General features: G+C 44.1%; 2 long non-coding RNA genes and 9 other non-coding genes across 11 annotated transcripts; 1 reads left to right on the top strand and 10 right to left on the bottom strand.

The window, feature by feature from the left end:
- Positions 1-3,643: 3,643 nt before the first annotated feature.
- On the top strand, positions 3,644-4,951 carry LOC140065801 (uncharacterized). Its single transcript, XR_011848055.1, has 3 exons — positions 3,644-3,766; positions 3,955-4,079; positions 4,782-4,951. It is a non-coding gene; the product is annotated as an uncharacterized lncRNA (long non-coding RNA).
- Positions 4,952-28,799: 23,848 nt separating this feature from the next.
- LOC140063920 (uncharacterized) lies at positions 28,800-37,260 on the bottom strand. Its single transcript, XR_011847662.1, has 11 exons — positions 37,163-37,260; positions 34,922-34,964; positions 34,708-34,758; positions 33,904-33,950; positions 33,659-33,712; positions 32,748-32,771; positions 32,521-32,568; positions 30,861-30,909; positions 30,605-30,663; positions 29,121-29,151; positions 28,800-28,942 (listed from the first exon to the last, which is right to left on the bottom strand). It is a non-coding gene; the product is annotated as an uncharacterized lncRNA (long non-coding RNA).
- On the bottom strand, positions 29,007-29,082 carry LOC140066575 (small nucleolar RNA SNORD34). Its single transcript, XR_011848415.1, has one exon. It is a non-coding gene; the product is annotated as a small nucleolar RNA SNORD34 (small nucleolar RNA).
- On the bottom strand, positions 30,322-30,390 carry LOC140066589 (small nucleolar RNA SNORD50). Its single transcript, XR_011848428.1, has one exon. It is a non-coding gene; the product is annotated as a small nucleolar RNA SNORD50 (small nucleolar RNA).
- LOC140066584 (small nucleolar RNA SNORD35) lies at positions 30,723-30,806 on the bottom strand. The gene has a single exon (XR_011848424.1). It is a non-coding gene; the product is annotated as a small nucleolar RNA SNORD35 (small nucleolar RNA).
- On the bottom strand, positions 32,625-32,709 carry LOC140066580 (small nucleolar RNA SNORD35). The gene has a single exon (XR_011848419.1). It is a non-coding gene; the product is annotated as a small nucleolar RNA SNORD35 (small nucleolar RNA).
- On the bottom strand, positions 33,097-33,165 carry LOC140066594 (small nucleolar RNA SNORD50). Its single transcript, XR_011848433.1, has one exon. It is a non-coding gene; the product is annotated as a small nucleolar RNA SNORD50 (small nucleolar RNA).
- LOC140066578 (small nucleolar RNA SNORD35) lies at positions 33,770-33,856 on the bottom strand. Its single transcript, XR_011848417.1, has one exon. It is a non-coding gene; the product is annotated as a small nucleolar RNA SNORD35 (small nucleolar RNA).
- LOC140066592 (small nucleolar RNA SNORD50) lies at positions 34,514-34,587 on the bottom strand. The gene has a single exon (XR_011848431.1). It is a non-coding gene; the product is annotated as a small nucleolar RNA SNORD50 (small nucleolar RNA).
- On the bottom strand, positions 34,804-34,890 carry LOC140066582 (small nucleolar RNA SNORD35). Its single transcript, XR_011848421.1, has one exon. It is a non-coding gene; the product is annotated as a small nucleolar RNA SNORD35 (small nucleolar RNA).
- LOC140066595 (small nucleolar RNA SNORD50) lies at positions 35,157-35,219 on the bottom strand. Its single transcript, XR_011848434.1, has one exon. It is a non-coding gene; the product is annotated as a small nucleolar RNA SNORD50 (small nucleolar RNA).
- Positions 37,261-72,089: the final 34,829 nt, after the last annotated feature.

Raw genomic sequence — 72,089 nt, 5'->3', positions numbered from 1 at the left:
TAAAAAAATGGAATAACCCCTCAAAATGTGTAAACCTATTTCTCTCTAGTGTAGAAGTACCCCACATGTGTATATAAAATGTTGTATGGGCGCACAGTAAAAGGAAAGGGGAATGTTTGCCTTTTAGAAGCCAAATTTGACAGAAATGTTTGACATGCATTTGGAGAACCCTAGTGGTATAAAACAGATAAGAATCCGAAAAGTGACCCTAATCTTTGAATGCACACCCCTTAGAGAATTTTGCAATGTGTAATATATGTATTTGCCCCTACAGATGAATGATCCAATTAGGCCCGAATCATTAAAAAGGTGAAAATTTTCCTATAAATGTCACTTTACCCCTAATTTATGTATGCCACAAGGGATAATATATTAAATAACCCCAAAAAAGGTGTAAAACTATTTCTCCCGAGTGTAGAAGTACCCCACATGTGCCTATAAAATGCTTTATGGGCGCACAGTAGAGTAAAAGAGGGATGTTTGTCTTTTAGAGGCCAAATTTGTAAGAAATCCTTCACATGTGTCAGGATACATTTGGAGAGCCGTAGTGGTACCAAAACAGTGGAAAACCCGACAAGTGACCCTAATTGTTGAATGTACACCCCTTGGAGAATTTAGCAAGGTGTAATATGTGGTGTAGTGTAATACACGTGGTGAAATGAGCATTTTGAACATATAGGTGGTTTCCAAATATGATGTGCAACGGAGTCCAAGATGGAAATTGCAATTATTTCTGGAAAGTTCAGTGCCCATTATGTGGCGCCCCTTATGAAATAATGGAGGGGTATAGGGAGCAACGGGACATAACAGTTGTTACAATTATTCATTTTACCGAAATTAATTCACAATAGGTTGGGCGTGAATTGTGAATGTCTAGTGTATAAGGAGGTAGAATATACCAGGGGACCAACTAAACTTTTGTCACTCTGGAGGTGTCGCAGGTCTCTTAGTACATAGTGTCCATCCTAACTTCTCTTTTGGAACAGACTCTTTATTGAGTCCTACCATTAGAAGCAGCAGAATTCACCGGGAAAATGCTGTCCTGGCAAAACACAGGAACATCTAAACCAGAGGTACTGGGGCCCGTCCTTCTTGTCCCAATATTAGTTTCCTAATATCTTCCTCTTGAAAACGGAGAAATGATACGGCAGGACCTGCACATTGGAACAGCTCGTAAGAGTTGTACAGCATAATCTGTACAATGTACACGGCCCGCACTTTTGTACCAAATCTTCGTTTTAGTAGGGAAATTATCACCAAGTGTTGCTTTTATTCACCCTAGCGATGCCCATTGTGACGAATATTGCTGCTTTTGGCTGGACCAAATCGACCAGCAAATAGCGGCAAACATGGACAGAGGGGGGCAACAAAACCCCTCTGGACCGCAAGGCAAAATTGGTGGCTGTCAGGAACAGCCGCCACCCTGCCCTGATCACCGTGTCTACAGACATGGTGATCGGTATTACTGACATCATAAGTAAATTCGCTGCTATCGGCTCGTCTGAATTGATGAGCCAGTAGCAGCGATAATAAACTGGGGGTGTGTGGGGGGACGTAACCCTTCTGGTCCATGGGGCAGGATGGATGGCTGTCAGGAACAGCCGCCGTCTTACCCCGATCAGTGAACAGCCGCCGTCTTACCCTGACCGGTGTTGGAAAGTCACTACCCGCCGCACCGTTGGGAATAGGCTATACAATCTTTATTTATTTTTTAAGCAATTTAGACAAATAAGGGCTTATTTTTTGCGAGACGAGATGCACTGTAAAAAAAAACTTAATTTTAGTGGGTTTTTAGATTATTGAAGAAATTTTATTAACTTTTTACGTGTGGAGGAAAATAAAATCATCAATTCTTGTTTTGGATTTTTAGCATTTTTTTGGGGGGTTGTTCACTGTAGCATAACAATAATATATTATCTTTATTCTACGGATCACTACGATTACGGTGATACCTCATTTATATAGTTTTATTTTTATTTGTCCAATTTTATTGAAGGAAAACTAGAATAGAAAAAATTGCATTTGTTTTAGTATTGCCATTTTTATAGCAGCATAATTATAGTATTTTTTGGTTTACGGAGCTGGTTGTAAGCTTATTTTTTGCGTGACAAGTTGCTCTTTTTATTGGTATCATTTTGGTGCTTGTAACTTTTTCGGATCACTTTTTAGAACATTTTTTGTAAAGCAATTTGATAAAAAGTTTTAATTTTTGGCAAGTTTTTGGGTTTTTTTTTTTACCACGTTCACCGAGCGGGTCCAATTATGATTAGGATTTATTGTACAGATTGTTACGGACGCGGCGATACCAAATAAGTGGGGTTTTTTCGTGATTTAGTGTTTTTTATACTTTATTACTTGTGTAAAGGGAAATGTGGTGTTTGGGGGGACTTTCACTTTCTTTTATTATTTATTTTTACTGTAAAAAACCTTTATTTATTTATTTTTACTTTTTTTACATTTACTGACATCTTAGCTTGAACAAGTGATCTTCTGATCACTTGTTCAAGCTATTTTACAGGTTACACAGTGCAATACAGATGTATTGCACTGTGTAATGTAAGACACTGAGCATGCTGCGCATGCCCAGTGTCTTACAGCCGGGTCCTGCCAGGAGGCAGGGACCCGGCACCGAGAGGAGGATCGCGCAGCCCCGGGCACCGGCAGTCCCGGGGCTGCGATCGGAGGAGCGGACCCCCCCGGTAAGCGCCGCGGGGGGGTCCGATTCACATTTAAATATCTTTAAATGCCTCTAACACACCGCGGTCAGCGCGACCGCGGCGTGTTAGGGGTTAACACCCGCGATCGGAGAAATCTCCGATCGCGGGTGTTAGAGGCGGGTGTCAGCTATAACATATAGCCGACACCCGCAGCTTCTGGCCCCGGCTCCGTTCAGGAGCCGGGGCCAGAAGCTTGACGTAATAGTACTGCATTTTGCGGGAACGCACCTCACGCGATGCAGTACTATTACGTCAAATGTCGGGAAGGGGTTAAAATTTAATTCCTCCACCTTTCCATAAAACATGAAAAGAAACAAACAAAAGAACTGTCGAATTTCTTGCTCCTTAGAGAGAACACTATAATGTTTGATAATATTTATTTTCACATAGTATTTGTTTTCATTATTATTTCAAAACTATTAAAAATTACCTTAACTGCATTTTTGCTGTTTGCAGTTTTGGCCACCCATAAAAATTTTAATAAAAATTAGTTAAGAGGTTGTACTTCAACGGCATCAATGAAAATTACAGCTGTTGCGACTGTAAACATGAACCCATCCATACATGAATCCATACAATAAAGTATAACCAAAAATCTGACAGTGACAGTATAGTGAGATAAAAGATGTCATAACACAAACAGTTAAAATATGGTACCGCCATAATCGTACTGGCTCAAAGAATAAAGGAAAGTGCAATTTAGACTGCACAGTGAAAGCCTTGAAAACCAAAGCAAATACCAAAACCATGTTTTTTGACAATGCCACCAAATTTGGAATTTCGTTTCAGTAAAAATATGCAGATGAGCCACGGGCTCTGGCTACCTCACTGGAGCACCTCTAGGCTCCGTCCTCTGATTATTTATACACGCCCCACTCTGTACTCTGTCACCGGATGTCTATGGTTGTGACAGATGAGACCAGGTTGCATAGAGTGGGGGTGTGCATAAATAATCAGATGGCGGAGCTCGGAGGTCTGCAGCTCATCTGACAACTTTGGCCATTCCTAGAGATAAGACGCTGCCATCCCCTAAAGTAGAGAATGGGCAAGTAAGTTTGGACAGTCTACAATTAAAACAGAAATGCAAAATAGGGAAAAGATCTAGTTCTTCTACTGTTTAAAATGCAAGAAATGTATCAATGGCTGATGTTAACTGAAAAATCTAGTGCTCTGTAAAACTGTCTAGTCTAAACTGTAACACCCATGATGAAGCTTCATGTTTTAATAAAATTATTAGGTGTTGCAGAAGCGGCAACGGTTATACTGCAGTATCCTGGGAAACGGCAGGCTATTCTGACCTGCACTATGGCGACGGAATTGCCAAATCAAGCAGTTATCTCTGGCACCAAAGGAATAATTCAGGTATGTATCCAGCTGTAGATTAAACAATAGAATAATGTCATTCTTGTTATGGATAAATCGGTTAATTTTGTAACTTGCAGCCTTGTATTCATTCTTGTGAAAACTATTAATAATTTGTGTACTATATTTATATTAACTAGTGGTCAAAATAAGCAATGCCCCAAACCATATTCAGAACCTATGCCCACAAACCCCAACAATACTTATCCTAAGCATAAAAAAGATGTGTACGAGAAACCATAAAAATCTCAAAATACAACTTCTCACCAACCTGTATCATGTAAACCACCAATGTGCCCTAATCTTCCCGAAAGCCCACAATGCCCACACTAAGGACAAATGGTACTCAACTAAACGGGGTTGTTTGAGAAATTTCATTATTTTTTGGCTAACCAACGTGTGAAAAAATAAAATAGAAGTAAAAGGTACACAAATCTTTTCCAATTCCTGCACCGTTTCATGCGTCTGCCGCAGCCAAATAAACAGTTGATATTACCGTTGCAGCTCAACAGTGTCGCCCTCTACGATTGATGTCCCTTTAGACAACCACATTTTGTTAAAATGTTTCTCATAAGATAAATTCTTTCAGCTGATGTGTTTCCAGTCGGTATTAATAATGATTAAGAATCTAGACCCCTTTCTGAAAATAGCCTTGGCCAGAATTTTACATGCATATTCTTAAATTCATACAATTCTCTCTAGATACCTTCTTACATGTGGTCACCAACATCCCTAATAGTAAATGGAAAAGAAACTAAATACACCCTGCCTCCAACTACGAAACATCTCTGCTTTAATAACAGCACCGGACTGATCTATGAAGCAGAACATGTGCGCCAGTGTCTGCTGAAAGGTAATGGGAACCCACCTCTTAATACAATTTCAAATGGCACAAAAAAAAACAGAGTAGACAATTAAGAGTGTGGTTGGACTTCGCTGGTGGAGGAAGGGGTAGCCCACACTATTACTTCAAATAAGTAAAGGTTATATTAAAAATATAGAATACAGCTGCGCTGTCCTAGTAAAATAAATGATAGCTAACGTGGTACATGTGATGAAGCATGAAAACTTCCAGATAGTAATTGTATCCAGTCCAGTTTTTATTTACTATATACTTTTTTCATCTAGATTAGGATGTACATTTAGATAAATACACACTTTTTATATTGTTGAGGGCATCAGATGAGTTTTTGCTCAGGGAATCTCCCCGAGGTACACGATGGATACCAGCAATGTTTGCAGTTAACAAATCCTATATAAAAAGGATCGTTATGGTGTGGCACACAAACCTCTCATTCCTGACGAAGAAAGCCGTGACTTTGGACAACCCGCAGATTGAGTGACTCCAACGGAACTGTTTAGCGGGTTGCAGCCACCGGCCGGGGCTGCTCCGCATTATTGCTGACTTATTCAAAGTGTACCACTTGTAGAACCTCAGCTATATAGCAATTTCTTGGGTGCAGAAACCTCTTTGGACCATTCAGGTGAATAACAGGAATTCGGACTGGATACAATTACCATCTGGAAGTTTCATGCTCCATCACAGGTACCACGTTAGCTATCATTTATATTACTAGGACAGTGAAGGTGTATTCTATATTTTTAACCCACCTCTTGTCCATTTACTGGCTGCTCTGAGTGCAAATAACTTAGAAATTGAAGCTGAAGATAAGCTGCCACAAAGTTTGAGGTCCCTAAAGCAGCAGCATGTCTCTACAATACTGAGGCAGGGGGCCCAAAACAGCATATTTTAGGACCTCCTATGCCAAATATCCACAATGAAAAGTAGAATTCTCTCTTCTCCATATAGCCTTATTCTCACTAGACTGGGTTGTAAAATTAGGTTGCTCCAAAACTGGACAATGACAGCACCCATGTTTTCATTCTGTACATCATCTAAAGTTTTCCTACTTTAGACACTCATGTGAGTTTATCAGTGCCTCTATGCCAGTTTTGTGGGCAGCCTACTCTGCCAAGGCCACAGAGCGCCAGCATATATCTCTACACATATATCTATACAAGGTGTCTAATGGTTGAGGCCTTAAGCAATCACAAACCAAGAACAGCAAGAGATTTATGTAAATTGTGTAGTTTTGGGGTTACTGTTTTATTCACTTCCAAGGGACTTCTCGGACACTTCCCATATAAGTAAATAGAACGGTGGTCAAACGTGTACATAGAGCATCTGAAAGTCTCCATTCTCCTGAGCACTGAATGACCATAAACTGAATTGTTAAAAAGGAAATCCACAGGCACCACCATTCCATCTGAAAATAGGGAAGATATTTCTGTTTTCCACTAATTCTGAGATGTTTGTGAAATGATACATGGGTCACACACGTTTATACATAGATGTGAGACAAAATTCAGGTCGCACTTAAAAAGTTAATATAAATGTTTGCAGCTTCCCCAGTTGACCTATTTATGACTTCTTTCGGGACTGAAAGAAAGCCCAATAATGAGCTTAGCTGAGAGTGAGCTGCTGGCCAGCATCATGCAGGAGGTTCATATTCAACTTGGCATCTAGAAGGAGTGAATGACAGAAGCTAGACATGACAATATGTACTGCATATATTGAAGATGTGTCATTGTAAGGTTCACTCATGGATCAAGTTCTCATGAAGTCTTAACATACAAGGCTTATTTGATCAATCGTGACAGAATAAATATTAACACCAATCAGAAACAGTGGTCCCTCTTATGCTTCATTTCATACATGCACAGAAAGCAGCTAGCTGGCATCTAGCAACACAATGAGTGGGGAGGAATTAGGCAGACAACTTGCCTGGATCACAAATTAAGGAGCTATTGTTGTGGACCGAGGCAGTGGACCGAGGCAGTCTTTCCGTTTTGCAACCACAAAGTGAGGAAGGCCAAGTAACTCTTAATCAATCCAATTAGGCACAGTTAGTTGAAGAGTAGAGATGAGCGAGCACTAAAATGCTCGGGTACTCGTTATTCGAGACAAACTTTTCCCGATGCATTTTTCAAGGGGACCAAGGCTCTGCACAGGGAAGCTTGGCCAAACACCTGGGAACCTCAGAAAAGGATGGAACCACCACGGAAATGGACAGGAAACAGCAGGGGCATCATGCATGGATGCCTCTGAGGCTGCTTAATTGCACCATTATGCAAAAATTACGGGCAACAGCATGGCCATGACAGAGTGACCGAATGAGGCTAGATAGCATCTAAAACATCCAATAATTGACCCTGACACTATAGGGGACGGCATGCAGAGGCAGCGGCAGCAGTGGCAGGCTAGAGAGTCTCATGGCGACATACCCTAAATGGACTCACGTTTCACCAAAGGAGGTGAAATGATTTCCTATGTGAACAAAAGGTTGACGGTATATTTAGTCGATAACACAGCATGGTGGCGACATAGTGACCAAGTTACATAACGTATCTGGTGAAACACCCGGAAAATGAGCCTGACACAGCTATTTTGATAAGGGGACGACATGTGGAGGCAGCCATGGAGACGACTTCCATGATTAAGAGCGACAGTATGGGGCATTCATATTGCGCTGCTATGATTGCAACTTCAGGTCTCCAGCATGGCGGCGACAGATGGGCCGAGTTCCACTATGTATCTGGTGAAACACCTGAAAATTCTGCCTTACACAGCTCGTTTGATAAGGGGACGATGTATGGAGGCAGTGAACTAGTAGTAGATTAAAGGTGCTGCAGTTAAAACTATGTTAGTTGGATCTTGAGATGGAGCTGGCGCTCCGCTGCCAGGCGAGCTTTCGCCAATCCAAGCCCCTGTCTCTAGGCTACTCCCCAAACAGCACTTCTAAGAACCTTTTGTATAAGATCAAGTGTAGTAGCGTTCTTATAAGTTTAGGATATGGCGGGTGAGGGGAATGTAAACAGATGCGCAAGAAGCGCTGAAATAATATTGGTAAATGATAAAAGTTTACCAGTATATTTTGTGGATTACACAGCAGGGTGGCGACAAAGTTAACAAGTTTGATGTGGAAGCCATGAAAACAACCCAAAATTCTGCCCGACACAGCTCGTTTGATAAGGGGACAATGTATGGAGGCAGTGAACTAGTAGTAGATTAAAGATGCTGCAGTTAAAACTATGTTAGTTGGATCTTGAGATGGAGCTGGCGCTCCGCTGCCAGACGAGCTTTCGCCAATCCAAGCCCCTGTCTCTAGGCTACTCCCCAAACAGCACTTCTAAGAACCTTTTGTATAAGATCAAGTGTAGTAGCGTTCTTATAAGTTTGGGATATGGCGGATGAGGGGAATGTAAACAGATGCGCAAGAAGCGCTGAAATAATATCGGTAAATGATAAAAGTTTGCCAGTATATTTTGTGGATTGCACAGCAGGGTGGCGACAAAGTTAACAAGTTTGATGTGGAATCCATGAAAACAACCCAAAATTCTGCCTAACACAGTTCGTTTGATAAGGAGACCATGTATGGAGGCAGCTATATGGACGACTTTTGGAGGCAGCTATGGCGATGACGCAATGGAGACAACGTGTGGAGCCAGCTAAAAAGACGACATGTGGAGGCTGCTCTGGAGACAATTTAATTTGGATAGTGCCTGTATGTGGCAGTCCAAAAAAGTTTTCAAACCAGAGGAGCAGGTAGGTGGTCCTCCAGAAAAAATTAAATAAATTGAGTGCCTGTATGTGGCAGTCCAAAAAAGTTTTCAAACCAGAGGAGAAGGTAGGTGGTCCTCCAGAAAAATTAAATAGATTGAGTGCCTGTATGTGGCACTCCCAAAAATTGCTTAAAACAGAGGACCGGGTAGGTGGCCCTCCAGAAAAATTAAATACATAGAGTACTATAGCTAGAGCCAGTTGGCCCTGGCAAAAAATAGCCAGTTTCCTATGCTTTAGTGTACAAAGAGGAGGAGAAGGAGGACAATGAGGAGGAGGAGTGCATACATTATTCAGGTTGAGCTTCTTTCACCTGGAATGAAAAATCCGAAGAAATCCAGGCTTTATTCATCTTGATAAGCGTCAGCCTGTCAGCGCTGTCAGTCAAAAGGCGTGTACGCTTATCGGTGATGATGCCACCAGCTGCACTGAAAACCCGCTCGGACAACACGCTAGCGGCAGGGCAGGCAAGAACCTCCAAGGCGTACAGCGCCAGTTCGTGCCACATGTCCAGCTTTGAAACCCAGTAGTTGTAGGGAGCTGTGTGATCATTTAGCGGTATGGTCAGCTACGTACTCCCTCACCATCTTTCTGTAAAGATCAGCCCTACTCTGCCGAGACTGGGGACAGGTGACAGTATCTTGCTGGGGTGACATAAAACTGGCAAAGGCCTTGTAAAGTGTACCCCTGCCAGTGCTGGAAAAGCTGCCTGCTCGCCTACTTTCCCTCGCTACTTGTCCCGCAGAAGTTCGCCCTCTGCCGCTAGCGCTGTCAGAAGGGAAATACTGTTTCAACTTGTGCACCAGGGCCTGCTGGTATTCATGCATTCTCACACTCCTTTCCTCTCCAGGGATGAGAGTGGAAAGATTTTGCTTGTACCGTGGGTCCAGGAGAGTGAATACCCAGTAATCGGTGCTGGAATAAATTCTTTGAACGCGAGGGTCATGGGATAGGCAGCCTAGCATGAAATCTGCCATATGTGCCAGAGTCCCAACGCGCAAGAATTCACTCCCCTCACTGGCCTTACTGCCCATTTCCTCCTCCTCCAACTCCTCTTCTTCTGCCCATACACGCTGAACAGTGAAGGACTGAACAATGGTCCCCTCTTCTGTCTCGCCAACATTCTCCTCCTCTTCCTCCTCCACCTCCTCCGATATGCGCTGAGAAACAGACCTAAGGGTGCTTTGGCTATCAACAAGGGAATCTTCTTCCCCCGTCTCTTGTGACGAGCGCAAAGCTTCTGACTTCATGCTGACCAGAGAGTTTTACAACAGGCCAAGCAGCGGGATGGTGAGGCTGATGATGGCGGCATCGCCACTGACCATCTGTGTTGACTCCTCAAAGTTACTCAGCACCTGACAGATATCAGACATCCACGTCCACTCCTCATTGTAGACTTGAGGAAGCTGACTGACCTGACTACCAGTTCTGGTGGAAGTTGACATCTGGCAGTCTACAATCGCTCTGCGCTGCTGGTAAACTCTGGATAACATGGTTAATGTTGAATTCCACCTCGTGGGCACGTCGCACAACAGTCGGTGAGCGGGCAGTTGGAGGCTGCGCTGCGCTGCCCTGAGAGTGGCAGCATCTGTGCTGGACTTCCTGAAATGCGCACAGATGCGGCGCACCTTCGTGAGCAAATCAGACAGATTGGGGTATGTCTTGAGGAAACGCTGAACTATGAGATTTAACACATGGGCCAGGCATGGCACATGTGTCAGTCTGTCGAGTTGCAGAGCCGCCACCAGGTTACGGCCGTTGTCACACACAACCATGCCTGGCTTCAGGTTCAGCGGTGGCAGCCACAGATCAGTCTGTGCCGTGATGCCCTGTAATAGCTCTTGGGCGGTGTGCCTTTTATCGCCTAGGCTCAGCAGTATGAGCACCGCCTGCTGTCGCTTAGCAATGGCACTGCTGCTGTGCCTAGAGCTACCGACTGATGGCGCCATGCCCACGGATGGTAATTCGGAGGAGGAGGAGGTGGAGGAGGGGTGGGAGGAGGAGGAGGCATAGTAGGCCTTTGAGACCTGGACCGAGGTAGGCCCCGCAATCCTCGGCGTTGGCAGTATATGAGCAGCCCCAGGGTCAGACTCGGTCCCAGCCTCCACCAAGTTAACCCAATGTGCCGTCAGCGATATATAGTGGCCCTGCCCGGAAGCACTCGTCCACGTGTCCGTGGTCAGGTGGACCTTGTCAGAAACGGCGTTGGTCAGGGCACGGATGATGTTCTCTGACACGTGCTTGTGCAGGGCTGGGACGGCACATCGGGAAAAGTAGTGGCGGCTGGGGACCGAATACCGAGGGGCGGCCGCCGCTATGAGGTTTCGAAAGGCCTCGGTCTCTACCAGCCTATAGGGCAGCATCTCCAGGCTAAGCAACTTGGAGATGTGGCCGTTGAGGGCTTGGGCGTGTGGGTGGGTTGCGCTATACTTCCTTTTTGCGCTCCAGCGTCTGGGGTATGGAGAGCTGAACGCTGGTGGATGCTGTGGAGGAGAAGATGGGTTTTTCGCACGGGAGGTGTTTGGGCCGTGGTCCTGGGCAGGGGGCTGACTAGCAGATGACACAGGGGAAGGAGCAGTGGTGTGCCCGGCTGGAGGTGAACGGGCTTGGTGCCATTGAGCGGGGTGTTTAGCATTCATATGCCTGCGCATACTGGTGGTAGTTAAGCTAGTAGTGGTGGAACCCCTGCTGATCCTGGTTTGGCAAAGGTTGCACACCACAGTCCGTCGGTCATCCGGTGTTTCTTTAAAGAACCTCCAGACTTCTGAAAATCTAGCCCTCACCATGGGAGCTTGACTACGGGCACATTTGGCGCTGATGCACCAGCTCTGGCCCTGCCTCTCCGTCTGACCCCACCACTGCCTCTTCCAACCTGTTCTGCTATAGGACTCGCCTCCGTCTCAGAAGCACTGTGTTCACCCGGCCTATCAACCCAGCTTGGGTCTGTCACCTCATCATCCTCCGATCCCTCAGTCTGCTCCCCCCTCGGACTTCCTGCCCTGACAACAACTTCACCACTGTCTGACAACCATGTCTCCTTATCGTCCGACACCTCTTTACACACTTCTTCCACTACGTCAATAATGTCATCATCACCCACAGACTGCGATTGGTGGAAAACCTGGGCATCGGAAAATTGCTCAGCAGCAACCGGACAAGTGGTTTGTGACTGTGGGAAGGTTCCAGAAAACAGTTCCTCAGAGTATGCCGGTTCAAATGCCAAATTTTGCTGGGAGGGGGCAGACTGGGGGGGGGAAGGAGGCTGAGGTGGAGGAGCGCTGATTTCGGTGACATGGGTGGACTGCGTGGAAGACTGACTGGTGGACAAATGGCTAGAAGCATTTTTCGCAATCCACGACACCACCTCTTCGCACTGTTCTGGCCTCAACAGTGCTCTACCACGAGTCCCAGTAACTTGAGACATGATGAACCTAGGGAGTGTAGCTCTGCGGCGTTCCCCTGCTCCCTCATCAGCAGGTGGTGTCTCACCCCGCCCAGGACCACGGCCTCTGACCCCTGCAGTAGTTGGACGCCCACGTCCACGCCCTCGTCCTCTACCCCTAGCCCTCGGGTTAAACATTTTCAAAATTAAAGTGTAAACTTCAAATTTTTTTTTTGTGTTTTTTTTAAACAGAACGATGCTATCCTATTGCTATGGCTAGTTTCTAACCTACACTGACAGCACACAACTGGATTTTGTGCTGTGCCAGATGACTTTGAGTTATAAGAGAAATAAACGTAAAAAATAAGTAAATCAGCAGACTCGGCGTAATTCAAATCAAACCCCTAATAAATTGTCCCACTTCGGTGTTTGAGGTGGATATGTGTGTCACTAAGAGCTAAACACAACGGTCGCAAGTCCCCCTGCAAATTCCTAACAATATGGTACTAGCTGCACTACTAATGCCAGCAAGCCCAGCCACAAGCAAACCAAAAAAGGAAAATAACGCTATTGTATTGAGGTGGATATGTGTGTCACTAAGAGCTAAACACAAGTCTCCCTGCAAATTCCTCACAATATGGTACTAGCTGCACTACTAATAGCAGCAAGCCCAGCCACAAGCAAACCAAAAAAAAGGAAAATAAAACGTTATTGTAGCCCTAAGAAGGGCTGTTGGGTTCTTGTAGAATCACTCGTGCCTAACACTATTCTAATAGAACACCCCAACGCTTTCCCTGAGCAGCAGCAGCTCTCTCCCTAGCGGCATCCAGACAGAGAATGACGCGAGCAGGGGCTAGTCTATTCCAGGGTCACCTGATCTGGCCAGCCAACCACTGCTATCGACGTGTAAGGGTACCACGTCATGCTGGGTGGAGTGCAGAGTCTCCTGGCTTGTGATTGGCTCTGTTTCTGGCCGCCAAAAAGCAAAACGGCGGGAGATGCAATTTTCTCGAGCGGGCGAAGTATTCGTCCGAGCAACGAGCAGTTTCGAGTACGCTAATGCTAGAACGAGTATGTTCGCTCATCTCTATTGAAGAGCCTTTTCATCCAGGCAGGTGCATTAAACCAAAACCCCTGGTGAAGTAACATGTAGTCAAAAATGGGAATTATTCTCACCGTTAATTCGGTTTCCATTAGTCCCCCATGACGGCCCCACTTGGAGGATGACCCCTTGACCTCTGTAGGGACAGGAAGCAGAGAAGTTAAATACCCCACCCCCGGCATCCATACTCCAGTGACTACCAAATAACTACACCGGCAGCGGATGCAACTCATTTACTGTATGTTAAATCACACACAATTTTTCAGTAAAGTACAGTATAATATACATGGGTGGGAATATATATGGGCCGTCATGGTGGACTAATGGAAACCGAATTAACGGTGAGAATAATTCCCATTTTCCATTGCGTCCCCCATGACGGCCCCACTTGGAGACATAACAGATTAATTTTTTTCAGGGAGGGACAACAGCTTGAAGTACTTTTCTGCCAAACTCTAGTTCTTTTGTACTCTGTAGGTCTAACCTATAGTGTTTTACAAACGTCATTTGACTAGACCATGTTGCTGCCCTACAAATTTCATTAATGGAAGCTCCCCTTTTTTCGGCCCATGAGGTTGCCATGGCCCGTGTGGAATGAGCTCTAATTGTTTCAGGTATAGACATATTTTGCGCTACATAGGCATTTTTAATGACAGTTTTGATCCATCTTGCTATAGTGGATTTTGAAGCTCTCGTGCCTTTGTTTTTCCCGCTAAACTGTAGAAGGATATTTGAGTCCTTCCGCCATTGCCTGGTTGTTTCCAGGTAGAAGAGAAGAATCCTTCTGACATCAAGAGAGTGCCATTCTTCTTCCTTTGGGGTTTTCGGATTTTGACAGAATGTAGGTAAAATAATCTCCTGGCTTAGATGGAAGCTAGAGGACACCTTGGGAATAAAATTTTTATCAAGCATTAATGTTATTCTATCTTCAGATACTTTCAGGCATGGTTCTTTGATAGATAATGCCTGGATTTCTCTTAGGCGCCTGGCTGATGTTATGGCAATGAGAAAGGTTAATTTGAGCGTCAATTCTTTAATATTTTTTGAGTCTAATGGCTCAAATGGAGGACCGGTAAGATAATTTAAGACAACAGATAAGTCCCAACATGGGACAGCTATTCTTATGGTAGGTTTTAGTCTGAAAGTAGCTCTTATAAATCTCCTTACCCATTGGTGATCTGCTAGAGGACTATCGAAGAAGGCACTCAACGCAGATATCTGGACCTTCAAAGAGCTGGTCTTCAGGCCCTTGTCAAACCCTGCTTGGAGGAAATCCAATACCTGGGAAATATTGGGAGAGTTCTGGTTAGGAATCTCAGGTCCACAGAATGATACAAACTTATTCCATATGCGGAAGTAAATAGCCTGAGTGACAGGTTTCCGACTCGCCTTTAAGGTGGAGATAACCTTGTGGGACAAGCCCTTGGTTTTTAGCAATTCCATTTCAGGATCCGTGCTGATAGTTGTAGAGCCTGGGGATTTGGATGTAGAAGTGGTCCCTGATATAGTAGGTCCGCACGAGGAGGGAGGTGAATAGGTTCTTCCAGAGATAGCCTCCTGAGTGATGGAAACCATACCTTCTTTGGCCAGCAGGGCACCACGAGGATTACTTTTGCCTTCTCTCTTTGGATCTTCTGAATCACTTTGGAGATTACTGGTATTGGTGGAAAGGCATACATCAGTGCCGCATTCCTAGTTGGCTCATAGGTGTTGAACTGTCTAGCGAGAAGAAAAGTTTTGTCTTTGCATTTGTGCGGGTTGCAAATAGGTCTATTTCTGGAACACCCCATTTTTGGGTTAGATGTTTGAAGACCTCGTTGTTCAGACACCATTCGTTCTGGTTGATGGTTTTCCTGCTTAGATAGTCTGCTACCGTATTTTCTTCTCCTTTCAGATGAACTGCAGATAGGGATAATATGTTCTGTTCTGACCAACTGAAGATTTTTTCTGATAGAAGAAGAAGATCCAAATTCTTTGTGCCCCCTTGGTGGCGTAGGTATGCCACTGTGGTGACATTGTCTGAGTATATTCTTATATGGTGGGATTTCATTAAATCTCCGCTGACTTTCATGGCTTCCCACACTGCTCTCAACTCCCGGTAATTGGAAGAACGGTTTTGTATGGATAGAGGCCATTTCCCTTGAACAAGGGATCCTTCGAAATTTGCCCCCCATCCAGACTGGCTTGCATCTGTCTGGAGTGACCACAAGGGCCATGGGTGCCAAGCTATCCCTTTTTGTAGGTTCTCTTGATGTGTCCACCAGGCTAAAGCTTCTTTGACCTTTGCAGGGATCTCTATCTTCCAATCTAGATGAGTCGGATCTTTGTCCCACACTGATAGGAGCCAATTTTGTAATCTGCGGGTATGAAACTGACTCCACTGTACTGCTTGGATACATGCCGTCAGCTGGCCTAAAAACTTCATCACATCTCTTATGGAACAGTTGACCCTCTTCTGAAATGATTCTACTTCTTGACAAACTTTTGATACTTTTCCCTGAGGAAGGAAGGACATCTGGAGTGATGAATTTAGAGAAATCCCCAGGAACGTGATAAACCCTGCTGGGATTGAGATTTGATTTTCCCCAATTTATGATCCAACCCAACTGTTTGAGGGTGGTAATTGTGAAATCTCTGTGATGTGTTAGCTCTTGTTCGGATCTTGCCGCAATTAGTAGATCGTCCAGATACGGGATTATGATTATGCTTTTTGTTCTTAGGAAGGCAACTATTTCGATAATAATCTTCGAGAATGTCCTGGGAGCTGAGGATATTCCGAAGGGAAGTGCCTTGTACTGGAAATGCCTTCTGGGTTGAGGACCGCAACCTTGAGAAATTTCTGGGATGCTAGATGTATTGGCACGTGATAATAGGTATCCTGCAAGTCGATTGTGCACATGAAGGCCTCTGGGGGAATCTGGGTGATCGCCGAGTTTACAGTCTCCATTTTGAACTTTCTGTATAGGATGTATTGATTCAGGTCTTTCAGGTTGCATATCATCCTGAATGTCCCGTTGGTTTTTTTTATTAGGAATAATGGGGAATAGTGACCTTCCCATATTTCTGATTCTGGGACCGGAATGATGACATCCAGATTCAATAACTTCTGAATTTCCAACCATAACTGAAGAGCAAGCTCTGGAGATGGTTGCCTGGTGAGAAAGAATCTTTGGGGAGGAAGAGATGTAATTTCCAGCCTGTATCCATCTTCCAACATCGTTAAAATCTATGGATTCTGCGTAATTTTCATCCAATGTTTGTGAAATTTCAGGAGTCTTCCCCCCACTCTGCCGTCATTTCCTAAATGATGGGGTGGTGTTGCTGGAGCTAAGGAGGAACCCCCTTCCTCTACCCCCTTTTGGGTAGCTCCATTTCCCCTGCTTTCCTTTCCCTCTATAGGGAAATCTCTTTTCTTTCTGGTCCCGAAAGGGCTGCTTCTTCTGAGTCGTTTTTGCCTCCGGAAAGCCCTTCTTCGTATCGGCTGCCTTTTCAAGAATGGTATCCAACTCCTGTCCAAATAGGTATTCCCCTTGGAATGGAAGGCCACACAGTTTCGATTTTGACCTGAAGTTTCCTGTCCACTGTCTTAGCCACAGTGTTCTCCTTGCCGAATTGGAAAGTGCTCCCTCTTTGGCGCTAAACCTTACACCCTCTGCTGAGGCGTCCGCAACAAAGGCTGCTGCCGATTTAAGTACAGGAATTGTTTCTAAGAGAATCTCTCTTGGTGTTCCATCCTTGATGTGATTTTCTAGCTCAGATAGCCAGAAAAAAAAGGGTACGAGAGACTGATGTAGTGGCGATGTTCGATTTAAGATTCCACATAGACGATTCCCATGTCTTTTTCAGCAGGCTGTCTGCTTTGCGGTCCATGGGATCTTTGAGCTGAATAGAGTCTTCAAAGGGAAGATCAGTCTTTCGCAATTTTTGTGACCTGGACATCTACCTTAGGAAAGGAATTCCAGATCTTTGATTCTTCTTCCCCAAAGGATAGACGACTCTTAAACTCTCTTGATATAGAAATTCTATTTTCTGGTTCTCTCCATTCCTCAAGGATTAGATCCTTTAGGGTCTTATTGATTGGAAAGACGCGTCTCTTTTTAGCCTTAAGGATCCCAAAAAGCTCATCCTGAATAGATGTTGGTTCTTCAACCTCTTCCATCTTTAGGGTGTCTCTCATGGCTTTCAATAGAGGATCTAAATCCTCAGACAAAAACAGGTATTTAGATTCCATTTTTACTGCTGATGTAGATGGAATTGAATCTAAATCTAAAGAGTCCTTGACCGAACCCTCTACTGACTCTATATCGGACTCTGATTGATATTCAACTCTGTCTTTTTTGTACAGGTTCCTGAGGTAATAGGTTAGCTAGAGATGTAGCTAACGAACACTGAACCTCCCCTTTTATAAAAGTCCTCATTTCGTCCATAAAGGATGACTTTTCCTCTTTCAAGAGGCTATCAATACAGTCCTTGCAAACTGCCTTTTTATAATCGTTAGACAATTTGTAAAAGCACATGTTGCATCGACGGGAGGTAATTTTTCTTTTCCCCGCATCTTTGGGAGGTGGATCCTTAGATTCTCTATGCTTCTCCTTCTCTTTCGGTTCCTACCAACAGAGAAGGACAACAGTGTTACTATCTAAGAATAGCAATACTAAATCTTTAGGCATAAATTATTTTGTGTATGTTAGGATATGACCCACAGTAACACTTAGATACCCCGAAACCACTCACAGGAGCTATAGGCGGGGGATCTATAGACACAGCATCCATAGTACAAGATTCCACGCTTCCAATGGTAAAAAACGGCACCTATGTATACACACATATATATATTAGCATATTCCAAATAAACGTCATATATATAATGGACTGCTGCTCATACTTGCCTTGGACACACAAGATTGTGAGGTAAGGCAAAATTTTGGCCCAATATGGTGGTGCCTGAAAAATATACAGCCCATATATAATACTGAGTCATTGTATATTAAATGTTTCAGGCCGAGTTTACAATGAAAATACCTTAATAGACCGCAGTGGAGGATATGGTGCGCCGGAACACAGGAGCATTAGACCTCAGATCATTGTGCGTCCCCGCCAGCTTTAAATCTTACCGCTCCACGCGCCTGTTTCCGGACTGTGCGACAGATTACCTCACTTCCGGTGCGCCACCGGAAGTTGTCACTGGCGGCCGTGTCAGGCACGCCGCCGCCATTTTGTTGAAGTCCGGGTGTCGTTAACCTTACGGGGTCGCGGACAGAGCCGGAACTACCGGCCCCAACATGCCGACAAGGGAAGGGTCGTATGCACCGATCACTGTCCTGGACCGGAGGGGTAAGAGGAGGATCCCTGCACCACACATGCTCCCCTCTCACTGTCCCTCTTGGATGGAAGGATCAGAGGAGAGATTTTCTCTACAACCTGCCCTGTGTAGGGACAGGAAGACACTGGAGTATGGATGCTTGGGGTGGGGTATTTAACTTCTCTGCTTCCTGTCCCTACAGAGGTCAAGGGGTCATCCTCCAAGTGGGGCCGTCACGGGGGACGCAATGGAAAGAATGGCAATTCTAAATAAAATCCAAGAGTTTATTCGCATGTAGTAATAGCCCACGTTTCCAGTTAATAATCATTACTAACACTAATACATGCAGAAATTGTATTTAACACACAAATGGACCACACATGGTTAAGCAACAATATTACATATCCTGGAAAACAATTTAACAGCAAAAGACAAAAATGCCTAATTAGAAATTTATTCAAGTGGATATCAAGTATTAAGCTTCTAAATACAAGCTCTTCATTTCCACCACATATAGGATGATCAACTCATCCTGACATCCCATACCTTTCATTTACAAGGGGTGATAACTAGAGATGAGCGAGCACTAAAATGCTCGGGTACTCGTTATTCGAGACGAACTTTTCCCGATGCTCGAGTGCTCGTTTCGAGTAACGAGCCCCATTGAAGTCAATGGGAGACTCGAGCATTTTTCAAGGGGACCAAGGCTCTGCACAGGGAAGCTTGGCCAAACACCTGGGAACCTCAGAAAAGGATGGAAACACCACGGAAATGGACAGGAAACAGCAGGGGCAGCATGCATGGATGCCTCTGAGGCTGCTTAATCGCACCATTATGCCAAAATTATGGGCAACAGCATGGCCATGACAGAGTGACAGAATGAAGCTAGATAGCATCTAAAACATCCAATAATTGACCCTGACACTATAGGGGACGGCATGCAGAGGCAGCGGCAGCAGCGGAAGGCTAGAGAGTGGCATGGCGACATACCCTAAATGGACTCAGGCTTCAAACCAATGGGTAGCAGAGAGGAACCAAAGAAGGTGAGCAAGAAGCGCTCAAATAATATTGGTACATGATAAAAGTTTGCCAGTATATTTTGTGGATTACACAGCAGGGTGGCGACAAAGTTAACATGGAAGCCATGAAAACAATCCAAAATTCTGCCTGACACAGCTCGTTTGATAAGGGGACGATGTATGGAGGCAGTGAACTAGTAGTAGATTAAAGGTACTGCAGTTAAAACTATGTTAGTTGGTTCTTGGCATGGAGCTGGCGCTCCGCTGCCAGGCGAGCTTTCGCCAATCCAAGCCCCTGTCTCTAGGCTACTCCCCAAACAGCACTTCTAAGAACCTTTCGGATAAGATCAAGTGTAGTAGCGTTCTTATAAGTTTGGGATATGGCGGGTGAGGGGAATGTAAACATCTGCGCAAGAAGCGCTGAAATAATATCCGTAAATGAAAAAAGTTTTCCAGTATATTTTGTGGCTTATACAGCAGGGTGGCGACAAAGTTAACAAGTTTGATGTGGAATGCCCTGCAATAGCTCTTGGGCGGTGTGCCTTTTATCACCTAGGCTCAGCAGTTTGAGCACCGCCTGCTGTCGCTTAGCAACGGCACTGCTGCTGTGCCTAGAGCTACCGACTGATGGCGCCATGCCCACGGATGGTAATTCGGAGGAGGAGGAGGTGGAGGAGGGGTGGGAGGATTTGGAGGTATAGTAGGCCTTTGAGACCTGGACCGAGGTAGGCCCCGCAATCCTCTGCGTCGGCAGTATATGACCAGCCCCAGGGTCAGACTCGGTCCCAGCCTGCACCAAGTTAAGTGTAGTAGCGTTCTTATAAGTTTGGAATATGGCGGGTGAGGGGAATGTAAACAGATGCGCAAGAAGCGCATGATGCGCATGGAGCTGGCGCTCCGCTGCTAGGCGAGCTTTCGCCAATCCAAGCCCCTGTCTCTAGGCTACTCCCCAAACAGCACTTCTAAGAACCTTTTGTATAAGATCAAGTGTAGTAGCGTTCTTATAAGTTTAGGATATGGCGGGTGAGGGGAATGTAAACAGATGCGCAAGAAGCGCATGATGCGCATGGAGCTGGCGCTCCGCTGCTAGGCGAGCTTTCGCCAATCCAAGCCCCTGTCTCTAGGCTACTCCCCAAACAGCACTTCTAAGAACCTTTTGTATAAGATCAAGTGTAGTAGCGTTCTTATAAGTTTAGGATATGGCGGGTGAGGGGAATGTAAACAGATGCGCAAGAAGCGCTGAAATAATATCCGTAAATGGTAAAAGTTTGCCAGTGTATTTTGTGGATAACACAGCAGGGTGGCGACAAAGTTAACAACTTTGATGTGGAATCCATGAAAACAACCCAAATTTCGGCCTGACAAACCTCGTTTGATAAAGGGACGATGTATGGAGGCAGCTATATGGACGACTTTTGGAGGTAGCAATGGAGACAACGTGTGGAGGCTGCTATGGAGACAATTCAATTTGGATAGTGCCTGTATGTGGCAGTCCAAAAAATTTTTCAAACCAGAGGAGCAGGTAGGTGGCCCTCCAGAAAAATGGAATAGATTGAGTGCCTGTATGTGGCAGTCCAAAAAATTTTTCAAACCAGAGGAGCAGGTAGGTGGCCCTCCAGAAAAATGGAATAGATTGAGTGCCTGTATGTGGCAGTCCAAAAAAGTTTTCAAACCAGAGGAGCAGGTAGGTGGCCCTCCAGAAAAATGGAATAGATTGAGTGCCTGTATGTGGCAGTCCAAAAAAGTTTTTAAACCAGAGGAGCAGGTAGGTGGCCCTCCAGAAAAATGGAATAGATTGAGTGCCTGTATGTGGCAGTCCAAAAAAGTTTTTAAACCAGAGGAGCAGGTAGGTGGCCCTCCAGAAAAATGGAATAGATTGAGTGCCTGTATGTGGCAGTCCCAAAAAAGTGTTTAAAACAGAGGACCGGAAAGGTGGCCCTCCAGAAAAATTGAATAGATTGAGTGCCTGTATGTGGCACTCCCAAAAATTGTTTAAAACAGAGGACCGTGTCGGTGGCCCTCCAGAAAAATGAAATGCATAAAGTACTATACCTAGAGCCAGTGGGCCCTGTCAAAAAACAGCCAGTTTCCTCTGCTTTACTGTAGAAAGAGGAGGAGAAGGAGGAAAATGAGGAGGAGGAGGAGTGGATAAATTATTCAGGTTGAGCTTCCTTCACCTGCTGGAGATTTGAAATTAGGAGAAATCCATGCTTTATTCATCTTGATAAGCGTCAGCCTGTCAGCGCTGTCAGTCGACAGGCGTGTACGCTTATCGGTGATGATGCCACCAGCTGCACTGAAAACCCGCTCTGACAAGACGCTAGCGGCAGGGCAGGCAAGAACCTCCAAGGCGTAGAGCGCCAGTTCGTGCCACATGTCCAGCTTTGAAACCCAGTAGTTGTAGGGAGCTGTGTGATCATTTAGGACGATGGTATGGTCAGCTACGTACTCCCTCACCATCTTTCTGTAAAGATCAGCCCTACTCTGCCGAGACTGGGGACAGGTGACAGTGTCTTGCTGGGGTGACATAAAGCTGGCAAAAGCCTTGTAAAGCGTACCCTTGCCAGTGCTGGACAAGCTGCCTGCTCGCCTACTCTCCCTCGCTACTTGTCCCGCAGAACTACGCACTCTGCCGCTAGCGCTGTCAGAAGGGAAATACTGTTTCAGCTTGTGCACCAGGGCCTGCTGGTATTCATGCATTCTCACACTCCTTTCCTCTCCAGGGATGAGAGTGGAAAGATTTTGCTTGTACCGTGGGTCCAGGAGAGTGAACACCCAGTAATCGGTGCTGGAATAAATTCTTTGAACGCGAGGGTCACGGGATAGGCAGCCTAGCATGAAATCTGCCATATGCGCCAGAGTACCAACGCGTAAGAATTCACTCCCCTCACTGGCCTGACTGTCCATTTCCTCCTCCTCCAACTCCTCCAACTCCTCTTCTTCTGCCCATACACGCTCAACAGTGTAGGACTCAACAATGGTCCCCTCTTGTGTCTCGCCAACATTCTCCTCCTCTTCCTCCTCATCCTCCTCCACCTCCACCTCCTCCGATATGCGCTGAGAAACAGACCTAAGGGTGCTTTGGCTATCAACAAGGGAATCTTCTTCCCCTGTCTCTTGTGAGGAGCGCAAAGCTTCCGACTTCATGCTGACCAGAGAGTTTTTCAACAGGCCAAGCAGCGGGATGGTGAGGCTGATGATGGCGGCATCGCCACTGACCATCTGTGTTGACTCCTCAAAGTTACTCAGCACCTGACAGATATCAGACATCCACGTCCACTCCTCATTGTAGACTTGAGGAAGCTGACTGACCTGACTACCAGTTCTGGTGGAAGTTGACATCTGGCAGTCTACAATCGCTCGGCGCTGCTGGTAAACTCTGGATAACATGGTCAGTGTTGAATTCCACCTCGTGGGCACGTCGCACAACAGTCGGTGAGCGGGCAGTTGGAGGCGGCGCTGCGCTGCCCTGAGAGTGGCAGCATCTGTGCTGGACTTCCTGAAATGCGCACAGATGCGGCGCACCTTCGTGAGCAAATCAGACAGATTGGGGTATGTCTTGAGGAAACGCTGAACTATCAGATTTAACACATGGGCCAGGCATGGCACATGTGTCAGTCTGCCGAGTTGCAGAGCCGCCACCAGGTTACGGCCGTTGTCACACACAACCATGCCTGGCTTCAGGTTCAGCGGTGCCAGCCACAGATCAGTCTGCGCCGTGATGCCCTGTAATAGTTCTTGGGCGGTGTGCCTTTTATCGCCTAGGCTCAGCAGTTTGAGCACCGCCTGCTGTCGCTTAGCGACGGCACTGCTGCTGTGCCTAGAGCTACCGACTGATGGCGCCATGCCCACGGATGGTCGTTCGGAGGAGGAGGAGGGGTGGGAGGAGGAGGAGGCATAGTAGGCCTCAAACACCTGGACCGAGGTAGGCCCCGCAATCCTCGGCGTCGGCAGTATATGACCAGCCGCAGGGTCACACTCGGTCCCAGCCTCCACCAAGTTAACCCAATGTGCCGTCAGAGATATATAGTGGCCCTGCCCGGCAGCACTCGTCCACGTGTCCGTGGTCAGGTGGACCTTGTCAGAAACGGCGTTGGTCAGGGCACGGATTATGTTGTCTGACACGTGCTGGTGCAGGGCTGGGACGGCACATCGGGAAAAGTAGTGGCGGCTGGGGACCGAATACCGAGGGGCGGCCGCCGCCATGAGGCTGCGAAAGGCCTCGGTCTCTACTAGCCTATAGGGCAGCATCTCCAGGCTTAGCAATCTGGAAATGTGCACATTAAGGGCTTGGGCGTGCGGGTGGGTTGCACTATATTTGCGTTTCCGCTCCAGCGTCTGGGGTATGGAGAGCTGAACGCTGGTGGATGCTGTGGAGGATCGTGGAGGTGACGATGGGGTTTTTGTGGCAGGGTCCTGGGCAGGGGGCTGACTATCAGCTGACACAGGGGAAGGAGCAGTGGTGTGCACGGCCGGAGGTGAACGCGCTTGTTGCCACTGAGTGGGGTGTTTAGCATTCATATGCCTGCGCATACTGGTGGTAGTTAAGCTAGTAGTGGTGGAACCCCTGGTTTGGCAAATGTGGCACACCACAGTCCGTCGGTCATCCGGTGTTTCCTTAAAGAACCTCCAGACTTCTGAAAATCTAGCCCTCGCCGCAGGAGCCCTCGCCACGGGAGCTTCACTAGTTGACACATTTGGCGCTGATGCACCAGCTCTGGCCCTGCCTCTCCGTCTGGCCCCACCACTGCCTCTTCCAACCTGTTCTGGTCGAGGACTCTCCTCCGTCTCAGAAGCACTGTGTTCACCCGGCCTCTCAACCCAGCTTGGGTCTGTCACCTCATCATCCTCCGATCCCTCAGTCTGCTCCCCCCTCGGACTTCCTGCCCTGACAACAACTTCCCCACTGTCTGACAACCGTGTCTCCTCATCGTCGGACACCTCTTTACACACTTCTTCCACTACGTCAACAAGGTCATCATCACCCACAGACTGCGACTGGTGGAAAACCTGGGCATCAGAAAATTGCTCATCAGCAACCGGACAAGTGGTTTGTGACTGTGGGAAGGGTCCAGAAAACAGTTCCTCAGAGTATGCCGGTTCAAATGGCAAATTTTGCTGGGAGGGGGCAGACTGGGGGGGAGGAGGCTGAGGTGCAGGAGCTGGAGGAGTGCCGATTTCGGTGACATGGGTGGACTGCGTGGAAGACTGACTGGTGGACAAATTGCTCGAAGCATTGTCGGCAATCCACGACATCACCTGTTCGCACTGTTCTGGCCTCAACAGTGCTCTACCACGAGTCCCAGTAACTTCAGACATGAACCTAGGGAGTGTAGCTCTGCGGCGTTCCCCTGCTCCCTCATAAGCAGGTGGTGTCTCACCCCGCCCAGGACCACGGCCTCTGACCCCTGCAGTAGTTGGACGCCCACGTCCCCGCCCTCGTCCTCTACCCCTAGCCCTCGGGTTAAACATTTTGAAAATGAGAGTTATAACTTGTATTTTTTTTTTAACTTTTTTTTTTTTGTGTTTTTTAGTTTTTAAAACCAAACGATGCTATCCTATTGCTATGGCTATTTTCTAGCCAAGTATTACAGCACACTACTATGCCAGATGAGATGACGCTGAGTTATGAAAAAAATAAACGTAAAATAAAAAAGGAAATGGCAGACTGTGCCTAGTTGAAATACAACCCCGGGCCCTAATAAATTTTCCCACTTCGGTCTTTGCGATGGATATGTGCGTCACTAAAACACAGTGGTCGCAAGTCTGACTCCAAATTGCTCCCAATTTGATAGTAGATGCACTGCAGCAAGTACAGCCACCAGCAGATCAACCAGAAATCAAATATATATAACGCTACTGTAGGCGTAATTAAGACGTTTGTATTCTCCTATGGCTATTTTCTAGCCAAGTATTACAGCACACTACTATGCCAGATGAGATGACGCTGAGTTATGAAAAAAATAAACGTAAAATAAAAAAGGAAATGGCAGACTGTGCCTAGTTGAAATACAACCCCGGGCCCTAATAAATTTTCCCACTTCGGTCTTTGCGATGGATATGTGCGTCACTAAAACACAGTGGTCGCAAGTCTGACTCCAAATTGCTCCCAATTTGATAGTAGATGCACTGCAGCAAGTACAGCCACCAGCAGATCAACCAGAAATCAAATATATATAACGCTACTGTAGGCGTAATTAAGACGTTTGTATTCTCCTATGGCTATTTTCTAGCCAAGTATTACAGCACACTACTATGCCAGATGAGATGACGCTGAGTTATGAAAAAAATAAACGTAAAATAAAAAGAAACTGGCAGACTGTGCCTAATTCTACTCAAACCCCTAATAAATTTTCCCACTTTGGTGTTTGAGGTGGATATGTGTGTCACTAAGAGCTAAACACAACGGTAGCAAGTCCCCCTGCTAATTCCTCACAATATGGTACTAGCTGCAAATAAAAAAAAAATTATAACGTTATTGTAGCCCTAAGAAGGGCTGTTGGGTTCTTTAAGAATCACTCCTGCCTAACAGTAAGCTAATAGAACACCCTAACGCTTTCCCTGAGCAGCAGCAGCTCTCTTCCTAGTGGCATCCAGACAGAGAATGATCCGAGCAGCGCGGGCAGCGGCTAGTCTATCCCAGGGTCACCTGATCTGGCCAGCCAACCACTGCTATCTACGTGTAAGGGTACCACGTCATGCTGGGTGGAGTGCAGAGTCTCCTGGCTTGTGATTGGCTCTGTTTCTGGCCGCCAAAAAGCAAAACGGCGGGAGCTGCCATTTTCTCGAGCGGGCGAAATACTCGTCCGAGCAACGAGCAGTTACGAGTACGCTAATGCTCGATCGAGCATCAAGCTCGGACGAGTATGTTCGCTCATCTCTAGTGATAACCAAGTATACATAATTGTGACAGATCATGCAGGTTATGTCATAGAATGTACATGTTTATTAAATGTTTTGCATGTACCATTTGTAACATTAAAATTTGTAGGGAGAATATTTGACAAGAAAAAAAAAAAAAAAACACTAGGATGTCAGAAGTGTCAAAACATTTTGTTGAGAAACATTCACACAAGTTAGCAACCCTCCGTCTATGTAAGAGTTAAGCATGAAGCTTGCAAGAATGTTAATTGTATTTTCATATCCACTCTGAATGAATTTTAGAAATCTAATAGTTGTATGCGAGAAACTTTTTTTGTAAGTTCTCACTGTTGGGATATTGTTATTGGATCATGATCGGTCCAATTGTGTTTTCTTGTAATGTTAGCCATGATTAAAAGGATTATATTCTGTAAAAAATAAACCTCCAATTCACCATTAACAAAAATACAGCATTTCATAGATTTAATTCCAAATTTATCATTCCTGGTGTTAACAATTTTGGTTGCCTGTGGATCAGACTAAATCTTTTGACTATGGTCGGATTCATAAATAGATTCCATTGTCTGCACACTGCAGCTCTGCCTCCCCCCTGAATTACAAGACTAACTCAGACCCTTCCTGCCAGCAGGTAGCAGTGTGCAAAGATTCTTGTTGTAGAGCTGACCGCTATAGGGGAGTTAGCAGAGCTGAGTAATTTGTTGTATATCCATCTCTTTTCTATGTGTCAGATACTACCTGTAGTCCAAAGTTCAGAAGCAACATACGAGTAGATAAACTGCTGTGTAACCTAAGCACATCGTCAGCTCACAGCATTTCATAGCACAGAGGAATCATGATGTCCACACAGGAACTCGTTTACACTGACCATTGCCGATTTAAAAAAAACAAAACACAAAACATTTACTCCCTTTATAGATGGTATTGGCAATGTCCTGACATGAACTTAGAGGTCTCAAACAGGACACCACCTAGTCCAAAAGACAAGATAGTGACATTAGTCAAGAGGTTCAAACAGACCCACTAGCCCTGCATATGGGGAAAAAAAAAAATATATATATATTTTTTTTTTTACTGTTTATCATATTGTAAGGAAGTTGAGATTAATATATATTAATCTCAACTTCCTTACAATATGATAAACAGTAAAAAAAAAAAGTGCAGATGCCTGTTCATGAACATTATGCAATGTCTACAGGTGTAAGTACATGCATCCCTTAGGAGAGTATAGCAATCAAAGACTAGTAGCTGAAGACTCCACAATATATTGCAGTCAAAACCAGGAACAATTTCTGAATTGCTGCAAGGTATAGAGGTCACCATATTATACGTGCTCCATGAAATAGAATTGACACCAAGTTCATGTGAGTCAATAACCTATATGGTAAAAAAAAATTACTAGGGGATTAAAATGACAACTTTCTTTCATGGGCAAACTGCTTCAAGTCTTTCCATCCTAAAGAACAGCACACTGTCCGTGTAGCTAGACTTAAATTGTCACAAAAAAAGTCATATTTTGGTGCAACTAGCTGTTATCTTCATCAGGAAGGTATGATATTTGTTATCAGGAAATTAGGTATTTTATCCTAAATAAGGATGTTATAATATCTGACCAGCCAGTCATTTGAATGTTTCAGCAGGATGTTGGCCCATCTACAATGCAAGTTCCACGCTATCCAAAATGTAGGTCTGCAATTAAATGGTTGTGCAATTTAAACACTTACGGTACATGCCCCAGTGTAGTGCCCTACCAGCACATTCACGTCCATGAATCTTTAAATGCACATGTCACAGGAATTAAGTTAAAAGTTGCCAGTAAATTGATATGTTTGTTGCATAATTCTCACCCTGCAGTACATAAACCGAAATGGGGACATTTACAAATTCTTTGCGCTCTCACCGTATGTTCTGCTCTGAAATATTAGGTGGTGCCACCAGGGGAAAAACAAACAACCACACATTTCCACCTGCTCCAACTAAGGTAACAATCTTGCATGTTTAGATCAGGCAGCAATTACTAGTCTGGTGGTATTGAAGTGGGCTGGAGGATTGGGCGATTTTCATGCCTTTACCAGAAAGCTGTTGAAGGCATAGTCCCCCCCCCCCCCCCCCATTGTCATTTAAATAACATAACTGTAGAGTTTGATCTGGACATTCAGTAACCAATTGGTAGAGAAGTGTTCACACAAGCATTATGAGCTGAATGGCATCTTTACTTGTACTGATACCCTGCATACATGGAATATACTTCTGTTGAGAAGGTTGCAAGACATTTGTGCTATAAGAACCAAATGAATCTCAGCCTAGTTTTATAACAAACACCTAGTCATCCAAGGTAACTGAGATAAGATGTCCCAATTTTATTTGGCCTGTAAACACATCACCCATTTTGAGAGGAAAGAGACAGACAACATGTTACAGTATTACATTTTATTCAACCTCAGCAGGTGACAGAAATAGAAGAAGTACTGAATACAAAGGTGTTCTCAGCTCTATCCATGTACTGGCTTGCTGCATTGACACATAATCCAGATGTACAATTGCTTCAGTCCAAAATCCTGTTGAAGTAGAATTACAAGTTAGATGAAAACACTTGGCTACTTCTCTCCTACCACTAGTAGAGTCTGTCTCAGTGTAGAAGGTTGTTCTCACAGAAAGTCAAGCAATGTAGGTAAAATACAAAGCATCATTGACAGACCATACAAGTTATTGTACAAGTTAACTGCTGTAACTTACCTGGTTTGGCAGGTTTCATAATCCAAGTATACTATAAAAAAAAGTAGAAAATAGTGATTCAACAGCTATCAAGATTTTTTTATCATGGGATGCACTTTACAAACCCTTCTTGAACAAGACATTGCTCTTCAGCTTCAAACAGTTGGTGCTCTAGAGCAGTTTGATGCAATATTGTACAGCATCCCTACTTGGGGTGGATGTGGAAACTGCAGTGATGGGTGTACACGAAGAGCTTATAATGCAGTTCAAGGGAGAAAAGCTGTGCCATTAAGATATCCCAACTATCTTGAAGGCTAAACAATGATGATGATCTACCAACACTTAACAAATCCACTGTTAATGTCCTGCTCCAACTGTTATGACAGGGAGACAATCCAAAAATGCCAAATCGTTCAGCAAAATAAACATGCTGAAGAATGGCCCTCCTTAGCTAGTTTTCCGGGAGAGACTAGTCATGTGAACTCTGTTGTAAAAGATGCTGTTCCTGCATCCAGAGAGCTATAACTCTAGATCTTGTTCCTCTGAAAGGAGAATCTGTCATATGAACCGAAAATTGTGTTTCTAGGTGACAGGGAACCAGAGACATTTACACTGTTTAGTGATATACACAAAAATCACATAACTTAAGTTAGTATCTTTATTTCAGACCAAGCTCCAGTATTTACACTGAAGCTGTGGATGATTTTTATTGTGCAGCAAATACAGTGCACATTTAAAAATTACTTGTTCCTAATTAGCTTGGTTTATAAATACGTTGTTTTTCTGTTTAGGTTACCATTGTGCATGGGAGCAAGCATGTTCCCTTTGTCAAGTACACATGTGGGGCATTTATGCACATCTTAACATTTGCCTGGATTTATAAACATTACAAAATGTAGAATTTTTATGCAATTGGCATTTTATCATTTGCAAATGAATTCAAAAGTTACATATACATTGTAGGTGAGGCTTTCTGAAAAGTAAAATTTTGACAGAATAGGAGCCTTTAAAAATAGAAAAGGCACACCGTTAAACACAAGTTTGGATTACAACCAAATATTGCATAGTTTAAGCACTGTGTGTAGTGGTATATATATATAAATCTGCTCATTGTTTTAAGATCCCAATTGCATTCCAGAACAAGCACAGACTTCCTGCTAGCCAATGGAGTGTAAAGCTAAAAAGGGATATACAATCAATTTATGTTTGAACAATTTGTTAGAACTCAGCTGTCAGATCTGTAATAAAGTGTCATCATACACTCAGGTTTGGGATAGACTCATCATAGTTCATATTAGGCACGTGTTATGCATGTAATCTACAGGGAAGATCAAGAGTGTCAGATAAAAACTGACAACTGAGCTGTAATTGGCTGCCTTGAGAACTCTGACACTTCCTAGAACACAGGGGAAGAGTAATTTTAGAGTCATCACATCCTGCTAAAGTATGAAATTAAGGGTTATCAAGGAACAGACCACAGAGGAGTGAAATAGCATTTAACATACCCGAGTATCCTTGCCTCCCAAAAGTAGGCAGTTTGCAAAATCTTTTACCATTCCAAGACCTAGAAGTAAAACCAAAAGTCAGCTGCCATTCAACAAGCAACTCAAACACTACATTGCAGCGCAGGCATCAGCAATGCCAATCGGCATCATCGTCAGCGCCTCCTCAGAGACTTGGAAGACCATCGTGATTAAGACATTTGCGTTCAAGCTATAGAACCGATTCCACCCCTTCCTGCTCAAGTAGAGTCAAAATTACCTTAAGCATTCCCCTTCCAAATGTATTCTGCCAAATAACTTCCATGAACCTAAGGGACACAAGGTTGATAACGATTTTATTTTAGATGAAGCCAGTGTCAGATTGCAGTATGTACATACATCTACAGTGCTGGGATCCATTTGATTTTGACCTTCAAAATACAGTTAAATGGAACCTACCATCACAGATTTACCTATAAAAAGGTAGATTGGGTGGTAGGTGCATCTATAGGACACGAGGATAGCCCTTTTAAGGGCTAATCCTCATGCCCCTGCAATCTTTGACTAACTTGATTCCCTAATGTGTAAAATTTTCTAAAAAGGCTGATGGGGCATGGAGTAGCTGGAGCAGAGGCTACATGGTGTGGCTACTCCATGTCCCAGTAGCCCCTTTGATCCTCTGACCAGAAATCTGCGTGCAGCTCCTCATAGCCTCAGGCTACTGGGGCATGGAGTAGCCAGAGCTCTTTAGAAAATGTACACATTAGAAATTAAAAGTTAGTAAGAGATTGCAGGGATGCGAGGATTACTAATTACCATCACTAATATATATCCCTACAAATATACCTTTATAGGTAGTTCCATGGTGGTAGGTTCCCTATAAACAGTTATAACTCTAGGAATGCAAATGTACATGGTATGTGCATTGGATGGTTTCTATTGATTGCCCTTGAATATAGATCTTTTGCATGGTAGCTCCAGGTTTATACAGGCATATGATTATTAGAAGGGTTAATGAGATTATAGGTTATAATTGAACTATTTAAATGAAACAAGCTTTGGGGGCATCACAAGTGCTGTTCCAGCTCAGTGCCCCCCAAAAGCATTTGTGGTTGCCTTCTTCAGTGCCAAGTCTTGTGCAAGTAGTGAGCATTACTCAGATTTTGGCAGTCATTGGATATGGCTGGTGATAACTTTAAGGGGTTTGTCCATGAAAAAAAAGTCTAAAATTTTAATCACTAGTGTTGTTCACAAACATTGTAACCCCTTCACTTGACAATCACTGAGTTGTACAACTCCAGAGTGTGGGTGGGGATTCTAAGACTCTTCATGATCTGTCTGCTAGGAGATGCTGTGTGCTGATAATGCAGGTACAGGTTATCTACACTTATTTAGCTTCTGAACATTCTAGACCAAAATACAAGACTGCTCAGATAAAGTGACTCAGCTATGCTATATGCTCACAAATAAGCCCTTTGTCTGTAGCTAGTATAGCAAATCTGTGTACAGTGTTCATTGCCAGCAGGAAGCGCCCGTGTATGAGCTGGTCTTTTGAAGCAGGAGGCAGACAGCAATGCAGTGAGAAGCCAAGGCAATTCACTAGAATAAGGTTGCCATGAGACCATAATCCAAAGATTTGGATCAGATCCTGGTACAACTAATATTATAAACACCAGGTTTACCAGGTTGGAATTATATCTGAAATGCTGCATTTGTCATTGAGTATATTTAAGAATCTTTTCTGCATGGTTATACCCTTTTAAATTGGAGAATTTCCATTTAATAACTAATTCATCTTATTTATGGGTTTATTAAACTTGTGCTTATTTTCATGTTTCATGGGAGCTACTCAGCACAATAAATAGTAAATTTAAACCCCTATGGCAGATATACATTAACTATTGGTGGTCCTTAACAGAATTATGTACGTTTCTACATACCTGTAAATGATCCAGATCAGAACATCATTCAGGACACCTTGTGACAACCTGAAACACAGCCATAATTACAACAGGAATTTCATGTCTATGACCTCAGTAACGCACATAGAGCATCAGTAAAGCCAATAGGCATTGTCGTCAGAGCCTCCAAGACTCGGAAGACCATCGTGAGAATGAACATCATGTGCAGTCACATCAGAATCAAGCCATATAATCCACCATCTTACCTCAAATGATGGCTGGGAGCTCATCTGAAAAAAAGAAAAAAGTTAAATGTATAGATTGAGATTGCATCACCAGTCACAGCTTTCAACTTTGGGGTAGTTTTTCTAAGCAATCTTGAAATTATCTACTTCTAAGAGCTTAGAATGCTAAATATTACAACACATTCTGCTGATAAGAGTCATTAGCCAAGACAGACATTACAATAAGACTGGTCTCTGAATAAGTTAACCATGTGCCTTGTGGCGTCCAGAATGACGCTTCATACGGCAAAGTACAATACGATTCAAGTAAACTAAAGGGCCTTCAAAACCTGCACCCATTAGAACAGTTTTGCATAGTATTGCTACAGTGAACTCAGCTGTCAGATCCATAATAAAGTTGTCATCAGACAGGTCAGGTTCAGGATAAAACTCATAGTTCAAGATGAAAAGCAGGAAACTAGTGTAAGGAAGAAAACGTTCCAGCAACCATATTAGAACCACAAAACGTTTACTACATTAGTGGTTTCTCAAATGCCAGGCTGAAGCCCAAGACTAGGCCTGCACTTGCAGGAAGCTGATGAAAGCAGCCAAGGACAATTAATGGTGGGGAGGCTGCTGGACATCTTATTAAATAAGCAGTTTTAGTTCCTACCCTAGGCTTATACTCTAGACCAATTTTCCCACTGTGGTAAAATGAGTTGCCTTGGCCTCAACTTGCATTTATGTGGAATGTATCATTTTGTGAAAAGACCAAAAAGATATTGGCATGTGTGGATATCTTCATTTCTGTAACCCCCTTATCAAAACCTTAAAAGGCACTATAGAAAGGCGCTTTTAAGCCAGGAGCTGCAGTAAATTGGACATTATGTCGGTTAAGGTTGAAGCAGCAGATGCATTATTACCAGATTTTAAGCTCTTCCTGCATATTGTACCTGTGGATGATGTTACTTGACATTAATGCCCCTCTTCAGGTTCTTGCAGGTAACCTAAAACAAAGCTACAGTTACACAGGGGACTTGTCATTCATGACACATTCAGCATCATGTTAGGCATCAGTAAAGCCAGTAGGCATTGTCGTCAGGACCTCAACAAGGCTTGGAAGACCATCGTGAGAATGAACATCACTTGCCCAAGCATTTTGTATCTGCGAATGCAAATTGCATGCTGAACAACTTACCTCTCAAAACCATTCTAAAGATTCAGGTTGTACTGCCAAGGCACTACCTAGATAACAAATAAAACAAAACACAAAAACAAAAACCAAGATTATATCAGCTAAACTCAAGCCACCAAACTAAGAGTGAAATCAAACATTGCCATGATTTCAGTCTAGTCCATCTGTCAGAGACCATGGCTTTAGCCCCAAAAAAATACAAAGAGGACCTGTCACCTAAATTTTCGTCACTAGGAGCTGCTTACTAAAGTAAGCAGCTCCTAGTGCTTGATCAAACGCCGCAGTGGTAGAGTGATAGCGTTACCGGAAACCTCCGGCGGGGTACAGTGTAATCATCGGACAGCTTCCAAAGCTGTCTGATGTATTCATGAGGGGGGCGGTCTGAGGCGCTGCCTCTTCCCCGGACCGCCCCGCTAGCTCCATAGGCCTAGACAGACCCCAACCCCGCCCCCTCATGAATACGTCGGACAGCTATGCGAGCTGCCCGACAATTACATTGTACCCCGCTGCAGTGTTTGATAGCGTTACGGGAGGTCACTACAGCGTTTGATCAAGCACTAGGAGCTGCTTACTTACTAAATACAAGCTTGTTTTGAGCACTCTAGTAACCATGAACTCAGCCGTCAGATCCGTAATAAGGTTGTCATCAGACAGCTCAGGTTCGGGACAACAGACTCATCATAGTTCAAGCTGTAGACAGGCCTATCTTATGCAACCATTGAGGTTGCAAAAAAAAAAAAAAAAAAAAATCACTAATGAGATAATCTTAGTAATTCATAGATAATAAGCTCTTCCTGCATACTGTACCTGTAAGTGATGTTACATGACAATGATGCTCTTCAGGTCACATGACTGAACCTAAAAACCAAAGATAGTTACACAGGATTTATCACCTCAGCATCATGTTAGGGATCAGTAAAGCCAGTAGGCATTGTCGTCAGGACCTCAATAAGGCTTGGAAGACCATCGTGAGAATGAACATCACCTGCCCTTACATGAGGGGACATAATGAACAGCTTACCTCCACAGCCAGTCTGCATCAGGTTCTGCTGCCATGGCAATGCCTGGATAAAAAAAAAACACTTATTTCTGCTGAACATCAGTAACAGTAGTATATCGAGTGATGAATTATGCAGGTCATGTAAAGTAACCAAATTTAGAACATGCAAAACACCAGGTACAGAATATATCAATTGTTTCTGTAAAGAACCAGATGTAGTATATAAGCTTGCAGTGAATGCTCTTTTAACCCCATGAACTCAGCAGTCAATAAAGCTGTCATCAGACAGGTCAGGTTCGGGATAGACTCATCATAGTTCAGAGGCTTCATAGGGCACATTATGGAAGGATGGATTGCCCTGACAGCACACACCACATCACAAGTGACCCATTTTCCCCACAGCTATGGATAGGTGTGGTTTGAGCACAATGTTTATTTCTTCATCGCATGGTAATGTACATTACATCCTCCCAACTATAATTGATACAGAACCTGCAGAGAAATGATAAATATATCTCCTATACGGGAATCAGTAGTGGTACACTGATCTACATATACATAGATCAAGAGGAGGAACACAAGGCTGAATTCACACTACTGTTCAATGGGATTTTAAATTGACATGTTAAACCTCAGTTATTTCCTTTTTTAAAAACAGCGTACAGAGGAATAGAGGTTTGAACTTAGACTAAGGACACCATCACTCGCAGGGTGGGCCATTTCTATGGATACACCTAAATAAAATGCAAAAGGTTTGAGATAAGCTTCCTTTGTTGTCCATTAATATGGGGGGAAGAAACTTTTCAAGAAGGGCGTTGACCATGGTGGCCATTCTGGAGCCAACTTTATTTTTTCCAACGGGAAAGTCATGTAACAAACTTATTGAGAATGCCACAGGAAAAACAAGAGCGAGTTTGGCTTTATCGCAACTTTTTTCTGTCACAAGTTCTGTCATAAGTGGTTACAAGTGAACACTTCTAAAAAGGTGTTTAAAGTGCTGCCCAATTTGTTTTGCCCATTCTTCGAGTTAAAGGGAACCTACCACCCCGATTCTACCTATAAAGGTAGAAGGGGTGGTAGGTGGATGAATGGGACGTGAGGATAGCCCTTTTTGGGCTAATCCTCACGTCCCGGCTATGTTTTAGAAAAGTTTTTTGCGGCATATGCAAATTTATTTATGCGGCTACTGGGGCGTGGAGTAGCCGGACATGAGTCTACTAGTCGCGGCTACTCCACGCCCCAGTAGCCACATTACTCCGCCTACCATTTAATCTTCGGCGCGCAGCTCCTCGTAGCTGCGCGCCCTCGTCCGAGTCCCCCGGCATCTGCGGCCTACTGCGCATGCGCAGTAGCACCGGCCCTGGAGCCGCGGCTGCGCAGCCAAAGGCCTGGGTTCTGCGCCTGCGCAGAACGCAGGGGACTCAGACGAGGGCGCGCAGCTATGAGGAGCTGCTCGCTGAAGATTAAATGGTAGGCGGAGTAATGTGGCTACTGGGGTGTGGAGTAGCCGCGACTAGTAGACTCATGTCCGGCTACTCCACGCCCCAGTAGCCGCATAAATAAATTTGCATATGCCGCAAAAAACTTTTCTAAAACATAGCCGGGACGTGAGGATTAGCCCAAAAAGGGCTATCCTCACGTCCCATTCATCCACCTACCACCCCTTCTACCTTTATAGGTAGAATCGGGGTGGTAGGTTCCCTTTAAGTGCACTGATCTGGGTCACTCAGTTTGTAAGGATGCTGTGGGCTCTTGCTGTATAAAGCTAGGACTGCTACTGATGTTTCAACATTTGTAAGTTCTCCTGCATCCATTTTTGGCAAATCAGGCACTGAACTCGTTTCAGAAAGTTTGGCAACAGTTTCTAACTGTAGAAAGGGAGATGGGTTGTCTTGTAGGGTGTGCTGCATTGCAATCTGCTGCAATGACCGAGGTGCTGCATTCAGACAACACAATTTCTATCCACTTCTCACCTGCTGGTCATACTTCACTACTACATGGTGTGGCTGCAGACAGAGGTAGTCATACTACACTGCCCCACACTACAACATGGTGGACATATAACACTGCCCGGCACTGCTGCATGGTGTGGCTGCAGGCAGAGCTTGACATATCATAGCCGTGCATTTCTAGCCAATTAGGATAACCCCCAACCTTAACTTCGCACATCGTGCACAGCATGCAGGGTTATGCACATGACCGGTGTCCCGCATACACAACCTCATCCGCACAGACAGACCACGGAGCCCACCCCGCACTCACCTCACCCGGGAGCACGCTGCAAGGAAAGAGAACCTCCCACTGCTATGGGGCTGCCTAAAAAGCGTCCACGGGGCGGAAATGAGGTCTTCACCCGGGCAGCGGGCGTGTCTTCTGCGCTTACTGCTATGGGAAGAAGCTCGGACGGGTGCGGCCATGTTTGGAGATTGTGGGCGGTAACTCGGAACTGAGCTCATTCTAAACGCTAGAGGATTAGAGTTCTGCCGTTCATGTCTGTAGTGACTGCCATGTTTGTGAAGGCCAAGCAGCCCTCCGGCCTTTGTATAAGGTGCAGTTTTACAAGTTACATTGCGCCCTATTACCCGCATTCATGAAGCTCATAATACACTGGCTCCAACTCCTCTTACTGGGGATATCTAAGATAAGTCTACTATAATTTGAAGAGTGGTGTTGTTTCAGGAGGTGGAGGGGCTGCATAATTGGTAGGGTAACTGTGGAATGAGAAACCTTTAACCCCTTAACGCTGAAGCCACTTTTCACCTTCCTGACACGGCCCATTTTTTAAAATCTGACATGTGTCTATTTAAGTGGTTATAACTTTGGAATGCTTTAACATATCCAGTGGATTTTGAGATTGTTTTTTCGTGACACATTGTACTTCCTGTTGGTTGAGAAATTTAATCAATATATTTAGTATTTATTTATGAAATAAATGGAAATTTGGCAAAATTTTTGAAAAAAACAATGTTTTCCAAATTCAAAATTTTCTACTTTTTGGAAAGTTGGTCATATCACTAAAATAACTTGATAACTAACATTTTCCATATGTCTGCTTTAACTTGGCATCATTTTTCAAACATCTTTTCCTTTTTTTAGGATGTTAGGAGGCTTATAACTTTAGGTGCTATTTTTTAGATTTTCACGAAAATCATCAAAACCTACTTTTGGAGGGTCAATTTAGTTAGAAGTGACTTTATAAGGCCTACATGACAGAAAACCCCCACAAATGACACCATTTCAGAAACTACACCCCTCAAAATATTCAAAACAACCTTTGGGAATTTTGTTAACCCTATGAGCGTTTCATGAGGGTGAAAGATAAATGAAAGTGAAATTACAGAAATGTAATTTTATCTTACTATAGATTCATTGAACACTAAAATTTGCACCTTCACAATGGGTTAAAAAAGAAAATGCATTTTACAATGTTGAGGGCAATTCCTCCTGAGTATGCCAATACCAATTTTGTCACTGTACCCTGCTGTACGGACACAGGGGGGCACCTGGAAGGGAAAGAGCGTTGTTTCGTTTTTGCAGGGCAAATATGGCTGAAAAAGTTTTCATGTGTCAGGATGCATTTGGAGAGCCATAATGGTACCAAAACAGAGGAAAGCCCCAACAAGAGTCACCATTTTGGAAAGTACACCCCTTGGAGAGTTTAGCAAGGTGTAATTTGTGTAGTTGCCCCAACAGGTGTTTGATTCATTTAGGCCCCAAAAGGGAAAAAAGGTGAAAATTTTCTCAAAAAAGTCACTTTTACCCCAAATTTTTGTAAGCCACAAGGGATAAAATATGAAACAACCCCATAAATGTGTAAAACTATTTCTCCTAAGCACAGAACTGCACCACTTTTGCATATAAAGTGTTGTATGGGTACACAGTAGGGCTCAGAAGAGAAAGAGGGGCTTTGGCCTTTTAGAAGCCAGATTTGTGTCAGGCTTTACATGTGTCAGGATGCATTTGGAGAGCCCTAGTGGTACCAAAACAGAGGGGAACCCCAACAAGTGTCCACATTTTAGAAATTGCACCCTTTGGAGAATTTAGCAAGGTGTAATATATGTATTTTCCCCTACAGGTGTTTGCTTCAATTAGGTCCCTAAAAGGAAAAATATGAACATTTTCCCAAAAAAGTAACTTTTACGGCTATTTTTTGTATCCCATAAGGCATTAAAGATAAAACAACCCCAAAAAATGAGTACTAGCATTTCTCCCGAGTATAAAATTGCCCCACACATGCAAATAAAATGTTGTATGGGTACGCAGTGAAGCTAAGAAGGGAAAGAGGGGCGTTGTCCTTTTAGAAGCCAAATTTGACAGACATCCTTTACATGTGTCAGGATGCATTTAGAGAGCCGTAGCGGTACCAAAACAGAGGGGAACCCCAACAAGTGTCACCATTTTGGAAAGTACACCCCTTAGAGAATTTAGCAAGGTGTAATATGTGTATTTGTCCGTAAAGTTGTTTGATTTCATTAGGACTTAAATAGGAAAAAGGTAAAAATTTTCTTATAAAGGTCATTGTACCCCTAATTTTTTATAGCCACCAGGGATAAAAATATGTAATAACCCCCCAAAATGTGTAAACCTATTTCTCTCGAGTGTAGAAGTACCCCACATGTGTATATAAAATGTTGTATGGGCGCACTGTAAAAGGGAAGGGGGATGTTTGCCTTTTAGAAGCCAAATTTGACAGAAATGTTTGACATGCATTTGGAGAACCCTAGTGGTATAAAACAGATTAAAATCCAAAAAGTGACCCTAATTTTTGAACGCACACCCCTTAGAGAATTTTGCAATGTGTAATATATGTATTTGCCCCTACAGGTGAATGATCCAATTAGGCACTAAACATTAAAAAGGTGAAAATTTTCCTATAAATGTCACTTTACCCCTAATTTTTGTAAGCTACAAGGGATCATATATTAAATAACCCCAAAAAAGGTGTAAAACTATTTCTCCCGAGTGTAGAAGTACCCCTCATGTGCATATAAAATGCTTTATGGGCGCACAGTAGAGGAAAAGAGGGATGTTTGTCTTTTAGTGGCCAAATTTGACAGAAATTCTTCACATGTGTCAGGATACATTTGGAGAGCCGTAGTGGTACCAAAACAGAGGAAAACCCGAAAAGTGACCCTAATTGTTGAATGTACACCCCTTGGGGAATTTAGCAAGGTGTAATATGTGGTGTAGTGTAATGCACGTGGTGAAATGAGCATTTTGAACATACAGGTGGTTTCCAAATATGATGTGCAACGGAGTCCAAGATGGAAATTGCAATTATTTCTGGAAAGTTCAGTGCCCGTTATGTGGCGCCCCTTATGAAATAATGGAGGGTTATAGGGAGCAACGTAACCTAACAGTTGTTACAATTATTCATTTTACCTAAATGAATTCACAACAGCTTGGGCGTGAATTGTGAATGTGTTGCGTATAAGGAGGTAGAATATACCAAGGGACCAACTAAACTTTTGTCACTCTGGAGGTGTCGCAGGTCTCTTAGTAGTATATAGTGTCCATCCTAACTCCTCTTTTGGAACAGACTCTTTATTGAGTCCTACCTTTAGAAGCAGCAGAATTCACCAGGAAAATGCTGTCCTGGAACATCTAAACCAGAGGTACTGGGGCCCCGTCCTTCTTGTCCCAATATTAGTTTCCTAATACCTTCCTCTTGAAAACGGAGAAATGATACGGCAGGACGTGCACATTGGAACAGCACGTAAGAGTTGTACAGCATAATCTGTACAATGTGCACGGCCAGCGCTTTTGTACCATATCTTCGTTTTCCGTAGGGAAATTATCGCCAAGTGTTGCTCTTATTCACCCTAGCGATGCCCATTGTGACGAATATTGCTGCTTTTGGCTGGACCAAATCGACCAGCCAATAGCGGCAAACATGGACAGAGGGGGGCAGCAAAACCCTTCTGGACCGCAAGGCACAATTGGTGTCAGGAACAGCCGCCACCCTGCCCCGATCACCGTGTCTGCAGACATGGTGATCGGTATTACTGACGTCATAAGTAAATTCGCTGCTATTGGCTGGTCTGAATGAGCCAATAGCAGCGATCATGAACTGGGGGTGTGGGGGGGACGGAACCCTTCTGGTCCATGGGGCAGGATGGATGGCTGTCAGGAACAGCCGCCATCTTGCCCCGATCACTGTGTCTGAACAGTGTTGGCAAGTCACTACCCGCCGCACCGTTCTATAACAACGCGCGTTGGGAATGGGCTATACAATCTTTATTTATTTTTTAAGCAATTTAGTCAAATAAGGGATTATTTTTTGTGGGACGAGATGCACTGTAAAAAAACCCTTCATTTTAGTGGGTTTTTAGTTTATTGAAGCAATTTTTACATGTGGAGGAAAATAAAATCATCAATTCTTGTTTGGGATTTTTAGCATTTTTTTGGGGGGTGTTCACTGTAGCATAACAATAATATATTATCTTTATTCTACGGATCACTATGATTACGGTGATGCCTCATTTATATAGTTTATTTTATATTTGTCCAATTTTATTGAAGAAAAACTAGAATAGAAAAAATTGCATTTGTTTTAGTATTGCTATTTTTATAGCAGCATAACTATAGTATTTTTTGATTGACGTAGCTGGTTGTGAGCTTATTTTTTGCGTGAAAAGTTGTTCTTTTCAGTGGTATCATTTTGGTGCTTGTAACTTTTTCGTATCACTTTTTAGAACATTTTTTGTAAAGCAATTTGATAAAAAGTTTTAATTTTTGGCAAGTTTTTTGGGGTTTATTTCTACCACGTTCACCGAGCGGGTCCAATTATGATTAGGATTTATTGTACAGATTGTTACGGACGCAGCGATACCAAATAAGTGGTTTTTTTTTGTGATTTAGTGTTTTTTATACTTTATTACTTGTGTACAGGGAAATGTGGTGTTTGTGGGGACTTTCACTTTCTTTTATTATTTATTTTTATTAAAAAAAAACTTTATTGTTTTAACTTTTTTTTACAGTAACTGACATTTTAGCTTGAACAAGTGATCTTCTGATCACTTGTTCAAGCTCTTTTACAAGTGACACAGTGCAATACAGAAGTATTGCACTGTGTAATGTAAGACACTGAGCATGCTGCCAGGAGGCACGGACCCGGCACTGGGAGGAAGATCGCGCAGCCCCGGGCACCGGCAGTCCCGGGGCTGCGATCGGAGCTGCGAGGACCCCCCGGTAAGCGCCGCGGGGGGGGGGGGGGGTGTTCAGATTCACTTGAAATGGTTTTTAAATGCCTCTAACACGCCGCGGTCAGCGCGACCGCGGCGTGTTAGGGGTTAACACCCGCGATCGGAGAAATCTCCGATCGCGGGTGTTAGAGGCGGGTGTCGGCTATAATATATAGCCGACATCCGCAGCTTCTGGCGCCGGCTCCGTTCAGGACCTGGCGCCAGAAGCTTGACGTAATAGTACTGCATTTTGCGGGAACGCACCTCCCGCCATGCAGTACTATTACGTCAAATGTCGGGAAGGGGTTAAAAACCAAATATACTGTATCATTGACATGACTATAGACCCAAGTTATCACAAATATTCCAACAGAAGCCGGATGGACGCCACTATAGTAAATGGGTATCATTGGTGCCCTTTCTGCCCAAGCCGTGTTCACATGATACACTTGATTTGCATTTTGAAGCACATTTTGACTGCATTCAAGACCAGGAAGTGCTCTTTATGGATAGCGCTCCTGTTTCTCTATGTGACTGTAGCTGCTATGTGCAGAACATGCAATTTACACACCTGTTCATTTTCTGTTCTCTCCCCCTTTATCACTGCAGCTTCTATCCTCTCCTGGGAGCAAGAGCTGATGACATGGGAGAAGCAGAAACTGCTCCAGGGGATCGACGGGCTGCTCATGCCTGTGTTGGGGGATGCAAAGAATTCCTTATATTTTCTCTCTGTACAGAAAGCAGAACGCTGTCTTCTTTTGACTTGATTTATGCTGATAAAGATAACCAGTGTCCTCTGCCGCCTGCCCTGACCTATTGCTACTTGCCTGTCCCCAACTAAGAGATTGGCTGCCTTTCCTGTACCCCGACCATGGCTGCCACCACTGACAAGTCGCGCCTGACCTGGTGGTACCACGCCGCAGCAAGTCCAACCCGCTTTTCGGCAGGCTCTGGTGAAAACCGGGTACTACTTAGACTCTGGTCACAGGTGTCAGCTTGTGACATCGTCCGCAATGGTTCAGAGGATCTACTACCTCTCAGCCTGACAAAGAGAGATGAGACAGATCAGAGATGAGATGATGAGGTCCACAAGATGCATACTTAACACAATGACAGTGTCAGCTCTGCTACATCTAAGGTACACACACACTATTAGATCTGCTGTGCCCCCCCCTCCTTCCTCCTCGGATAAAGAACTTAGTAGTTTTCCTCTTACTGCTGTTGTTAGCTGGCAGGAAGTCAGTGTATAACAGTGTGAGCTTGTCCTGGAATGCAGCGGGAGGGGCCGCTGCAGAGAGCAGAGAACAGCTCAGCTCCACAGCGTCAGATAAGATGGCTGCCGACCCTAAAGTCACATGATGCAGGGTCGGAAACCAGGGAAAAATGAAATTGTGTACACCAGGACTCATAGAGACAGGTTTGAATTAGAGAATGTGTTATTTTGTTATCCTGAGTATATTTAAGAAACTTGTCTTTATGGGAATACCCCTTTAAGCACTGGGGAAAAAGTTCAAGGAGTCCCTTGACTTAAGAATTTCGTATGTGAGTCAACTTCAAGGGATTAGGGCTTTGGCCCAACCTGGAGAAGAAGAAGTCTATATACATTTTACAGTACCTTTTATTGGCATCAGCCCATCAGGGGATTAATCAGTGCTTGATGCTGAAGCAGGGTCTCCGGCAGTGACAACAGCTGCCTGGAGGTAGTCAGCAGTACCAGTCCAAATAGTAGATCCTGGAGACTTGAGTGCGCTTAAAGGCAGCTAGCTGGAGACACCCGAATGTGGAAACTGGAACTGCAGATGTAAATGCAGGAACAGTTGGGATGTCATCTAATGCTGTTGCAAGGATGGAGGATGCAGGAACACGTGCTGATTCAGCTGGGAAGTTATCCTCTGGAACAGAAGCTCTCACCCCCTTGAGGTCATCCACTGCAATAATCGTCTCAGTAAGAGTATCAGGAATGCTGGTTGACTCTGGAACCGTTGACAAAGGACACCCTGAAGCTCTAGCTGTAGCTGTTACAGTATGCGGCAAAGAAGGGAAGCAAGCACTTCTGACTAACCTTTGGCAACTGGGGGCGCTTTGGAGACCGTGATGATGACAGCAAAAGCTGTAGATTCTAGTCTATTGCTGACTAGTAGAAGATGGTTATTCCTCAACTGACCTGTAGCTGTTGGGGGTGCTGTAGAGCTTACAGTGGCCACCTCTTTAGCTGACAGGGTGCTCTCACCGGACTGCATGGATCCCTTACCAGGTGGTCATAGGTACTCTGTAGGCCCTCTGCAAGGAGGCCGAACTGCACCCCAGCCGTGTCTATAAGGGAGATAGTAACAGTCACTGTAATTTGGGCCCTGGGGGCCATGGTACTCACATTAGTGGTGGTCCTCTCAAGGAATCAGAGCTCCAGTTGCTACTGCTGTGGGGTATCCTCCATTTTAAACAAAGGGCGGGAGATGGCTGCAAGTGGTGTAGCAGATAGAAGTGCCCGGTGCTCCTTGGCAGACCATGTAACACTTGGTTCTTCAATCCAGCGGATGTATGGCATGTCGGCAGGTCAGGAGACAGCACATGGAGAAATCCCAGATTAACCCTCTTCCTTGCTGGATGGCTGCAGCATTGGTCTTCTCCAATGAGGTACTTCATGCCTGTAGGGAGAGTCTTCAGCTCTTCACGTCAGGAGTCCATTAGGTCGGAACTGCTGTCTACAGTTGGAAATCTGTTCCTTCTGGAATAAATATACTGGTGTTAGACTTCTTGTAAGTCATGCTTGGTGTTGAGGGGGTGCTTTTCACGGTAGCAAAAGGAGGCAGTGGGGCACAAAAACTAAGGGCTTTGCGCCACACTTTTGTCAGACTGTGCACCTTCTTCTATGCTAAAACAGGTATCTAAGAAGTGTCTGCGCCGCTATTGTGTTGCATGTGACCCTTTTGTGGCGCAGCTGTGCTGGCCTCTATGCGACTGATTCGGACCAAACACCTTAGTGAATCGCAGCACCCAGCATTATATACGGAAATAGCACTTTTAGTGCAGTTTCCGACTTTCTAAGTTCAATGGTGCACCATTGTTTTCCAATTCCCACAAGAAATTTCCCACTGAGAAATAAATTTTTTTACGAAGAAAATAAGCCCTCACAGAGTGTGCATGGAAAAATGAACAATAAAAGGCTGCAACACAAAGGGGTTAAAAATATCTTTGAAAAAAATTTAAATGTTCACGCGATATGTGGCATCACGTTTTGGTGCATTCCAAAGGTTTCAGCCTTGATCACATGTTGAGGTTACATTGCGTTTCCACCACATCTACTAAAACGCAATGTAATCTCAGCATGTGATCAAGGCTGAAGCCTTTGGAATGCAACAAAAACGCATCAAAAAACGTGACGCATCGGGTGAAAGCGCCCTCAAGGATCAGTTTTCAGCACAGTGGGGCACATTTACTTACCCATCCCGTCGCAATCCCTGAAGTCCGTGATTCACTAAAATCTTGCTTCCAATTTCCTGCATGTGTCGCTTCCCCGCTCAGGGCCGTCGGAGTTCGCCATCTTCTTCCCGGGGCATGTAAGTGCATGACTTGCGACACAATTTTGAATGTTAAATCCTGCGCTTAGTCCGAATCAGTCGAGTTGTCCGACGGCCACACGCCCAATTTGTGTCGCATGAAAGTCGTCACGATTGCGCCAAAATCCAATTGCGTGCGCCAACAACCCCTGTTAAATGCAGGGCAAAACAGAAAAAGTGGGGAAACCCAGCGAAAATGCGGTCTGCGGACCCTTAGTAAATGTGCCCCAGTGTGTCATTAAAGGGGTTGTCCACTTTAGGGGTTGTTTGTGTAATTAAAAGTTATACAATTTTCCAATATACTTTCTGTATCACATCCTCCTAGCTTTTTAGTTCTCTGAATGACTGTGGGTTGAATCTACCTGGCATGGCTCTTCCAGATTTTATTTTGAACCTGCAAAGGTTAAGGTTCTCATTCACCGAGCTCCGCCCCTCTAACCTGGAGCCGACTCCCTACTCTAATAAATTCCCCAAGGTTCTTGCTCTGGTTAGAGAACTTCTTTCTTGCTCTCTTGTCTGGAAAACGCAGAGGCAAGCAAGCAAGGTTGTTGGGGGGCTGGAATTTTAGGGTTCACTGTCATGAGTGTTGTCCCGGAGTCCAGTCTCCATTACATGATGTTTGGATTTCTATGCTCTTAGGTCCACTTCCCATTTCTGTTTAGGTTTCTGTTTTGTAGATTCATTTTAAAAGTGTATCCATTTTTTTGTAATGGTGTCCATTAGCAACCGTTTTTATATCTTCCTTTAGACATTAGGTTATTTGAGTGAATAGTTGGAATAAAAAATGGATGGTCAGAAAATAATGAAAAGGGAAAGTAACTGAAACTTACAGAAAGCAAGGTGTCAATTAAAAATAAAAAAAATATATGTTTAAAGTATTGATTAAAAAAATGTATACTTTTCTATTCGAGCATCCCTCCAGAGAGATGTTTAAATTACATTCCATGTTTTTTTTTAATATTTTTTTCTTTTTTAGACAAGAAAAAAACCAGTACAAGAGTTATCTTGCTCGCAGGCTGATATATACATAACCAAACTGCTGGTGACCATCACAGGATCAATATGTGCAAAGAAAACAGTGTGTTTCAGGCATTACAGACAAGGAGCTGTTATCTGCAGGGCCACCACTAGGAATTTTGGGACCCCCTGACCGGGAAATTTTGTGGGCCCCCCACTCCCACAGAATGACAATCCAGCCCTGTGTGCATAATGAGTTCCCTGCATCTGGGATGTGAGGAGGGTGTTATGTGATTTGGGGGCCCTTCTCCTCCTCGGGGGCCCCCTGAACAAAGTCACACTTAACTCCACCCCCTGGTTATTTTTTGTTCTCCTGCCTCCCATCTATAGCAGACCCCTTCCTACTCAAAGACCCCCCCCTAAGCCCTACAGACAACTCCCCATCTAGAAAATTAGCCTCAGAGATTTTCCATTGAATTGAGATTGAATGCATAAACTGCTGCGTGTCCCTCCAGACCTCATTTACCACCATTACTGATACTTTTCCAGCCTTTAAGTAGTGCCTCCGCTGCCTCTGAATGTCCTGGTTGTCGCCCAACCTCTGAACTGCACCTCCTTCAGGCCCTTCTGTGAGTTAACACCATTAAACAAGTTTTCTGAGGCCTCCAATCTATTCTGGAAGGCACGTTGTATCTGCGCAAGCTGAAAGATTTGCGATCCCCCCCAGCTGATATTTTGAGATCAGCTCCTCTCTCTCTAGCCACCTATGTTCTTAACCCCTTAAGGACGCAGCCATTTTGTAGCTTAAGGCTCAGCCCGATTTTTTGGATTCTGACCTGCGTCGCTTTATATGGTTATAACTTTTGAACACTGTTACTTATCAAAACGATTCTGAGATTGTTTTTTCCCCACATGTTGTACTTAATTTATTGGTAAATTTTGGCTGATAAGTTTTGCGTTTATTTACAAAAAAAAGAAAATATGATAAATTTTTTGAAAAATTTGCCATTTTCGAAATTCAAAATCATTGCGTTTTCAGGCAGATAGACTTACCACCTAAATAAGTTGCTGAATAACATTTCCCATTTGTCTACTTTACATTTTCATAATTTCTGAAATGTCTGGATAATTTATTTTGATGTCACGCGGCTTACAAAAAGAATATCGCTTTTCCGGATTTTCAGAATTGACTATTTTGGGGATAAATACAGTTTTGAATGAAATTTTACATATTTCGCATCAAAACCCCCTATATAACCAACCCATTTTCAAATCTGCACCCCTCAAGCTATCAGAAACCGCTTTTACGAAGATTGTTAACCCCTTGAGATCTTCATAGTAATTGAATCAAAATGGAGGTGAAATTTAGAATGGTCAAATTGTTCCCTTATACGTTCATTTAGCACTAAAATTTACACATTTCCAAAATATAAAAAGAGAAAACCCACCATACAATTTGTTCTGCAATTTCTCCTGAGTACAAAGACTTGTTTTATGGGCGCACAGCGAGACGCAGAAGGGAAGGAGAGCCCTGCAACTGCCAGGATTTTAGTTTCCTCATTGGCCCCTTTTGAAGGCTATAAAATTTTCGCTTTTTCGTTATTTGGGCCATGTGACGGCATTTTTTTTGCGCGATGAGATGCTTTTTCCATTGTTACCATTTTGGGGTTGGTATCACCTATTGTTGAAAATTTAGGAACTTTTTTTGAGGGCAGGAGTAGAAAAGCATCAATTCTGTACTGGATTTTTTACTCTTTTTTTTTTTGGTGTTCACCGTATAGACTAATAATCATGTTATCTTTATTCTATGGGTCGATACGATTACGGGGATACCAGACTTGAATATATTTTCTTACGTTTTACTAAATTTGTCAAACAAAACCCTAATGTGGGGAAAAATCTATCATTTATGTATTGCCGTCTTCCAAGTGGCATAACATTGTTACTTTTTTGGCTACGGAGCTGGTTGATGGCTTATTTTTTGCGGGACATGTTGTAGTTTGCACCAGTATCATGTCAGAGTACACATGGTTTTTTGATCACATTTTATAGCATTTTTTGTGGGATTGAATAGCTAAAAATCATAATTTTTGGAAGGTTTATAGCAGTTTTTTTTACGGCGTTTATCGTGGGGGTTCAATAATGATTTACTTTTATTCAATGGGTTGTTACGGACGCGGTGATACTATATATGTGGGGTTTGTGTTATGATTTAGACTTTTTTTTTTAGTTATATGTCTCTTTATATGTTTTGGGGGTTTGGGGCATTTTTAGTGATTTATTACTTTATTTTTTTATTGAATAACATTTTTTTTTTTACTTTTTCACTTTTATATCCTCTGATTGCTTGTTCATGATAATATTCTGCAATACTCATGTATTGCAGAGTATTATCAGTGTCAGCCTATACACTTGCATAGGCTGGCACTGTGCCAGTAAGATGACGTCACAGACGCCATCTTACCGGCAATTCTTGCAGGTAACTCTGGGGTCCAGATCGGACCCCAGAGTTGCTATAGCAACGATCGGCGCCCCCCGAAAACGGGGGGGGGGGGGCGATCGTGGGGAAAGACCCCCCAGATGCATGTTAGATGCCGCGGTCGCGCTGACCGCGCCATTTAACAGGTTTAGCACCCGCGATCGGAGTCAACTCCGATCGCGGGTGTTACACTGGGGTGCCGGCTATCAGTCACAGCCGGCACCCCGTGTTTCCCGATGCCGGTTCGGCTCAGATCTTGTCATTGAGCTCAGCGTCCGATATATCGGACGCTGAGCGTTAACAGGTTAAGCATGTATTCAAATGTTTAGGAGCAGCTTCTCACAATGTTATGTTCTCACCCATTATGATCCACACCTGCTTTTTGCTTCAAAAACTCCACCTGAAAAACTGAACGTGTAAAAGCACCTTCAGGGTTCAGCAATTCTCAGACCTTCAAGACTCCCTTATCTTTCCATTTCAAAAAGAGCCTATTTTGCTTGCCTTGAGTGAAGCCCAGGTGGTTCCATAAAGGAACGTATTTGTGCACTCTCCAAGATTATTTAAAGCCTTTGCGCAGCGCCCTACAGGCAGCAAAAGTATCCTTAGTACTGATAGCCCTTTTAACTGTCTGGGTAACAGCTAGTGCCGTTCAGACAGTCTGCTATATGGCGAAATAGGCATGTCAGATTTTAGGATCTAGTATCGGGTAGATTAAGGCCCGTTCTACCCTTGCGAGTTCTACCCGGTTTGCACTGTCCCACCTTTTTCCTTAGGTACCATTAGCTTGCATAGGCCTATCCTAGGAATTGAGACAAAAAAAAAACAAACACAAATTACAAGCACAATTGAACCGCTCAGAGGTGTAGCTCGGTCTGATTGGATCTGCTTTCCCAGTAAACCCATTTGATCGGTCACCCGTCATGTTTGCTTGCACACAATACAAAACACTGGGTACTTGTTGCAGATTACATGTGTTTCACTGGAAATGCAAGAGATGTCTTTTGGGGTTAAAGGGGTTCTCCGGTCACATATGTCACGGGTGGTCCCGCGACCCACATCGCGGGTCGTGGGCTCACCCGTGCCGCCCGGCCCCCGCCAGCGCGCCGCCAGCGCATCTCACCCGTCCCGGCTCCTGGCTCGCTCCCCTCCGCTGTGCGCGCGTCCCCGACTGCTAGGGCGCGCGCGCGCGGCACCTTCTCCAAATTTAAAGGGCCAGCGCGCCATTAATTGGCGCTGGCCATATTGCCCAATTCTTCATAAGCCTGCCTCTTCCTGTTACCCTTGCCGGATCTTTGTGCCTCATAGCCTTAGAGAAAGCTTACTAGCGATTATTCCTGCTTTCCTGTGTATTCCTGCGTTCCTGTGTATTCCTGCGTTCCTGTGTATTCCTGCGTTCCCGTGTATTCCTGTGTGTTCCCGCTCCTTTGTCCTGTGTTACCCAAGTTCCTCCGTGTTGCTGTGTTCCGTGTGCCTGTGTTCCCGTTCCCACCTGCCTGGACCTCCTGTTGCTGACCCCGGACTTGGACCTGACGTTGCATCTCTGCCGCCTGCCCTGACCCTGTGCCTGGACCTGTCTACGAGATTGTCATCCGCTAAGGTACCTCGACCTCGGCTGCCACCGTGGGCTAGTCACACCTGGGAACGACCTAGTGGTATCCTGCCGCAGCAAGTCCAACCCGCTTTGCGGCGGGCTCTGGTGAATACCAGGTGCCGCTAGGCTCCGGTTCCGGGTGTTGGCTAGTTACATCTCCCGCGGTGGTCCAGAGGATCCACTGATCCTAACAGTAAGATCCGGCCATGGATCCCGCCGAGGCTTCTTCTCCCAGTCAGCCTGATCTCGCCACCATCGTGATCCACCAGTCCCGGCAGATTGCTGCACATTGGAATCAACTGGAGCAAGTCACCGCCATGCTGCAACAGCTGCTAGCAACCCAGCATCAGCAACAGTCTCCTGAGGTGGCCGCTGCGACTCCTGCTACCCCGGCTTATCTTCCTGCTGCTGAACCCAGGCTACGTCTCTCTTTGCCCGGCAAGTATGACGGGGATCCCAAGATGTGCAGGGGCTTCATCACCCAGTGCTCCCTGCACATAGAACTTATGCCGTCGCAATTTTCCACAGAGCGGTCCAAGGTGGCATTTGTCCTCAGCCTCCTTTCCGGGAAGGCCCTGTCCTGGGCCACTCCTCTTTGGGACAGGGATGACCCGATTGTCGCTACCCTCTCGGAATTTCTGGCAGAGTTCCGGTCAGTCTTCGAGGAACCGGCCCGAGCTTCCTCTGCGGAGTCTGCATTATTGAACCTGCGCCAGGGTAACTCATCTGTGGGAGAGTACGCAGTTCAGTTCCGCACCCTGGCTTCTGAACTTGCCTGGAACGATGCGGCCCTCATTGCTACCTTCAAGAAAGGACTTTCTGCGCAGGTCAAGGACGCGCTGGCAGCACGGGACCTGCCGTCAACTCTGAGTGGTCTAATCACCCTGGCCACTCGAATTGATGTGCGGTTTAAGGAGTGCGCTGAGGAACTACGCAGCGAGTACCCCCAAGGCCGTGTTAGACGTCTTCCTCGCCTGGCACCTGTATTCCAAAAGCCGCTTCAGCCCCCGGCTGAATCTTCTGCTGATGAACCTATGCAGGTGGACCGAGTCCGGCTTTCTCTACAAAAGCGTTCCAGGCGACGTCAGGAGAACCTGTGCATGTATTGTGCCAGCCCAGGGCACTTCGTCGGGGCTTGTCCTGTCCGCCCCCAACGTCCGGGAAACGCCAGCACCTAGGCTTCTCAGGAGAAGCGTCCCTAGGTGAGAATAAAGCTTCTCCACGCTTGACTCTCCCCGTACTCCTCAGCGTTGGCACTGGCACCCAGATCCAAGTTTCCGCCTTCCTGGATTCGGGCTCTACAGCAAACTTTATGGATGCTGCCCTGGTCTCCCAGCATCACTTCCCGGTGGTTCGTCTCAGGAAGCCATTGTCCATTGCCTCGGTCAGTGGCCAAATTCTCTCCGTGCCCATCCGGTTTCGCACAGAACCCCTGCTCCTGCAAGTTGGAGCATTACATAGAGAAAGACTGTCCTTTTTTGTGCTGCCCCAGTGCACTTCCACTCTCCTGCTGGGCCTCCCCTGGTTGCAACATCATGCCCCTGTTCTGGACTGGTCTTCTGGGGAGATTCTCCGCTGGGGTTCATCACACAGTGTGATTGTTCATCACACTGTATAAAGGTTCTACATCCGCTCCCTGTCGGGACTTCTACCTTGTCGCCTAAGCCTTTGGGGGGGCTTCCCGCTCCATACCAGGACTTCGCGGATGTGTTCTCCAAGAAACAAGCTGAGACCCTTCCTCCACATCGTCCCTACGATTGCCCCATCGACCTGCTGCCTGGATCTTCTCCTCCTCGGGGTCGGGTGTACCCGCTCTCGGTACCTGAAACAGCCGCCATGTCCGAGTATGTCCAGGAGAATCTGCAAAGAGGCTTCATTCGCAAATCCACCTCTCCGGCAGGCGCCGGCTTCTTTTTTGTCACCAAGAAAGATGGCTCTCTCCGCCCCTGTATTGACTATCGCGCTCTTAACAAAGTCACCGTTAAGAATCGCTATCCTCTGCCGTTGATCACGGAGCTGTTTGATCGCCTACGGGGTGCCAGAGTCTTTACCAAGTTGGATCTTCGTGGGGCCTACAATCTTATCCGCATCAGGAGGGGCGACGAGTGGAAGACCGCCTTTAACACCCGTGATGGGCATTTTGAATATTTAGTTATGCCTTTCGGACTCTGTAATGCGCCAGCCGTTTTCCAAGAGTTTGTCAACGATATCTTCAGGGACTTATTGTACCGCTGTGTTGTGGTTTACCTGGATGACATCCTTGTGTATTCTGCTGACCTCGAGTCCCACCATTCCCATGTACGGCAAGTGCTCAGCCGCCTCAGGGCCAACCATCTCTACGCCAAACTGGAGAAGTGCCTGTTTCATCAAAAAAGCCTTCCATTCCTTGGCTACATTATTTCCGATAAAGGCTTGCAAATGGATCCTGACAAGTTATCTGCGGTTCTTCAGTGGCCACGCCCAGTGGGACTACGGGCTATTCAAAGATTCCTGGGATTCGCAAATTATTATAGACAATTCATTCCTCACTTCTCGACTCTGGTAGCTCCTATGGTGGCCTGATTTGGTCAAGGACGTTCGGGATTTTGTGCGGTCCTGTACCTCTTGTGCTCGTAATAAGCCCTCACGACAAAAACCAGCTGGTCTTCTGTTGCCGTTACCCGTGCCTACCTGCCCGTGGTCTCACGTGGCTATGGACTTTATTACAGATCTGCCACCATCATCTGGCAATACCGTTATCTGGGTGGTAACCGACCGCTTTTCCAAAATGTCTCATTTTGTTCCTCTGCCAGGCCTGCCGTCTGCTCCACACCTTGCCAGCCAGTTCTTCACCCACATCTTTCGCCTACATGGACTTCCGTTGCACATCGTCTCGGACCGAGGGGTCCAGTTTGTCTCCGGCTTCTGGCGAGCCCTGTGTAATCAACTGCAGATAAAACTGGACTTCTCTTCTGCGTACCATCCTCAGTCTAATGGACAGGTTGAAAGAGTTAACCAGACATTGGGCTGTTACCTGCGTCACTTTGTCTCTGCCCGTCAGGATAACTGGTTCACTTTGCTACCTTGGGCAGAGTTCTCATATAACTCCCTGGATTCGGAGTCTGCTGGTGCATCACCCTTCTTTGTTCTATATGGAAGACATCCACGTCCACCCCTACCTCCCTCCGTGTCTGCTGATGTCTGCTGTGGAAGAGTTGGTAACGGACCTTAAAGCTATTTGGGAACAGACTCGTCAGTCCCTGCTTCAGGCCTCTGCCCGCACCAAGACTCAGGCCGATAAAAAACGCAGGTCTCCTCCCATCTTCTCTCCAGGGGATAAAGTGTGGCTGTCTTCAAAATATGTCCGGTTGAAGATTCCCAGCTACAAGCTTGGCCCTCGCTATCTGGGTCCATTTGAGGTGCTGAAGCGTATTAACCCTGTGGCCTATAAGCTGCGCTTTCCTCCCACCATGCGCATTCCGAACTCCTTTCATGTCTCCCTGCTCAAGCCTGTCATCTTGAATCGCTTCTCCCAGCAAGATCCTCCTCCTACTCCAGTGGCGGACTCTACCAACACCTATGAGGTAAAAGAGATCTTGGACATGAAGACGGTGAGGGGGAAGCGGTTCTTCTTGGTTGACTGGAGGGGGTTCGGGCCTGAAGAAAGGTCGTGGGAGCCAGAGGACAACATATTGGATCATAGTCTTCTGCAGAGGTTCCTCCAGCCTAGGAGGAGGGGGAGGCCGAAGGGGGGGGGGGTACTGTCACGGGTGGTCCCGCGACCCACATCGCGGGTCGCGGGCTCACCCGTGCCGCCCTGCCCCCGCCAGCGCATCTCACCCGTCCCGGCTCCTGGTTCGCTCCCCTCCGCTGTGCGCGCGCGTCCCTGACTGCTAGGGCACGCGCGCGGAACCTTCTCCAAATTTAAAGGGCCAGCGCGCCATTAATTGGCGCTGGCCATATTGCCCAATTCTTCATAAGCCTGCCTCTTCCTGTTACCCTTGCCGGATCTTTGTGCCTCATAGCCTTAGAGAAAGCTTACTAGCGAGTATTCCTGCGTTCCTGTGTATTCCTGCGTTCCCGTGTATTCCTGTGTGTTCCCGCTCCTGTGTCCTGTGTTACCCGAGTTCCTCCGTGTTGCTGTGTTCCGTGTGCCTGTGTTCCCGTTCCCACCTGCCTGGACCTCCTGTTGCTGACCCCGGACTTGGACCTGACGTTGCATCTCTGCCGCCTGCCCTGACCCTGTGCCTGGACCTGTCTACGAGATTGTCATCCGCTAAGGTACCTCGACCTCGGCTGCCACCGTGGGCTAGTCACACCTGGGAACGACCTAGTGGTATCCTGCCGCAGCAAGTCCAACCCGCTTTGCGGTGAATACCAGGTGCCGCTAGACTCCGGTTCCGGGTGTTGGCTAGTTACATCTCCCGCGGTGGTCCAGAGGATCCACTGATCCTAACAACATAAAGTTAGGTTCTATGATACAGGGTATGACCTAGCTTTCTCAGTGATGTAACCCCCAAGGATCATGAGAATGGCGCCCCCCCCACATGTATTCAATTATTAAGTCTTCTCCCTCTTCTTTATTGGCGGTATTTGTAGGATCTTAGGGATATTTATTTAAATTCAAAAATTCTTCTGTTAATAACTCCCTCCATTATGGTTATATTCTTGGATATATCTATATAGGGGGGCTATTGAGAGGAATGCCAGTAATATTCCTCCTGGGAAAATTAACTCTCAAGTTTTTAACAAGGTTTTTCTGTCCATGGGAGGGAGATTCTTTCTCTTTTATAGGTGCTTAACAGGACCATGGAAATTAAATTATTGTTAAGAGTAATGTGCCCATTCCATACCACCAATAGAGTTGTATGAGATGGAAACTACTTCATGCAAGTTCTTCCCATCTATGAAAGCCATAGAATTCTTGTTGGCTTATGGATATAGTTAAATAGTTAGGAGAGGATAGCCCAAAATAGTGTTTCATTTTTGATGTACTGTATGTTACACAAAATCATTGTAAACCTATAAATTCTTTATGCTGCCACCAGAGGGCGCTCACAACACAAAGATGATTATTATGTCCTGGTTTCCAGTAGGGATGTGAATATAGTCTAATAACTCTGATCTTGTTATATCTGAATAATTCGGCAACTTCCTCTTGTCAAAATAAGTACCATACACAGTCCGACACTATTATTACAGGCTGGACGGAGTTTAGAGAAACATAACGCATTAGTAAAAGGGGAATAGTAACAAATAGTTATAGTATTTGTAACGCATACATTTCCAGGAGTGCTATTAACTGCTTAATTACAAGACCTGAAAAAGCTTTAAAGGGCATCTACCACCAGGATGAATGACTTTATGGAAATAAGCCTGAGGGGCTCCAGGCTCCATAGGTGTTAATGGAGCCTGGAGCCCCTTAAGCTCATTTACATACAGTCTTTCATCCCGGTGGTAGATGTTCTTTAATGAATGGACATTTTTGTGAATTTTCATAAGAAGTGGTTTAAAGGCCATATTCATCTTAAAATATTTGCACTTTTTTATGACACATAGAGCTAGTTAATAATTAACAATTGTTAAATGAAAACTTTTTTCGTTTCAAAGTTTATTTGGGGTAAAGAGTCAGAACTCACTAATGGCTTACTGCAGTATCTTCTGGTTTTATCCACACCCAGGACTGCTTTGCTGAGATATTTGATTGATGCCTGCTTTGGGTATTTTCCTGGGAAAGCTGGGTGTTGTCAGATTTTTTATGTCAGTTGTGTCTTCATTGGAGAACGGTCAAATACTTGCTTGTTTTGCATCTTCTGCTTGCTCTTTTGCTTTTAATTCTCTGGACAGGACTAAATATTGTTATTGAAGGAAATGGAAAAAAGATTGGGGTATTTCCAGACCACCACTTGGTTGAAAACAACAAAAGAATCAACATGAATACATTATTAATAATTTTTACTTCCAAAGTGGTCTATGCATTTCAACTTGTTTTTTTTGCAGGACATGTTGTACTTTACACCAGTACCATTTTGATATACTGTAGATATATCTTTATGTTTTTTAAGTAAAAAAAAATCTACCATCAAGCATGGATAAACCACTTACGGTACTTAGATCTAGGCACTATGACTATTTTAATATTTCCATAACAGAAAATAGTCCTAAAAGTTGAAAACGTCATTTTGAAAAATATAAAAAATTCTATAAAAAGCGATCAAAGGGCTGTACAGTCCTCAAAATGGTAACATTGAAAACGCCATCAAAAGTTGCAAAAAATGACACCAGCCACAGCTCCATATACCGAAGTATGTTGCCTCCTGAAGATTTTTTTTTTTTTTATAGGAGGTTTTAATTTTTGTAAATGTGTGAAAACATTTTAAATACTATACAAATTTGGTATCCCCGTGATCGTACCAACCAAGAGAATTTAGGAGACATGTCATTTGTGGTGCACAATGAAAGTCATAAAATCCAAGCCCACAAGAAAAAGGTGCAAAAGCATTTTACACCAATTTCAAAGCATTTAGAATTTTTTTCCTGTTTACACAGAAAACAAGCCCTCACACAGCTTTTTACATAATAAAAAAAGAATTTATAGATTTTTGAAGGTGGGGAGCAAAAAACGGAAACACAAATACAAAAAAGAGCCAAGATTGAGGTTGCAATGAGTACAAACTAAGTATGCTCCAGGTTAAGCTGTTTTTTTACTAAAATAACAGTCAGGCTGGCAGGTTATCTGTTAAATAATTTTATTTCTGTAGGTTTACTTTAGTTGTAATACTGACTTCATTCTTCTAGGGGCTTATAATTTTTAGCTTTTGTATGAGAACTTTATGTAAGCAATTAAGGGGGGGCTGGCAGCAAGGGGCTGGTACAACTTTGACATAGAGGAGGTTTGTGCCTGTTATAACTAAATCATTACATTTATTATTATCATTAATATTATATCTGTCTTTTCTAATAATATTAATAATCTTTATTTATATAGCACTATCATATTCCATAGTGCTTTACAGATTATAGGGGGACATATACAAATAAAATAAGACGTTACAGAGTTACAACATAGTCATATGGAACAGTAGGAATGAGGGCCCTGTTCACAAGAGCTTACAGTCTATGAGGATGAAGGGGGGACACAGGAGCTTGTATAATGGTCTTTATAAGGGAACAGAAAAAATAATTTAATAATTTAAAATGATGCTGCTTGAACCAGTCACCAGCCACAATATTAAATACAAAGTCCATAGTTTAAAACTTAAGTATAGATAATTTCATGGAAATTAAAATATTTACATGATTCAGAAATAATTTACTTACATTAAAAATACTTGTTTTAAAGTAAATCTACTACTTGTTTTCATGCATTATGAACCAAACATACCTTGAGAATGCTGTAGCGGCACTGATGTAGAAACATATCCTGTTTAATGCCTGAACCAAGCAGTTTTGCTCAAAGCTCAAAGATTCTGGTAGCAATAATTTTGTTACTGCCTAAATTGCCATGTTGGTACTTTGGGAAAAGATAGTGGGGCAGATTTACTTACCCGGCCTATTCGCGATCCATAAAATTATTATAATGAGGCTCTCACTCTAACTATGCACTCCACCAGCATACATAATGCTGCCTCATCCCCCTCCCCCCAATAAGTCTTCCCAGGAGTCTGTGGCGCCATCAAGCTTTCTTAGTATCCTGAAGATCATTATGCTGCAATGATCAGAAACTTGGGAAAGCTGGGTGCAGGCTATTTGCCGTACAAAAACACAATACTTCCACATACACGGAGCTGACTAAACTGTCCAGGCAGGACTAATTAACCTGAGCTGGATGACTCCTACACAGCAGCTGGGGGATGGTGCAGTTATTGATTACTTCTGCCTGTCAGGGACAACACAGTAGTTACAGTGTCTTAGGCTTATTTTGGGCAGGACAAAGCTGGAGCAGTGCATAATTAGGGTAAGAGGAGAGCGCCGGGCAGCCACAGGAGCAACAGAGCCTCATTATTATAATTAATTCTATAACTATAATCATAATTTATAATAGTTTTTCTAGCAAAACCAATTGGTTCGGGGATTAAACAAGATATGTTTGGTATGTTTGGTTTATAGTGCATAAAAAAGCAAATGGTAGATTTCCTTTAAGTAATAGGTCATTTCTCATGACAGATTCACCTTAAACACAACAAGAACAGGATTTGAGGAATGTGTCTCTGGAGGAATTGGTGCAGAATACCTCTCTTAGCCTCTTGGGTTTGGGCTCAGCCACAGAAATAAAGGCTGTAGTTTTGTTTTCTAGTTCTCCTACATGGTGAAAGTCACATGCGGTGTCATACACCTGGATATTCAGTACTGTTTTCAATTAGGTTTTTGCTGGAAAAAAAGAAAACAATGTGGCCCAGACTACAGTAGATAAAGTAAAGCCTAGGAACACAGCATTTTATTTATTGTGGTTTCTATTGCACCTTTGTGTTGGCAATAACGTATAAAAGCGTTGCTAGCATTGAAGAAAATGGAACAGTTGTTTTAGGTCCATGCAGCTGGTGGGGCCCACATTATGTGTCAGTGCCAACTAACATGCACAGAGCCATGTAAAATAATAATTTCTCCTCTGATGCAGTGGAGAGGTATTATTTTGTCTAGGAGCTGGCAGGATTACTTAGTGATGCAGCATTCCATGGTCACTCTGTACAAAAGTGATCCCAACAGCCGGAGGACTGAGAAGAACCTCACCTCCTTCTCAACAAGAAGAAGAGGCTGCCAGAAAGCTCTCCGCCAGAACTCGAAACAGTTAATGGGGGTCATTTGCCACCCATTGTGCCATAGAGCACTTCCCAATAACATTGTGAGCCCTCCATGCCTAAGTAATTTAAAGGAAACCTACCATGAGGAATCTAATATAAGAAGTAGATCTGATGGTAGATTCCTCCTGTCTGCCTTTGCCCTAATCTGTAGTTTAATAATCCTGGAACCTATTACAATATGTATTACAATAATCAATTTACTTAGGGGAATATTTGTAGTATTATAAGTATATACTATATGGTTTTTATAACTTTTTTTTTATCATTAGTGTAATTAACAATGCATATGATCATGTATTTGGTTTTCTTATTATGGATTGTATGGATTGTAATACTCTCCTTATGTATTTGATTTCCTTACTTTGGATTGCATTAGATTTGGATGTAATATTCTCCTTGGCCTATTGGGGAAGTGTTAGCTTCAGACCAGCGGCGGACTAAGATTATTTTATGTGCGTGGGCCACTTTTGAATTAAGATAACATTTAAGATAGTGCGCATGCTCCACTTTTTGATGGTGCTTCTCAGAATTGTCATGCGTGTGTTTGGCGCTTCATTCCTGTAGACGGATAACACACGCGGCCTATGCCCAGGTGGACGCCGCGGATGAGTGCCTGAAATCTAGATTTCACAATTAATGATTCGTTTCATTGGCTAAATGATCTCATAGTGACCACCTACTATATGTGTATAAACCAGTCTACGGCCATGCCCCACAGTACCCCTTGAGAAAGCAACGCCAAAACGTACATCGGGGTTCTGAGTAGGGTTGCACGATGCATCGAAATCACGGTACTTGTAGGATACTTTCAAAGCCAAAACGGTTCAATACCAGTTTTCTGTTATGTGCTGTACTAAGTGACTTCCACTGACTCTACAGACATCGGCAGGGAATCCTTTTGAGAGAAGTGTCGGGTTAGCGGCAGAGCAGGGACCATATCATCAGGGTAATATCATTATGTGTCCATATATGGTCTCTACCTCTCCTAGGGCTTCCCCAGAGAAGACATCAGGCAGAGAATCCTTTTGAGAGATGTGTCGTTTGAGCGGTAGAGTAGGGACCACGTCATTAGGGAGATATCACCATCTGTCCATACATGGTGTCTACACCTTCTACAGTAGGGCTTCCCCACACACAAGTTTTCTATTTAATTGAATTAAATAAACTTTTGCCCAGCCTGGAATTTGAACCCACAACTTCCACACTCCACCTGCCATAGAGATACAGGACAGAGTCTCTATTCACTAGGCTCTGGGCTTAGTGGTTGCCTATGGGATGATTTTATGTAACCAAGAGCTTCACTGTTACATTGACACAGGCTGAATATGCTGGTATATGGAGCTATATTGAGTTGATGATTTATTATTATTATTATTATTATGGAGATTATAATATTTTAAGCTTATAATACAGTTAAATTAAATGACAAAAAGACAAAAGATAAAGGCTCATTCAGATGGCATGTCCGCTGCTCATTTGCAAAAATGTGGATGTGAAGTCTGTGTTCAGACCATATTGTATCCATTTTTTTCACGTCCATACGCCATCTGTTTATTTCCCATATGCAAAAAAAGCTGATAGGTTTCTAATCTACTTCTTGCCCCTCCCAGTTGGTTGCCTAGCAACATTTGAAGAAAGAACACTCTGCATACGGATGTCATGCATGTGTCGTCCATTTTTTTGCGGATCCATTGACTTCTATGGATGTTCGGGTTCACATGCAAGACAAAATAACGCATGCTGCAATTTTTTTCTCGCTGTCTGCTCATCCGTGAAAAATGGACATGTGAACAGACCCATATGAAACAGTGGGTCATTTGCCATCCGCTAAAAAGGAAAGCATACTGACATCAAAAGTTCCATCTACATGAGCCATAAATTAAACTATTTAGTATAGTATTTTATTTTAACATTCCCAGGACAACCTTTACGATACATTTACTACACTGTCATAAAGCACTAAAGCTTCTCCTCGCAAATCACTGGTGACCGTTATCGCTCGCATGTATTTCAAAGGAAATGCAAATGCGAACAGACTGAGCCCCGCCCCCAGACTTTTGCATTGTATTTCTAAACAAAATGCAAACGGCCCATGTGGCCGCACCCCAAACATTCAGAAAATACTTTTTTCTTTTCTTGAAAGTAGAGTAACGTTATCGAGTATCGCAATACTTTTCTGGGTATCGTAACGCACTCAAAATTCTGGTATGGGTGCAACCGTAGTTCTGAGGTAGTGTGGTGATACCTCTGGTCCAATACAACATGCAGTCTGTTGGTATGCTTCATGAATAAGCACATGCACTTATACTTTTAATACTATGTCATTTTGGAGCGACCATCTGGTGATGTTGATGTTTCTTGTGGTGATACTTTATGATGTATGTACGACCATTATGTGCACCATCTTGTGTTTACCACCTTTGTTGATTCTGTTTTTAATGGAAGTTTTTAAGTCATAGTGATGATAAAATTGTCTTTGTATACATGATAAAATTTATATTTTTGGATTGAATCTAAGTTTTTGATCTCTTTTATTTGTATTATGTGAATTGCATAGTCTAGTTGTAGGTATTAATTTAATATTAAGATCTCCCCCTACAATTACAACCCACTCCGTGAATTAATCTACTAGGTCAGGGAAACCAGAGAATGCTTGAGCCTAAACTGAGTTAAGGAGATACAGAACTACAAAACTGCATAAGCGATCAGCTACTTTGCTCTTTACTAGAATAGCATGACCTTTTGATTAGTTGCAAGAGTTCAAGAATTTACACTGGACAGAGCTGGAGACCAAAATAATAGTTTCCCTGGCACCCTCAGCTGTGTAACTTTGGTACAGATGAGGGTACCATCAATTTGCGCAAAGATGTGTTTCCTGTACAAAAGCCACTTGAATCTTTCTGCCAATTGAACAGAAATGAGCGAGAGAAATGAAGGGTGAATTGTGGAAGGGGAAGTAAAGGGGATGGCGGGGTTCTATGGAGGTCATCTAGCAACTAAGGATGGAAAGGTGAGATGGTAGGTAGGTTTCAAAAAGGAGAGAAAAATAAATAGCAAGAAAAAGGGAATAAACCCCGAATCCCAGGTCGTGCCAAGGGAAAATTGTAATTTGGGAACATTGCAGACAGTAAAGCAGAACTTATAAGTTTTTCAACACATGGTTAACATTCTTCCACTCAGATATGATGAAGACTATTAACCTGAGTGAAGGGGGGGGGGGGGGGCAGAACTTCAAACTATTTGAAAATAAAAAATGGTATGCAGTATGTAAAAGAAAATAGGTAAACTTAGGCAGAAACATTTTATGCACAGCATATACTGTATATACTGTAAATTCTATATACAGTAGTGCAAGTGATGCTTCAGTGAATGTTCTGGCTACTGCAGTCTGTAGCACAGGGGCCTAAGACATGTTACGAAAATATGAAAGTAGGTACCAGACCAATATTTGTGATGATTATGGAGGCATTCAAACTGTGAGGTTAGGTTAGAATCATGTAGCTGGTGTAGATCTTAGACAATAAGTGAAAATAACAAGGACATGTGACCGGCAGATAGCTAATAAGTTATAGCAATACTGTCATAGAAGCTGAACCAGTCATTCAGGTTTTTATACTGCCTGTTTGGCAGTTTCCGTCATGCCCTTCCCTCATTTACAGTGTAAAAAATAGCGCAGGATCCAATGAAATTTTTATGCTATGAATAACAGTAGCCTGAGGGATGCTATACTTTTGTTTGTGGAACCTTAAAGGGGTATTCTCATTTGGACATCGACATTCAGTTTCATTAATCTTCCATGTATAAACATTTCTTCAATTAGATGTTATTAAAAAAATGTTCCTGTGTAAAGATAATTTCTCATAAATGTAACTCATATGGTCCCTTAGAAACAAGACTATGTCCCTGGATACGGCCACCTCTGCTGGAGTGATTGCACAAAGAAACAAAGTTTCTGAATGTTAAATGTCCGAGGAGTTACTGCAGGTCCCACAGCCGTCCTGTGGTATTGATTGCTGAAGCCAGGAGGTCAGGCAGGACTCTATAGCACGTGTCTGGCCACCGCTGCCAATATGTGAGGTGGTCGTATCCTAGGAAGCCATCTCGTTTCTAAGGGACAACATGATTACATTTATAAGTAATTATTTTTACACAGGAACATTTTTTTTAATAACATCCAATTGAAGAAATGTTTACATATGGCAAATGAATTAAATTAAATGTAAATCTCCAGATGGGAATACCCCTTTAAGGGGATCAGAAGGTGAACAGAAGACCTATTAGGATGGAAGAAGAGTTGTGGCTTTGATTAGTTGAGAATTATATTTTCCATTCTTCCAAATTTTGGGTTAATTAAGGTATATTTTTTTTTAACACAGAAGGCATTAATACCTTAAAAAGGTATTCAGCACAGCAGGGCTGTAGTGTCGGTAAGCAAAGCTTCCGACACCAACTAAAACAATGACTTCTCAATTTCCTTAATTCTGACTCCAACTTCAACAACATGTCAATGGGGGTCTGATTCGCGCAATTTCTTTGGGTTTCCCGTATTTTTCCGATTTGCGCCGTTTTTCCCTGAATTGCCCCGGGATTTTGGTGCATGCGATCGGATTGTGGCGCATCGGCGCATCGGCGGATTCGGCAAAACTGCGGAATTTAAAAAAACAAAGTGTCGCTTGACACGCACTTACCTGCACCCAGCATAGAATCGTGAACTCCGGCGGACTTCAGTGCAGCAGCGACACCTGGTGGACATCGGGAGCACTACCTTAGTGAATCGCCGGAAGACCCGAATCCTCAACAGAGAACGCGCCACTGGATCACGACAGGACCGGGTAAGTAAATCTGCCCCATTGACTTCACAGCCCTAATTTCCTCATTCTAGCAGAACGTGAGAATGGGTAATCCTTCCCAGTGCTTTTTCCTCTGATTTGTAGAAGAGGAGATTCGCTACTAAGGTTGTATATAAAGTTCAGCACACCTCCATCTTAACACTCCTGGAACAGGAGTGCATCAACACACCCAATGGGCTACATGTGGTTTGTCAAGCCTTGAGTTGCACCCCACAGTTCAATGAGTGCTTCTTAAACTGATGGAATTGTTCATTGGTGCAGGAGGCCAGGTTGGGGTTAGTGGTCCTTACTCTCCAGGGTCCTTTACTGCTCCTGGCACAGTTCTGCTCTGTGTCCTGATGGTGGTGAATTAAACCAACTTGTGACACAGAGCTTAACAGCACATGGAGGAAAGAAGAAGGTGCAGGGGGCAGAAGAGTATCCAGGAAAGTACCTAGATTTTTTTGTCTACTACTTTTGTCTACTACTTGGGCAACTCCAGTGTTTGTCTGTTGTGGCATTTGGTGCTGCACTGTGATTAATGGTGCTGGTTACTGGTGCAAAGGAAATCTACCACTGCGACCATGTATGTAGCAGTTTTAACCGAAGCATAGTTACACACTGGCATTTGCTCCCTGAAGCAGGATCTGTTCTTGATTAAGCTGGTATGGGCTGGGGCATGTCTGCTGCTCCACTATGGCTTTCTATGGCCTGGAGTATAAGGGAAGACTCGAGACCTGCATCAGATCATAGGGGACTGCCACCCTCCTCTAGAGGCCTCCTATGCAACATTAAGCGCGCTCGGAACTGGACCAGGGGGGGCGAATTATTCAATGCCACAGGAGGAAAAAGGTACTGTGCCCACTGCTACCTGTCCCCCCTGGTATTCGCCTGCTGAAACACAGTTACCAGGTCAGATGACACCAGGGCTCCCACACCACCCCAGGCAGAGATCTCCTCTCTTGCTTCCCACTAGACCTTACTCGCCTACTGTGACCTGACCTGCCAACCCCAGATGAGGCACTCTGATATGCAGCCACCAGGTCTCACAAGCCGAGCGTCTTTTCCTCCACCGTCTATGAACTTTGAATGTCTCGCCAAGGATGATTGAGCAATGATTGAGGCCTCTGGCGATCTTGTTAACTCCTGTACGAAAGTCGGTCATTAGGTATTGCTACAAGGCGGCACCACCCGACCAGTGTAGAACACATGTTTATCACTTTTCTATACTGTGCCAGCAGGCAACTCTTATCATGGTTAAGAGCAGAAAGAATAGTCTGCCTTAATGGACAAGCAGGTAAAGGCTTTTGTTTGGGGAAAAAGGACTTTTCAACATATGCAAATAAGCATACATCACTGAAGCCCTTCTTGTTCTGTTGGCTGCTAATTAGTCACACCGTCCTTCAGTGCTTTTGCCAGCCCACTCTCTCCCTTCCCCTACCAGAGAGCCAGTTACTTCAGATGAAAAAGAAGCTATTTTTGCCATTTTTCCATTTTTAGTGAATTTTGATGTTGTTTTCAATGCTACCATTTTGAGGACTTTATGGCTTTTGATCATTTTTATAAAATTTTTTATTTTGCAAAATGGCAAAAGTACAATTTTTTTTACTTTGGGCCCTTTTGCCATTATGGGGTTAAATGCCGGGAATAACCGTCATTATATTTTGATAGATTGCACATTTTTGGATGTGGCAATGCTTAGCATGTATATGATTTTTACTGATTATTTATATTTATATCAGCTCTAGGGAAAAAGGGGTGATTTGAATTTTTCAAATGTGCAAATCGCACATTGTAATAGGTAGCCTAAAATCAGAAAACCTCAGTCTCTGTACGGACCAAGGCTGTCATGGTAACAGATCACCGCTCCCCGATGACGTCACGGGAAGCAACGATGTAAGCCATTTTGACGGCACTCACGATCAAAGGGGTATCACTCGTAAGCATGGCTAGCAATAATCACGGGTGTTAGCGACAGGTTTTTTTGCAGCATTGTGCAGCAAACACCCGGTGAGTATGAAGAGGGCTCAGTCACTGAGCCCTCTTCATACAACCCCCTCCTGCAACCAGACGTGGAGGTTGCGTTCAGTTTTTCAGATGCAGTTTTTGATGTGCAAACCAGGAGTGGAGTGAAAATAGAGGAGGAGCAGAACTTCTTAGTGATAAATCCTCACCCATTATGATCTACACCTGCTTTTGGCTTCAAAAACTGCATCTGAAAAACTTAATGTGTTGCTGCACCCTAAGGGCGTGTTCACACGTTGCGCTAGCATTGCGTTCATAACGCGACGCTAGCGCACAGGGGGCGGGGCTCGGGGCAATCGCATATGCCTTTCCAGAGAAACGCATGCGATCGGGTTATCAATCGCATGCGTTTCCCGGGAAACCCATATGCGATCGGCCCGAGCCCTGCCCCCTGTGCGCTAGCCTTGTGTTATGAATGCGACGCTAGCGGAACCTGTGGAAGCGCCCTGGGGAACGTCCAAATGCGGGGAGGGGTTAATAGGTTTCTTTGCAGTAAATGCAATTCAAATGTATGGCTTTTCTTACAAGTGTTTGAAATAATAAAAAAGAATGACTGATGGAAGCCTTCAAGTAGTTTGACCTGGCTTTGAACTACAATTTACCTGTTGTGGGGGAGGGGAGTTTAACCTTTGTGTGACTGTATATTACATATCACTATATATATTTCATTGCTTGCTGTTTATGTAGGAATATAATAACTAGATATTTGAAAGTTATTTAGAGGATAGATACATTTATTTGCCCCTGTAATGCCTCCTTAGAAGGCATCCAGTTAAAATGATCTCCTGGGTCATCTGAAGAAGAAAGCTAACTATTTGCACTATATAAATGATCCATCATTGGTGTGCTATAGCAGATAGGTTGCTTGCTGACATGCTGGTACTATTAAGCCCATTTTGTAGGGGTTTTATGATAGGACTGCCCTTAAGCCATATTCTGGAAGATGACCTTAAAGAAGACTAAGCCATAAATTTGCGCTTCTCTCATGAGAAACAGCTTGATACTGGACAGTTTGGTGCCCAAAGGCAAAGAATGTTACCCTACATGTTTATCTTGTTATATGTTATGTTCCATGAGCGCAGTCTTATCTAATTCATGTTTTTGCTTTACCATCAAGCATAACAGGGTCAATGACTGCTAATAACATGGACACAGTTGTCGATTATCAATAATCACGCAAATTAAACTGTCTCAGTATGTATTTTTATATACATGGTTGTTTTTCATATCCATGGTTCAGTGATTTCCATGGATCCCTCACAAAGTCATTGGACCATATTTATCAATAACAGTGCAGTCTGTAACATGTGTAGTTTGCCTGTGGAGTGTGAAGGGTGCGCCAGATTAAGGAATTGTGGAGCCCGTTCTTCATGAATCTGGCGCTTCCTGCACTGCCCTGACAGAGTGCACCAACTTTTTTTTTGGTGCACCTTTAACATAGGGCGTGCTATACATTTCTGTCTGTCACTGCATGATAAATGTGTTTCATGGTCCCACTGTGCACCACATGCCCCTTCTAGTGCAGAGATTTGTGTTACGTTGGGTATAGTGCAGCCACGACAAATGAGTCGCGTGGGACACATATGTGGCGTTGACACTTCCTAAATAGCGGTACAAGCAGTTTGCACTGGAAAGAACGTGCAAAGTCCGACAGAAAACTGCTGCGAGGGCTTTAGTAAATATGGGCCATTGTTTTCAATGGGTGTTTTCGCATTGTCTTTTTTTTCCACTGATCCGTTGTCCATAGAAAAAATTTTAAACATGTCCTTTTAATTTTACTGATCACTGATGAGAAGTAAAGTTTTCAAAGCAATGTTAAATCTTCCGTTTTTTTTTTGTGGACGCAAAGACAAAACTGAAGCAAAATGGAGACACACTGGAGACAAAATGCAACATCGCCAGCACTATCACCAATGTGAAACCACCCAAAAGGATCCTGATTAAGGGTGATGCCACACATGGCGTTTTGAAACCGTTTTTGGTCCGTTTTTAAGCACACGCACACATGCGTTTTTGAAAACGCATCAGTTTTTGTCCGTAATTGAATTGCGCAAATTCGGAAAACCTGTCAAAAACGGGTGCGTTTTCAAAAAACACATGCGTTTTTTAACGGATTGCTTAATAACGGACAAAAAACGGTTTCAAAACGCAATGTGTGGCATCACCCTTAATCAGGATCCTTTTGGGTGGTTTCACATTGCTGGCGATGTTGCATTTTGTCTCCAGTGTGTCTCCATTTTGCTTCACCCTAAGGCCCCTTCCACACTTGCATTGCAGACCACGTCAGAGTTTGATCAGGGTGCGATCAGGGTTTGGTCAGTGAAAAACTGACATTTTGCATCAGAGTTCAATCAGTTTTCAGTCAGAGTTTGTCTCAGCCAGGCCCCTTCCACACTTGCACTTTTCACACGAGTGTTCTGCGCGTGCTTTTGACGTGCAGAACTTGCATTGCACTCTGACCCATTGTAATCAATGGGCTTTTTCAGATCAATTGCCATAGAAAAGATAGAGCTCAGTCCTGAGTTGCTTCAAAAAACTGAGACACTGAACAAACTCTGACTGAAAACTGACTGAAACACGGGGTGCTGGCTGCGACTGATAGCCGACACCCCAGTGTAGCACCCGCAGTCGGAGTAGGCTCCGATCGCGGGTGTTTAACCCGTTAAATGCCACTTTCAGCGCAACTTCTGCATTTAACATGCCTTTGGGGAGTCTTTGCCCCACGATGGCACCCCCCCGAACCGTTTTCGGGGGCGCTGATCATTGCTATGGCATCTCTGGGGTCCGAGACCCCAGTTATGCCTGCAGGCATTGCCAGTAAGATGGCGTCTGTGACGTCATTTTACAGGCACAGTGTCAGACTATGCATGTGCAGAGGCTGACACTGCTAATACCCTGCAATACATCAGTATTGCAGAGTATTATCATGAACAAGCAATCAGATGATTGCTTGTTCATGTCCCATGGTGGAAATAGTAAAAAAAAAGTAAAAAAAAATGTTTTTCAATAAAAAATAAAGTAATGAATCACTAAAAATGCCCATAAGCCCCATAACATATAAAGAAACATAAAACGCTAAAAAAAGTCTAAATCATAACACAAACCTCACATATATACATTTCCATAACAACCCATAGAATAAAACTAAATAATTTTAACGCCGTTAAAAAAACCTGTTAAAAACCTGCCAAAAATTATTATTTTTAACTATTTAATCCCACAAAAAATGCAATAAAAAGTGATCAAAAAAACATATGTACTCCAGAATGATACTGTTGCAAAGTACAACATGTCCCGCAAAAAAAACAAGCCATCAACCAGCTCTGTAGCCACAAAAGTTAAAATGTTATGCCACTTGGAAGACGGCAATGCAAAAGAAAAAATATTCATGTATGGTATCCCCGTAATCATATCGTCCCATAGAATAAAGATTATTAGGCTTTACGATGAACACGGAAAAGAAAAGGAAAAATTCCAGTACAGAATTGATTATTTTCTACTCCTGCCCTCAAAAAAAGTTGTAGCCTATAAAAGGGGCCAATGAGGAAACTAAAATCCTGGCAGCTGCAGCGTGCTCCTTCCCTTCTGCGCCTCATGTGGGGGTTCTCTGCACTCTGGAGAAATTACAGAACAAATTGTATGGTGGATTTTATCTTTTGGAAATGTGTAAATTTTAGGGCTAAATGAATGTATAACCAGCACAATTTTACCATTCTAAATTTCACCTCCATTTTGATTTCATATTTAGGCATACAATTACCCATTAGACCTCCTCCGGCTTAACTATATCCCGCTACTCAATTCTGTTGATACACAACTGAGACACCTATCCATACCATTTGTGTCTTGGATAGGTAGAACAAATCTGCTCAGGACATACATTATTCCTAAATTTACGTACCTTCACCATACAATCCCCATCATACTTCCCAGATCATACCTTCTCCGAGCACGGAGACTGTTCTCCTCCTTTGTATGGGCCTTTAAAAAATCTAGACTTCACTATACACAACAGATACAAACCAAGAAAAAAGGAGGTCTGGGACTGCCAAATCTAACTAATCTGTACTGGACAGCACACATACAACGTTGGATAACGCTAGTCAAGAAACCTGCACCCTCACTGTGTGCTGCACTAGAACAAAATCTACTTACACACTCGGAACACCTACAATTATGGGGAATCCCCCATAAGCGAACAATACGTAGCAACAGCTGCCTTCTTGCGGCCACTATTACGGTTTGGCAGACCATCCAAAAGAAACATAACATCCTCCCTCAGATACTAGACGAGCTACCCGCCTGCCTGTTGCCACAAACAATAGACCCCAATCTCCCATTAGATTTTCCATTACGGAAGATGCTAGAAGATTACACTGTCAAGGAACTAAAACAAGCTGCCCCAGACAGGATGACCCTTATAAAATTAGCAAAAGATAGAAGCCCTCCGTTAGATTTTCTGCAAACACATAGAATAAACACGATTTGCACACGCATATCAGCTAGAATGACACAGACTCCTAAAGAAACGTGGCTAACGAAATTGCTAGCAGAACCATTCTCTAGCAGAGGGCTAGGTGCAAAGGTGGGGAACAACCTCCTAGAACAGATAGTGGGGACCCCCTCCTGCTCCTTAACGAAATGGCAAGAAGATCTAGGAATTGTACTGCTACCCGCTATTCTCGAGATGGTATAGAACACCGCACATACTTCACCTGATAGACAGTAAAATTCCAAATACGTGTTGGAGGTGTAAGGGAGATAGAGGAGACATTTACCACATCTGGTGGACATGTCCACAACTAACCACTTACTGGAAGGAGGTCATAGATGAAATAAATGAGATTTGTGACACAGATATCACCATGGACCCAGCAGCTATCTTGCTTTGGTGCACTAACACATCCTTTAAACCAAAAAAGAACGACCTACCCACTATGCTCATTTCTGCAGCAAAACTACTGATACCAATACTATGGCTCTCTGAATCCCCCCCTACAAGGGAAATGTGGGTGAACAAGGTAAACGAGATATGTAGGATGGAGGAATTGTCTCACTGGGAATTAGGAACAAGGAAGAGCTTTATACAGGTGTGGAAACACTGGAAGGATCCTCAAAGAGAGAAGCAAAATACAAATGCAGAATGATCATCCCCCCTCCCCCCTCCAGACTTCAAGCACAATAAGACCTCCCCCCCCCCAATTTACCCATTGACTCGCCCTCCCCCCTCTTACCTGGTTGCCTCCCCCCCACTCTTCTCAGGTTTTATGTTTTACCCCCTTCTTAATTTCCTGTATTTTATGGGACAAGCCCATGCACCGGGCATTCATATAAGCTCCAGACGGTCACCATAAGCACGTATAAAGAGCGATCTGAAGAGAAGGTAGTGGACCCAGGTTCCTTATGTTTCAGTATTGCACTTTCCATCACAAGACCTTGGGTGGATAAGCGACTCCAATTGGAGAGGTCCTCCCACAGAACACTGAGCCTCCTGTCCACTACCAAATTGATACCTATTATGTACAATAGCAATTGTCCTGTAATGTATTGTTTGTATCATCTGAAAAAAGTTCAATAAAAAAGAGTTTTAAAACAAAACATTTTGATTTCATTACTATGAAGATCTCAAGGAGTTAACAATCTTCCTAAAAGCTGTTTCTGATAGTTTGAGGGGTGCACATTTGAAAATGGGTTGATACATAGGGGGGTTTTGATGCTAAATATGTAGTCGTGGCAGACCCGAATCCTCGTCGGACTATGCACAGAAGGGATCGCGAAGGGACGGGT

Source organism: Engystomops pustulosus, chromosome 6 (assembly GCF_040894005.1).
Source record: "Engystomops pustulosus chromosome 6, aEngPut4.maternal, whole genome shotgun sequence".
Lineage (NCBI taxonomy): Eukaryota > Metazoa > Chordata > Amphibia > Anura > Leptodactylidae > Engystomops > Engystomops pustulosus.
This window is presented reverse-complemented; position numbering and strand designations above follow the sequence as displayed.